At 53.3% G+C, this 66,453-nt stretch overlaps 10 protein-coding genes and 1 non-coding gene across 11 annotated transcripts; 6 read left to right on the top strand and 5 right to left on the bottom strand.

The window, feature by feature from the left end:
• Positions 1-643: 643 nt before the first annotated feature.
• Positions 644-10,679, bottom strand: LOC34619318 (probable ATP-dependent helicase PF08_0048). The gene is made up of 15 exons (XM_026337610.1): positions 9,680-10,679; positions 9,162-9,421; positions 8,441-8,814; positions 7,754-8,230; positions 5,816-7,432; positions 4,596-5,677; positions 4,243-4,415; positions 3,532-3,683; positions 2,818-3,310; positions 2,509-2,646; positions 2,165-2,334; positions 1,669-1,921; positions 1,285-1,491; positions 979-1,119; positions 644-814 (listed from the first exon to the last, which is right to left on the bottom strand). The coding sequence occupies exons 1-15, from the start codon at positions 10,677-10,679 to the stop codon at positions 644-646; spliced, it is 6,708 nt and encodes a 2,235-aa protein (XP_026193395.1).
• A 6,724-nt stretch (positions 10,680-17,403) lies between these two features.
• Positions 17,404-21,370, bottom strand: LOC113147352 (Holliday junction resolvase MOC1, chloroplastic-like; the record flags this gene model as incomplete). Its single annotated transcript, XM_026337619.1, has 4 exons — positions 17,404-17,671; positions 17,933-18,017; positions 20,546-20,899; positions 21,265-21,370. Coding segments are annotated over 4 exons (813 nt in total), but the record flags the coding sequence as incomplete, so codon positions are not given.
• A 4,369-nt stretch (positions 21,371-25,739) lies between these two features.
• LOC34624468 lies at positions 25,740-31,822 on the top strand. The gene is made up of 13 exons (XM_026337618.1): positions 25,740-25,838; positions 26,151-26,225; positions 26,460-27,945; positions 28,234-28,369; positions 28,685-28,839; positions 29,076-29,213; positions 29,434-29,515; positions 30,004-30,080; positions 30,467-30,554; positions 30,756-30,918; positions 31,079-31,153; positions 31,399-31,493; positions 31,642-31,822. Exons 1-13 carry the CDS (start codon positions 25,740-25,742, stop codon positions 31,820-31,822), a joined length of 2,850 nt encoding a protein of 949 aa, XP_026193403.1.
• A 245-nt stretch (positions 31,823-32,067) lies between these two features.
• Trnat-cgu lies at positions 32,068-32,140 on the bottom strand. Its single transcript has one exon. It is a non-coding gene; the product is annotated as a tRNA-Thr (tRNA).
• Positions 32,141-33,497: 1,357 nt separating this feature from the next.
• On the top strand, positions 33,498-35,038 carry LOC34624469 (centrosome-associated protein CEP250). The gene is given in 5 exon segments (XM_026337617.1): positions 33,498-33,574; positions 33,654-33,861; positions 33,912-34,577; positions 34,732-34,842; positions 34,922-35,038. Coding segments are annotated over 5 exon segments (1,179 nt in total).
• Positions 35,039-37,517: 2,479 nt separating this feature from the next.
• On the bottom strand, positions 37,518-39,683 carry LOC34624470. The gene is made up of 2 exons (XM_026337616.1): positions 38,382-39,683; positions 37,518-37,988 (listed from the first exon to the last, which is right to left on the bottom strand). The coding sequence occupies exons 1-2, from the start codon at positions 39,681-39,683 to the stop codon at positions 37,518-37,520; spliced, it is 1,773 nt and encodes a 590-aa protein (XP_026193401.1).
• A 510-nt stretch (positions 39,684-40,193) lies between these two features.
• LOC34623285 lies at positions 40,194-45,284 on the top strand. Its single transcript, XM_026337614.1, has 8 exons — positions 40,194-40,208; positions 40,446-40,585; positions 41,022-41,161; positions 41,645-42,162; positions 42,199-42,989; positions 43,659-43,768; positions 43,937-44,026; positions 44,245-45,284. Exons 1-8 carry the CDS (start codon positions 40,194-40,196, stop codon positions 45,282-45,284), a joined length of 2,844 nt encoding a protein of 947 aa, XP_026193399.1.
• Positions 45,285-47,627: 2,343 nt separating this feature from the next.
• LOC34623286 (vesicle-associated protein 2-1) lies at positions 47,628-48,883 on the top strand. Its single transcript, XM_022736415.1, has 2 exons — positions 47,628-47,793; positions 48,303-48,883. Exons 1-2 carry the CDS (start codon positions 47,628-47,630, stop codon positions 48,881-48,883), a joined length of 747 nt encoding a protein of 248 aa, XP_022588204.1.
• A 1,592-nt stretch (positions 48,884-50,475) lies between these two features.
• On the bottom strand, positions 50,476-52,372 carry LOC34623287. The gene is made up of 5 exons (XM_026337613.1): positions 52,308-52,372; positions 51,993-52,050; positions 51,484-51,655; positions 50,718-50,992; positions 50,476-50,574 (listed from the first exon to the last, which is right to left on the bottom strand). The coding sequence occupies exons 2-5, from the start codon at positions 52,029-52,031 to the stop codon at positions 50,476-50,478; spliced, it is 585 nt and encodes a 194-aa protein (XP_026193398.1). The 5' UTR covers positions 52,032-52,050; positions 52,308-52,372.
• Positions 52,373-58,084: 5,712 nt separating this feature from the next.
• On the top strand, positions 58,085-59,040 carry LOC113147351. Its single transcript, XM_026337612.1, has 3 exons — positions 58,085-58,393; positions 58,577-58,633; positions 58,864-59,040. The coding sequence occupies exons 1-3, from the start codon at positions 58,085-58,087 to the stop codon at positions 59,038-59,040; spliced, it is 543 nt and encodes a 180-aa protein (XP_026193397.1).
• Positions 59,041-60,634: 1,594 nt separating this feature from the next.
• On the top strand, positions 60,635-64,088 carry LOC113147350 (unconventional myosin-VI-like; the record flags this gene model as incomplete). The annotated part of the gene is made up of 6 exons (XM_026337611.1): positions 60,635-60,724; positions 61,305-61,615; positions 61,853-62,165; positions 62,555-62,705; positions 62,996-63,114; positions 63,702-64,088. Coding segments are annotated over exons 1-6 (1,371 nt in total), but the record flags the coding sequence as incomplete, so codon positions are not given.
• Positions 64,089-66,453: the final 2,365 nt, after the last annotated feature.

The raw sequence follows: 66,453 nt of genomic DNA, 5'->3' as shown, positions 1-66,453 counted from the left end.
CAAACAGCGAATGGGGCTGGTGAAGCTTGAATGTAATCATATGTATGGACTAGCGTAGTCGCTGCCGTAAAAAAAGACGCACACTTGCATCCTTCAATTATATCTGCGTGGTGTTACTACAGAGTATTAGGTCTGATAAATAGATCGCAATCCACGCATATCGACAAGATGCACGAAGACCTGCCTGCCACTAACTAGCGGTACTGGTGCCACTGGTGAGGCGGCGAAAGTGTAATTATGGCAGGCAGCCACCACGAAGTACGGAGAAAGACCACGAAACAAATTTCAAATTTTCAAGTTTGCTGAGGCATCCCGGGATCACCGGTAGCACTACAAAAACAAGATGGTGAAGGTAAGCCCACATTTTGACCAACTTGGAATCCGCGAGCAACGACCAAATGCTTCGCACTCGAGTTCGCCTCCGAGTGGTGACGGATTTAGACAACACATGAGGCCGATATACTGTGGAACCACGCTAGGATATCCACATGCGATGGCTCCGATTGCCGGCCCCAAAGCAGGCTACTCCTAGTGCCCATATGCCGCGGCAGTCATTCAAAGGGCTTGGCACTCACAATGCTGCTTGTATCCGTGATCCCTCTTCCAAGGTTTCCCTTTCCACAAAGCATGGACCTCATAGCTTTCACTTGGATTCAGCGGACTCGCCACCATCTTGCTCCTCTAACTCGCTTTCCCACGCTGCAGACATCTCACTTCCAGAGTTATCTTCGCTACCATCTGCAGCTGAGGCACTCTCCGTTGCTGCCCCTGGTTCTCCTTCCCCAACTTCTGCCCCTTCGCCTTCGAGCTGTGCCTGCAAGCATCGTAACAAAGCATTAACGCGAAACGGATTTTACTTATGAATGCGTTTAAAGTGCCAGTTCACCGCAAGCGTTGCTGCTTTTTTCTCCAACTCGTGTCACGCTGAAGAAACCAAATCGTTGGATGTGTTGCGATATGCAGATATTGCATGGTTACCTTGAAACGTTCTATTTGCGCAATGAGCGCGTCGCTTTTGTTGTCGCTCAAGAACTTGACGCAGTACGTAGCCAGGGCTGGTAGTTCATTTAGAGCAGAAGAAACGTCGTCCACAGCATCTGGGTTCTCATCGCGGAAGTCCTGAATAATGATAATCCAACCATGAGTATCGATCATCTATTGGCACTAGAACCCAAGCTCCAATGTAAGTAGACGGAATAACATGCAGTTTAGGCGAGTACTTTTGTACTTGCAAGCTAGTGGCCGAAGGGGTCTAAGGGAATCGTACGAATGCTATGAACGCACATCACTCATTTCCTGCTGCACTGTTTTCTGCTCCTTAGCTGTTTGCCTAAGGGCAGCTCTGTCCTCGACGTCTTCCAGTTCGTCCATGGCCGATTCAAATGCCGAGTTCCTGTCCCGGGTAGGTGCTAGTGGCGCATTCCCTGTGTCTGCAGTAGACTCGTGAAGTACGCGATCAACGTACAGATCCTCCGTTTGCTCCTGTTTGATCTGATCAAACATTTAACATGTAAATGGAAAGAGGCAACACGATACACGCGATGGCCAAATGACTTTTCCCAGCACTTCGCGGACCACTAACATTTCTGAAATCGTTGTTACGCGCAATCTCTAAGCCTGCCCCCATACTCCTCCATGTTATAAGTGAATACAAGCCGTAGAACTCACTGTCAGAAGTTCCTTCAGTGTATTTGCGTTAGAAAACCACTCCGCTCCATGAAGATCTGAGCCTTTCTGGTCATCAACTTCCAGCCTGCCCAATTTCTTTGCAGCGTTAGTTATTGTGAATGATCCCTGGTCAACAACGATTTCGTCGAGGAGTCGTTTCTGAAGTTGCTTGCGCCAGATATTTTCTTCGATCGTGTGTGCGCACACCAATCGGTAAATATGGACATCTCGTGTTTGACCGATTCGGTGGCACCTGAAGATCGCATGGTGAAGAGTGATGTTTAATTGAAAGAGTGCCACCGCTACTGGGCGCAGAATTGCCTCTTTGTGGGTGTTCTGCAAACCCTGATGTTTGGGTGTCCACCCTATACTACCGCGAGGAGTGATGCCCACTGAAAAGGTTGGATTTTGGGGTGATTGGCTAAACCTGCGTATCCCCTTGTCACGCTATTTGAAAGAATCCTAACTGTTGAACTGTAGCCCCACCGCATCCTACCGGTCCATCGCTTGTCTGTCCATGGCAGGGTTCCAGTCTGTGTCGTAAAATATAACGGTATCTGCACCAGTGAGGTTGATTCCAACACCCCCAGCACGAGTAGAGGCGATAAAGAGGAAGATGCGAGGATTTGTGTTGAACTGATTGACAATGCGCTGGCGGTTTTCCACCTGCAAAGGCAATCAAAAAGCAGAAGTCTACCTGCGTGCGGATGATTCACAAGGGAAATCGAAGGTGCACATATTCCCCTCTGTATCACCAGGCCAGTGGTGCCGCGCTCTTCCCCCAGCACCCTGCCTCGCTTTGCCCGTACGGTGCAGTGTTGTTGCGCCACTACTTCGCACCTTAGTGGAGCCATCTAGCCGCAGATAAACGAAGCCCTGGTAGTTGATCCATGACTCGAGAACATCCAGCATCCGACTGAACTGTGTAAATATGATGCAGCGATGGCCTCCAGCACGAAGCTTGTGAAGCAGCTCTGCCTGTGGTGCGAACCGCAAACACAGCGAGCCACGCATGCGGCACCTTGTCACCTCCTCTCCCCAACTGTCTGCTACTCCACAAGGGTTGCTAAGGGGGCCTCCTGACAACGTTCTGAGGCAGCCCGGTTTGCTGTCGGGTAGTCTGATGACTCTCCTCGTGGCCTTGCTTACCATGGCAATGAGCTTCCCACAATCGTCCTGTATAAGCTGCTTCGGAGGGAAGAGGCACTCCATGCGTGCAAGCGTCTCTCGAACAGCGGAGTTCGTTTCCGCATGCTGGGAGACGACGATGCATTGGGGCCTTGAAGCGCCAGACAAGAGGTCATTGTAATAGTCGTTTTCAGGGCATAGTGCAGGACGAGTTCCCGCAACGCAGTAGCAAGCTGGCACATGCATTATATGACGTCCCAGTACTATTCCTCTGTCGTCATCTGCAGCCCCCTTCTGCAGCTGTGTTGCGTAAGCCACACGAAAGTCCGACGCGGCTGATCCAGAGGCCTCTCCCGCACCCTGGGGGGAACCCCAACGCAACCCGTAAGTAGGTGGGTGTTCCCGACGAAGTACAGGCTCTCTGAGCCGATACCCCTCTAGCAACGTCAGCGCTGCCCCCTCGAGGGCGCTGAGTGAGGAGAAACGCGCAGTGGGGCCTCCCTGGCCTCGCAAACTGCGCACCCATGCGACGCACGTAATAAACTTTCGACTCGACGCCTCGCGTGGGCCCCAATACACAAGAAGTATTAAGAGGGCAAAGAGGGGTCTCCTTTAAAAAAGGCGGCACTACGATGGCAGGCCTGCATATTCCTATTCTACGAAAGCAGACTACGGTGTGGACTGCCCCTTCTCTTCCACACAGCGCAGCAGCAGACGGGCAAAAGGCAAACTTACTATACGCGCGGTGGTTGGGTGTGAATGCGAGGCCAGCACACGCACGTAAAAAGGCTGAGCAGCGGCCTCAGATGCTCGCAGACCTGAGACGGCGTTGGGAAGAGGCTTGAGCTATACGATGTCTGGCGAAAGAAGTCGTCGCTTGAGCGTATCTGGAAAAAAGAAACGCAAGACAAACAAATCCGGACTCAGGGCGCTATTCGAAAGGCCCTATTCTCCAAGATTCCAAGGACTGTTGCAGAACCGCTCAGCCCAAAGGAAATCCAAGTGCAGCAAGGGCAGCACAACAATACATGCCAAGCGGTGCTGCTGCCACGCATTTTGCACACAGACGCGCTTCCAGCAGCATCACGCGAACCCATGACCCCTTTCAGGGACTGAAACGATGCAAACACGAAGGTGCAAAGCGCTGTGTAGCCATGCACCAGAACCTGCTGACTGACGCACACTCTGCAAAAACCCTGACATACCCCCACAAGCCGCCATCACGCAAGCGTACTGCATGTGCACGAAGTATACATATATATATCTATCTATGTACATACGCGCCCCCATGAGAATCCAGTATCGCACTCCGCCACCACGCAAGCGAGCACTTCTGCAGGGAGGCCAGTCTACGCTGCTGCCTCTGCCCTCAGAGCTTGACAGGACGGCCTGCCCCTGCCGCGTGCAGAAGCCGAAAGTGCCCGAATGGGATAAACGGAGACTCGCCTGGTCGTATACATAAAAGGGGGGATACGTTGCACCCTGGCGAACCAGTCTGCGAAGATAGCGGCGGCCGTCAGATCCTAGATGGGGCGAAGGAGCGAGCCGATGGAGGAAGTGCAGGTAACACAGAAAGCGGAATCGCCTGGACTGCCCGTCTTCGCGGGCAGCAGCTGCTTCTGAGGCAGCCAACACAACGCAGCAGCACATGCCACACGCTTCGGCGAATCCTAGGCTAGCACAGCCAGCTTCTCCCACGCGCGAGCGCCCAGCGCTGCGCGTCCGAACTCCCGATCGCTGCACTGTGGGGATCCGAGGCTTCACCTGCGTGCCTGCCTCCCCTTCCGTTTTCGACTCACCCCTGAGCTGCCTTTGACACCACGGCCGCTGGCGAGCCGCGCGCGCGGCTGCACTCGCAGTGTCATTTTCCGGAAGCCTCCTGGGAACGACGGGAAGACCCGTGAGCCGCTCATGCGACCGCTGCAGCAAGTACTGCCAGCGGCTCCTCACGGCTCGCGAAGAAGACGCAGGAACACCCCCCCACCCATGGGCGCTTCCCAAGCCGTCGAACGCAGCCTCGGCTGCCGTCACTCGCCAGCCGTCGCTTCCCGCTGGGGCGCCTTCGGAGGCGTTTTGCGGTGGCAAATCTTCATCCCCGTTGAGCTCGAGAGACACCTGATAGTGCAAAAACTTGAGAGGCAGCGGCAACACGTCGTCCAGCGGCTGCTGAGCCTCTTCCATCTCCCGCTGCTTGGCTCTCATCACACCGCCTACGTCAGGAATGCTCGCCGCGCCAAAGGCGACCCCCAGAAACCAGCTGCCGTCGATGAGGCTCTTGGAGCTCCGCACCGCCTGAGCCTGCTGGTCGCCTAGGCCTTGCTCAGGAACCCTCCACGCGACACTGCCGGCTGTTTCTCCCGATGCGGCAGTGCTCAGAAGTGCCACCGGCTGCTGCACTTCATGCTCCCCTCCTTCGAGACAAGGCTGCGCAGTCGGGCTGCCGGCAGCGTCCCTGCACTCCGCCTCCTGCGCAGTGTGCAGCCGTGCAGCTCCCCCCTCGAGCTGCGCAAGGTGTTGCTGCGACAGCCAGGAGGAGGGGCCTGCCGTCTGCAGCGGCGGGCTGGGATTCGAGGCTGCAGTCGACGGCAGCGCCGGAGAGAACGTGGGGGGAGGAATGTCTCTGACGGAGAAGGTGAAAGGGTCAACAAGCACCGGAAGATCGAAGGCGGCAAGATAGGCTTCAAGCGAGGCGTCTCGGAGGCGGCCCTCTGTGCAAACGGCTCTCGGCTCCCTGGCACCAGCACTGCACTTGGGAAACGGAGGAGGAGGAGAGCTTAGAAGGCATTGGATCGGGGATGCGAGCTCGTCTGCCGCCAGTTCCGCCCACTTGCTGCCGTGTGCCTCTCTCAGCAACAGCGACGTCAGGGGGCCTGTTAGCCGCCTACACGCAAAAACACAAGCATTAGCCAGCCGCAAACGAGACGCCCTCGGAAGAGAAGCGACGCGTTCTACTCTTTCTACTCACGTTTCTGGACCGCTGTCTCGTAAGGCAGCACGTTCGTTGCTGCGCGCAGCTCACTTAATTGCAGCTTCTGGGGTAAGGCACCAGGGTTCCTGCAGCCAGAGGCAAACGGATGCTGGGATGGTTGCCTCCAAGATGCCAAGCCCGTCGGCTCCTACCGGCGTCCTAGTAGGCCGAGCTTCGAATAGATCGGGGTGGTTGCAAACCTTGCGGAGCTGCATGAGGGCATTCATCATCCCCCTATACTGCTGCTGATCCAGAGTTCCCTGCACCGCGCGGGAGCCTAAGAATTCATCATAGAGGCAGCGCTGCCTGCGCGTCAATTCACACTTGATGACGTGCTCGTACTTGCTCGGCATCTGCTTCTCGACATCCTTCTTGAGCCTCCGCAGTATGTACGGCCGAAGGACTTGGTGCAACTTTGCCACCAGTCTCTGGTGCCTCTGCACGCGCGACTGCTCTATGGCGGCTGTCAGCGGGCTGTCGAACCACTCCTTGAAGTTCTCGTGGGAGGAAAAAAGCGTAGGCATCAAGAAATGCATCAGCGACCACAGCTCAAGCAGATGGTTCTGCAGGGGAGTCCCCGTAAGAAGGAGCCGGTGCTGCGAATTGAACGTCAGCAGCGTCTGCCACCTCTTGGAACTGAAATTCTTTATGTTCTGCGCCTCATCGAGAACCATGGAATACCACTCCCTTCGCTTCAAGATGGCGGCGTCCTTCACAGCAGTGGCGTAGCTGACAATGCAGACGTTAAACGCATGCTTCCGCGTCCACCCCTGCCGCTTCTTCTGCCGCTCGGCCGCAGATCCGTAGTACAACACAACTCGAAATCCTGGAAGAAACTTCTTGAACTCAGTCTCCCAATTCTCAAGGACGCTCGTCGGAACAACAACCAGGTGGGGACCCCACACACCCATTTCTAGCGCCAGTTTCGCCAGCAGCGCGATGGTCTGGATCGTCTTCCCCAAACCCATCTCGTCTGCAAGAATGCAGTTCGCCCCTGCTCTGTGCAGCCGGTAAAGCCACTCTACCCCTTCCGCTTGATACTCCCTAAGGCGCGCCCGAAGCAGCCTCGTCAACGGAAGCGGCTTGAAACCCAGCTGCTGCTGCTGCTGCTCCTCCTCCTGCAGCTGCTGCTGCTGCTGCTGCTCACGCTTCACGGCGAGCACAAAGCGACTCTTCTGAGTCTTCGATTTCGCCGTCTCTGGGGCTGATTCGCGCGATTCCAAGGGGGTGGCAACAGCAGCAGCTGCTGCCGCCACCCCCCCCTCCAACTTGACCTTTGACTCCTTTTGCTGCTGCTTGTGCTGCTTGTGCTGATGCTGCTGCTGCTTCTGCTGCTGCTGCTTGTGCTGCTGCTGTTGGGGGGCATCCTCCTTCCCACGCTGTGTCTCCTCGGGCATCTCTGGCGAGAGCGTCGTCGACATCTCGCGTTTCAGCCGGGGGTAGCGAAGTCTCTTGGGTAGACTCTGTTCAGCAACCCCCTCCCCTGGCCTTTCCCGCTTTTGCTGCTGGCTCGCATCTTGGAACTGCTTGCTCTCGCTATCGGCTGCCAAATTGCCCTTGTTGGCTCCCTCGGCTCGTTGCAAGTCTTCTGGATCCGACTCGCTACTCCTCGAGGCGTCCTCTGCTCGACGGCTTAAGAACTCCTGTACCGAGGAATAGCCGTAACTCCTGCACCACACCCAAGCCCATTACGCGCAGCCGAGAGCACACATGAGGGAGTGGTTGCGCAACAACCAGCAGCGCGTACGATGACTGAGAAGACGACAGCGCACAAACATCCCAAGCAACAACCGTGAAAAACTCCGGATAGAATGGTCGCCACGCCTGCCACACGCTTCTTACGCCCCTTCTCGCACCGCACATGGGGAATTACACACGGTGGCGGGGTGTGCCCTGTGACGACAAACCCTCGAGCCATACTACAGTGCAAACAAAAAGCAGCGGCGTGAAAAAACGAGAATCCACAAAAGTGCTTCGGGAGACGCGGACTTCAAAACTTCGCTGAGGGGGGCTTCCGCCTCGTTCAGAAGATCGTCTACCGCCCCCGTTTCCGACTGATCATCCTCGCACGAATCCATCTCTTCGTCTAACTTTGCATCCTCTTCGTCTCTCTCCGCAATTAAGGCCTCAAGGCGCTCTTGATCCTCAGTGGCTTCTTCTTCATCCTCCTCGTGCTGCTCTTGTCGCTGCTGCTCTTGTTGCTGCTGCTCCGCGAATTGCTGCAACACGCGCCGGCTAGCAGCCCGACGCGGCCTAGAGAGGTTTTCGACTGGCATACGAGATCTCTTGGCTTCGGAGCATCCCTCATGGCTGCCTGTGGATCTGTCTCTGCCCTCTGGCACGTCTGCAGTCTCTTCTTCTTCGTCTTCTTCTTCTCCCGATGACTGCGAGGCGCTACCCGCCTCCTTGCTGGTGTCTTCCACGCCCCTCTCTCGGAACTCCTTGACACTTGAATAGCCATAGCGCCTGAGAAAAACACAGGTTTACCCGGCGAGAATCATGGAAGGACGGAAAAAGACCCCAGTGTTGGAACCGCAAGGGCAGAAGAAGAGGAAAGGCACATCCCACCAGGCATATTCCAGTCGAAAGGAGGCGGCGCAACGAGGAGAATGCGCACAGAAAGACAGAAAGAGAAGCTCGCGACGGGTAAGCCGCAAAAATGGCGGATCAACGTACTGCAACAACTCTTCCAGCGGTTCCTCCGCCTCCTTCGCGAGGTCACCTGCCTCGTCTCTGCGCCCTCCTTGGCCTTCTTCATCTCCCTCTGACGACGTTTCTGCTTCCATTTCTGCATCAAGTGCCAAGTCTTCCGCTTCCTGGCGTTCTACCTGCTCCCCCGCAGCATCGAAATCGTCATCTTCTGCCACCACTGCGGCTTCAGCTCGTGCAGCCGCATGCGTGCCCTTTTTCTCAGAGCCAGCTCTTGGAAACTGCTTGCCAGTGCGAGGTGACTGCCGCGGCTCGCGCTGCCGCTGAGCTGCCGCTTCCATCCGAGTTGCTTCGCCGCTATCGGAATCCTCAGAAGGCACACCAAGGCCTCCCCTCACATCCTGGGAACCAGCAGACGCGCACCGCAACGAGCGCCAACGCAAAGAAAGCATGCAACCGCATGCATTCGTACAGCCCTTGTATAAGAAGACATCTGCAGAGCCAACCCCAGCCCCTGGGGCTGCACGGTGCTGCGTGCAGGTGTATGTACAGCTAGGCCAAAGGCCGCCGAAGTGTGCATGCGCAGACAAGGCAGAATAAGGGAGTTTCTGTGCATGTGGCGCTTGCTTTCCTATTCTCAAGTGTAAGTATACACTACTGTCAATATGAATAAGAAGATACGGAGGTAGCCGCGGGTGGGAGAAAGCTCAGCAAAAGGGGCTTAGAGGACAGGTGCAAGCGTCAATACCCTTCGTATGCCTCCGGCGATAGCCCTAGAGACTTTTAAGGCCCTCTTAACAAAGCGATCGAAATTCTTCTCCTTCTGCTGCTGCAGCTGAGACTGCAGCGTTCTCTTCTGCTCCTCCCACACAACGTGCTCCACCTTAACCCAAAAAGCAGACACAGCGCCGCTCAGAACCTTTGCCTGCTGCCTCCGCAGCCGCTCAACCTCTTCGTGCCGCTGGTCGCGTCGCTTTGCTTGGCCTTCCAAGTGGCGTTTGCACATGCCTGCAGGTGCAGCAGGCAACGCAAGCACTGCAGACGGAAAGTCAGTTAGTGTCAGCTCGCCCTTTGCCTTTCCCAGCGGCGTCCACCAGTGAGGTTCCTGCCTTCCCATCTGCCGAAGCAGCGGGAAGCGCTTGGACTTGAACGCACACGACAAGCCATCGCTACCTCGGCAAGGCGCACTAATGAAACACCTCAACACCTCCCGCAAAGCACCCACCCGCCCCCACACGCGCATGCCTGCATGCGCCGCAAGATTACCAGCAATGTTTCGAAAGCCTTTCTTCTTTTCCTTGTGCTCATCGCTAACAAGGTCTTGAAATGTCGCCATCTCTGCCATTATGGTATCGCCGTGAAGCGGCAGCTGCTGGTGCTGCTGCAGCACAGCAGCAACGTCTGCTCCCGCTGCTGCAGCAGCGACGGCCGCCTCCAGTGTAGGAATACCGCAGAGGCACTTCGGGGGATCCTTTTGCTGCTGAAGAGGGGCCCCCTTGCCCATGAGTAAGTGCACGCGGTTCAATTCATGCTGCAGCTGCTGCAGTTCGGCCGTTAAGGCCGCCTCCTCCTGGCCTACCTCCGTCACGTATCGCCCCCCCAGACGGCGCAGAAAAAGCCGCATGTCAGTCTTTCTGGGATGGAGCTCAGCAGCTAGCGCTGCCGCAGCGTCTGAGCGAGCAGGAGGCGCTTGCGGCTCCTTGTCAGCAGCAGGAGCCAGCTGGCGAGCTCTAAGAGGAGGCGGTACCCTCTCACAAGCCTCGACACGCGTCTCATGCCAATAGCGCCTACTCTGCTGCTGCTGTTGCTGCTGATGGTGTTGCACTGGCTGCGGCAGCCTCACCACTTCTTGGGAAGCCGAGACAGTCTCTTGATACTCCACACGGTGCTCCAGGGGAGAAGGAGGGTGCCCCACCTGCTGTGAAACTGCGGCAGGACGGCTTTGTCGCAGCTGCTGCTGCTGAAGGAGCTGCTGCTGCTGAAGGAGCTGCTGCTGCTGGAGCAGCTGCTGCTGCTGGAGCAGCTGCTGCACATGGTGCTGCTGCTGCAAAAGCGTGAGGGAGCGGTCACTTTGCAGCAGCGGCCCGGGGTGCGGAGTCGCAGAGGAGTATCCATACGGGTGCTGCATGTGCTGCTGCAGCATTTGCTGCTGCTGCTGCATGTGCTGCTGCAGCATTTGCTGCGGCTGCATTGGCTGCTGCTGCCAGAGCGGCTGTCCATTTGCACTCGTGTTCGAGTACTGTTCGTTCTGCTGCGGCTGCTGCATCGCTCCCCCCTGCCGGCAGCCGCTCGCCTCCTTCAGATTGCGGCATGCGGCGGACTGAGGCGGAAGGCCGCTGTGGCGTAGGCCTTGTGCCCTACCCTACCTGCACTATTACCGCGCCTGAATCGGTGCTGAGGGGGCCCCTCCAAACGCTCGTTGGAGGCCCCTAGAGGAGGAAGCAGAGCACAATGGTAGTGAATGCAGCGACACCCCGGAGTACCTCGGGAAAGGGTCCGTGAGGTGCCACCAGACACGCCGCTGCCGAGTTATATCTGCTGCAGCTTCAATCAGAATGGAGTGACAAAGTTCTGAATGAGAGGCTTTCCACACAGGCCCCAGAGGGGGGAAAACGGGTCACTATGGGAAACGGCTGCTGCGCATATATATACATGCGGCGGTGACGGCTACCAGCGGGTTTAATAAGAAACGTCAGATTAAGTAGGGAGGCACGAAATAAGGAAAGAGTAATTCGTTATATTGATGCGACAGCAGTCCTTTGAGCGCTCCCGTGGGGCAGCGGCTCCCTCACGTCTAGGCCCCGAAGTGAAGCCCTAAGACGTGTGCCTTTCGCTGGTAGCAGCCGCTTACAACGCACCTAACCAAAGGTTCAAAAGAACTAAAAGAGTGCGGAGAAAATGATGCCGAAGCTACTCAGCAGTATCTTAGAAGCCGGCACACTCCAGCAATGGATGGAAGTCACCCCAGCGACCCGGTGGGAGCCCCCGTTTCCACGAAGTAAAAGGTTGCCTCGTTACCAAACAGACACACAGTCTCGTGCGTGGGAGGCGCGGCAGATCTGAAACACCTTCCCGTAATAGTGCTACAGACGGAATGCTAGCATAGCGTGCCGAATCCGCAGGAAATGGTTAGGGGCTTCCGACTTGGGTAGTGCGATACACGAGATTTGATACACTTGTCCCTCAGCAGTACACATCAAGACTACGCCGCTACGCAGCGCCAAGCTGATTGAAGCTCTGTACCACAAAAAGGTCTCCTTGAGATGTGGCTTCGCTTCGGCTGCACCCTGTATTCTCCGACGCATGCTGAGGGCAGCAGGCGGTGCTGGGAAACTCATTCCCTACTCCACGACTACACAAAGCTGTAGAAGCTCTCATTCGTACTTAGTGCTAAAATCAGTGTACGGTGAAGGCTTGGACTCATGGAGCTGTGGCAAGTTTCCACGAACAACAACTGTGCCTAATGGCTGCCCTCTAGGGGGTGTAAGCTCGGGAATGTTCTTCTGAAGAGCTCATGGGGTGCCAGCTGCTCACGCATTGCTGTTTGCTACACATGCCGGGGAATATTTTTAGACAAACGGAGGTAGTAAAAATCTATTCCGGTTGGCCTGATGTAGGGGGAAAAGAGCAAACATACAAGCAGCACCGGATGGCCCATGCACCTGTGTCTACTCTTTAGAATATATGCGCTTGACTCCTGCGAAAGAGATGGCGCTTTGCTTCTTCCTCTCTTGCATGCTCAAGGAGGCTGGGATACGACTATCCCTGGACAACTTAGATGTTCGTCGTGGCGCTGCAAACCAAAGGACACCATCATAAAGAGCTGTAAGCACATGAAAGACACATGTAGCCTTTGTCAATAGAGCACAATCACGACTCGACAAGCATAGACTTGGACATCAGGTGTGGACATCCTCCAAGGCGATGCGTTTATCCTCGGAGGACCGCAAAGTGCTTCGTAATCTCCAGAAAAGCTGGCCCTTTTACGTTGTATACCATAACACGTGAGAGACAGTGTTGAGGCTACATTGCTCTGGACGATTAGCTAGGACCTTTGCTGATAATTGCTCCCAGAGGGAGTGGAATTGTATGCAGCCAGCCAACTCAACAACTAATGCTACAGTACAATACGTTTCTGGAACTGAATCTTCGATATGACATTCAACATCATTCAATTGTACAGTAAGTAGGAGCGCATTCTTGGTATGATTACCATGGTCACTTAGCAAGGTTGCCCTGGCAAACCCCAACAAAACGCCCTAGGTAGGTAAAGAGTCTACAGCAGGAGCGAATACGATGGAATTTAGAGCCAGCCACTGCACCGATAAAGCACCAGAGGCAGCGAAGCTTTAGCAAAATGTTTGCCAGATACTAGGCAGTGAGTATCTGCAGTTGACAGGGCACGCATTGGTTGGCCAAGTTCTTCTCTACGATAAAACCAAACCGCATCTCTCACGCTCTTTCCTACTTTAATAGCTATCTGACCCACCAAACAAAGAAGAACCTGACCCGAATCGCGTGCAGGCTAATCAGGACACATAAGGATGAAAACGAGTCACTGCCTGAACTAGCGGCTGGACTTTCACGGGTCAAAGCTAACCTATTCAGTCAACGAGTTGCTTTAGTGCGGTCAAGGAACCGGCAGACAAGACACAAAAGCACCGAGGAACTAATCAAAAGTAGTTACACGCTACAATTCTACTAGCATCAACCACGTGGGATTGACATGTGCAGTCAAGGTCACTTTTTTGGTTCCGAATCGCATGACTCTTGACCTAGTGAATCGATGTTTACACAAACACGGCAGACATTTATATAAGAAAGTAAGCGCTACAGAATATTCCAATATACCATTGAGCGCCCAAATGTCTTCTGTGAGCCAATTTGACACCAAGCAGGCTGGTGCCTATTGCGTAGGTTCCGAACATACATGACTAAGTTGAAGTCGGGGCTTTCCACGTCTAAGAGTAGCGGACAAATAAGCTATCAAGAGGAATTAGCAACTGGCATGCTAATTGCATGAATTCAATAGGACAGCGGATACCCTTTATGCTTTGTGGAAATTGGCGAGCCCCATGCAGTTCCCTAGATGCAGTAATCCTGTTATGCAGCGGCTTTTCGCTGTGGAACCAACTTAACTTTGGAGAAAAAATCTGTGAAACTCTATTTGGTAGCTGGCAATAAAGCTAATAAACACTCTAAAACCCCAAAAGATACGCGCTGGCCCTCGTGTGATGGTCATCGTAGTTCAGCGAAGACACAATCGATGTGGAGCCATTGCCTTCAAACGCCTCCCCCACATCTTGGTTCGCCACTCATAGCATCATGAGTTCTACTTTGTGCACATGACTAGTTTCATGGCGGGTTTAGCTGGTCAAGATTCCTCAAAATACGACCGGCAATTCTTCCATTTGAATCCCTATGACCCACATTTCTGGACAGTTAGCGTTCGTACTTTCAGGAGCAATTCCCATCATGTAAGCTGACCCGAAATGGCTATTCCTATGTGTATGCATTTCTTTAGGTCACAACACAAATGCTCTAAAGGGGGCCCACAGCAAATGGGTAACTGAGGAGCATTTCCTGGGCAAATTGATGGACGACGCTCTGCTGACATGCGTTTTATTGAAGTATAAAGGCTGTAGTCTAGAAAGTGTTTTTCTCACAACGATTGGCTACATTTTGTCCTTGCATATATCCCATTAGCCAAATCTGCTTTGACATGCTCACTTGGATATTTGAGAAACGCCCTCGCCCCCAGAAGCTGAATGGCGGGGTAATCATCAAGTAGTTCCAGTACCAAGCCTCTTCTCGATTAATCCACGACCCATTTGTTGGTTCAAAAGTGTGTATTTGTTTTGAGCCGAATCAGTTAGAATCCCTGGTCAACCACAGTGCAGTGGCTCCATACACATGGCCAAATAAAGCCTTACCATCTTTGTGTTCTAGACGAAACAAAGCATTTAGAGTTGTGAAGTGTTGGCATTAGTTAAAGTAAGCAAGGCAGGTACCAGCACATTTTTCTCTTCGAAGTTGACTACGGTTCTTGGACTCGCTTGGTGGCTTTCAAGATATCGAATGCTGGCAGCTTCGTGCTGGACTGTGAACTGTCTTGCCCGAGTCCTTGTATACGGACGTTTCTTAGTAGCTTCGGTTGGTATTCTACTGCTCTGCTGTGATACAGCGTGGCCATTTGAAGGCATAAAGCCGTGTACAGAAGCGTACCAAGCATCTAGTGGAAACCAGCTATCCCCCAAGAGCGACAGCCACTGCGAAAGGAGTGAATTTCTCACAAGCAAAGGTAAGCAGTAGGAGAATGTGATGAGATACGCCGTAATCTTGCATCGCGTTAGATATTGGAGACGGGTGCGTGCCTGGTGCCTTGTCTTCACAAAACATTGAAAGCCAGTTGTATCTGGTGGTGGTCGAACTTCTTAATTATTTCGGTGGGATGGTATTAAAGTTCTGCACCTACCGATATATATCCAAGCGAGAATATTACGACTGTGCGTTGGACCTCGAAACACCGCTAAAGTTGGCCTAAAACCGGTAACTACTAACTTTTGCGTGCTGTGGTACGGTAGAAGAGCAGACAAATCATTGCCAGTTCGTTAATATGAAAGGCTATACGAACAAGCAAGCCCATACGCGCTGACCGTTTATTTGAAATGCGCGTGCCTGAATCGAGCGGTACATGCAAGGTAATTCAGTTCAAGTTTGGTGTGAAACAGGCAATACCACACTGCAGAAAAGAATATATTTTCAAGCGGTTATGTAAGTGAACTATATTCATTAGAGGTCACCATCTAGGTGTATAGTGGCTGCGATTGAGCAGAACTGAATGCCGACTATATTTTTTATTCCGGTTTCAAACTCTACGCTAGTCAAACTGTTATATACAGGAGATCCCCCTAGCTTAGTTTTGAACACCGTGGGTCAGTCTTTCGTGTGCAACGAGTTCTTACATATGCCCTTTTAGATACAACCTTGGAACCCCAGGAAACATGCAAATAGTTGGTGGCTTTAAGGAACCGGGGGATCAAAGAGGGGCCTTTAAGGGTGGGCTGGATCCACAACAGACACCACAGCTGGAGGCTAAGTAACCGCTCTGGTATTTCCAGCCATTTTCCCCACAGACCAAGGCCTCTCGCAAAAGCACTTAATTAATGCTTCCTGGGTAGTGTTCGTGGTGCTCCAGGCCTCTTACAGACGATGAGGTAGCAGGGGTGTTAACGACGGTGGATCTGTGCGTGTGACGACCCTGACTACGATGCTTGCTGTGCAGAAGCCCCCGAACAGCCCTTGCAAAGCATAAAAAAAATCAATTATTTTCCTGGTTTTTAGGTCAATGCAATTGCGCTACAGAACCAACTTAGGGACTTATTTATTTCTACTTCCATCCTCACCAGACAGGCTTCAGTACTCGTGCAAGTCAAACTCCAACACCGACCTGAAGAGCCTTCAGAACTAAACAATCGAACGACTCGAGTACGGTCTAACTCTATGCAAGTTAGTACTTAAAGACTAGTTGGCCATCGATGCACACTTGGTGCACTAGTTCGTGCAAACCAAGCTAGGGCTTGACGATAGTTGATAGGAACTATCTAAATAGTCACCACTTGACAAGAGTCCAGGCTCCAAAGCATCGCAAAGTTCCTCACAGAATTCGAGCATCCCATAAGGGACCTCTATTCCTGCCCGTGAAACACTCCAGGAGCACTAAAGTCAGTTTCTTGGCGAATGCAAGTCCCAAAAGACAACTCCCTTCACAAGGTGATCTGGCTGGTGGTCCGCTCTTTAACCCAACGTCTGCTCACAATGGTTATGGCGCTTTATGTAAGGTCCACGTAGCGAGACACATAATTCCAGACTCACTACAAACCTATTACAAGTTATTAAGCGTAATTCTTAAATGGATCCCTTCTTTCTTTGCCTTCGTCCCTCAGCGTTTGGACTTCAAGGAAGGTGAGGAACTCTGAATGTGAGCTGAAGCACACTCTCAGCACTCGATCACTTACACCTTAGCTGCATATCGCATCAAGCACACGTTAGCATTGATTTGCATTGCATTGATGTAACGTTACTTTGCAATAAGTATGACATACAAACACCCTAACAAACTAGTCAATTGTTGACATGTTCTTAATAAAATATATCATGTGTAATAGGAGGTAGGTGAGTGTAGTCTAGCCCACCAATGTAAGTCCCCAAGTGTGGTTCTGTTCCCTGAAGCTCTTTTCAGTGCGCCGTAGCCTGCGTGGGGGGCTCACCATCTCCCCAATGCACCCTTTTGCTTGCGAGGCAGCCTGTTTCCGCTGGCCCCGTTCGCTATGTACAAATGCATTGGGTCTTTCCGTGCGCTTGCACTTCCGTGATATCAGACCCAATTTCCTCCATGTAGGCAGCTGCGTTGTTGGGAGGCTTGCTGGGGTTGCTTTTCACCGCAGGTTCCCTCTGGCTTTCTTTCCTTGTTTACTTTTGAATGTAAGCTTAACTTGATTGAAAAGGCCTTGACGTGCACCAGTTCTGAATGCGAAGTTTGTTCTTTCTTTTAGCCGATGACGCAGGAGTTGTGCTCATTCGCTTCTGACACTTCAAGTATCTCATCATTTGTGGCTGCCCCACCTGTCGTCAACTAAATCGCTGAGTTGCTGTCCATCCTGCCAACACCTGACATGACACCTTGAGGGGACCAAAGGTACACCACTGATAGAAGCAGTGGGTGGTCTACGTTGTGGCCTCTGGAAACCGAGTTTTCATTTTGATCCTTATGCCGATCAATCGCTACATCTATCTGCTCGAATTTTATAGCTCTCCTAAAGCTTGCTTTTGAGCTGATCTTTTCATTACTGAGAAGTCACAAAGTGTACAGCTTGATATGTAGTAAGTAATCTCTGCAGGTCACCGACTTTTGCGGGATGAAAAGAGCCACAATGGAAGTGCTTTCCCCTTTAAGAAACGTGCTGCGAGAAACACTGGTTTCTCTTCATCTAGGGGCTACAACGCGAGGTGTATCCGGTATTCCCAGCCGGCTGCTGACGCATTCGCATACGCGCCCTTCTCCACGGGCCCCATCTTCTCTGATCATGCCTTTTTACCAGCTGTGGAGCGGCTACGCTTACATTATCCAGCGCACCGACATCTGCCGCCTCGAAAGGCCTTGCGTCACCATCAACTGCAATCACCGGAGGCTGTTTTGTATAGACTGTTGCAGGAGAAGCTCCTAATTCAATCGTCGAACGATTCGAACGAAACCAACTTATCTCTACACGGACATACAAATACCAGTGCATCCACAACCAGTGGATGAGCGGGAGGATAGCCCATGGAACCACGCAGTGCAACGAAATGTAGCACTCCCCCTTAGGTCTCCGTCAGAAAGCACTTGAATTTAGACTCAACATGAACCTACAGGAAAGGCATCGAGTACTGTTTGAATTATATTCTACAATAATCGAGCCCTTGCGCCTCATGGTTTTGCCAAGAAAGAAGTGGGTCAGCTAGAGTGCGCGGTGTTGCGATCTCTTAATACTTCGAGCATTTACGGCTAGTTGCACCGCACCTAGTGCACTCGCAGACAGGGTGTATTGAAGCAAGAAGTAAGCTATAGTATGCAATAATAAGATATGGCAAAAGATAAGCGGAAGAGTCAACATAAAATGTCAGTTCACTGAGAAAACTGGTGTAGTAGAGGGCGCCCAACTGCAGCCCACCCCGTTGCACGTGTTCCAACCAACGCCGTTCCAAGCATGTCGCGCAAAGGAAGCACCCAAACGCATGTACATCGTGTCTTGGCCTTTCCGGCGCAGAGAGCTTTGGTTTTTTCGAGCTCCTGTCTGTTTGCTTATTTTCTTTGCTATCCATTGGTGCCTGCAGTGCTTGACCATCGTCCCTGTATGCACACTGCCCAGCGCCGCATCCCCTTGCCTGTATCAGCCCGGGGCGACTTCGCCTCTTTTGTACACTGTCTGATGAGCGGCTATTCTCATGATTGCATAATCAGTGGCACACTCGGGGACGACACATATATAGTTGCAGTGTACCGCCGGAGCCAGCCCAGCACCCCTCCGCGCTGGCGTGCCCCTGGCGCAGCAAGGCAGACTTGAATACGGGATCGTTCGAGCAAAAGCACTGCAGAGTTCACGCAGACAGTGCCCCTGCTGCAGAGATTCTTGCGGTCTCCGCTTCTTCGGCGCAGTCTCACCAAACGCAACACAAGCAGCAGCGCCCGAGGGGGGCAGTGGCGAAGCCCACGCAGAGCACCCCCCTCTCGAGGCAGGTCGTCCGTCTGGGTACAGCCCAAAGCTTTCCGAAAGATTTCACGACCACTGCTGCTAACCACATTATTGAAAACTGCTCTTCAAAGATATTTCCCGTCGGTGGGGCTTTTCGTGTGCTGCAGGGGGCTGCAGCAGCGAGAGCAGCAGCGGGGCACCTCAGGCAGCAGCCGCTGCTGCTGCCTGCTGCAGCGCCCTACCTGCGCATCTGCGGAGCCACCCAAGATTGCGCGCTGCGTTTTCCGTGAATACCCGTTGTTGCAATTGCCTCCTCCTTTGTATAAGAAGAAACAAGCGTTGTCTCAGATAGTTTGGCTACAATGGCTAGGGGGGGAGCGGCCTCGTCGAGTGGTCCTACCACCACATCAGCAGCTGCTGCAGCGGCGGTGGCTTCCGCCGCTGCAGCTCCACCAGCTTTCCTGCCTCCCTCACGCGGCTCAGGGGCCACCCAAGGGGCCCCCAGCGCAAAGACGAGGGCCCCCGCAGACTCCACCGGCCGGTGGGGCAGCAAGACTCGTGAGGAGCGGCAACAGCAGCAGAGGCCATCCGCAAAGGGGGGAGCTCGCGGCATGGCGCAGTGGAAGGTTAAAAGCGCCCTCCCTTCGCCTCAGCAGCAGCAGCCACCGCCCACGGCAGCAGCAGGAAGCGCAAAAGCACCCCCCGCTGCGTCCTTGTCAGATCCTCGCGTGGCTTCGCACTTGTCACTCGTGAGGGATATGCACTTGACTTTCCCCTCAGATGACGTGCGCTCGGCGTCTCCCAGAACCGCCAGCATGGTGGAATCCGTGCATCCCGTGCTCGAATGTTACAACTACAGCAAGCAGGATGTGCTGCAGCTGGTGCGCCGCCTGCAGCACAGAGAGGACCTCATACACAGCGAGGTTGCACGCGTGATTGAGGAGAGCACTGGCCATGAACAGGGCTCCTGGAAGATGGTCGGAGGCAGCAAAAAGCCGCAGCAACAGCAGCAGCAGCAGCAGTCAGGAGGCCAGAGGCAACAGAGAAGCCAGAGACAGCCGCGAGAGGGCAGGGGACCCGAGAGTCGCAAGCCGCAGCAACAGGGGGTCGGACGCCGCAGCAACTCTGCAAGGAAGCCTGCCAGTACGCCGTTGCTTCTGCTAGACTGCAGCGGCTGAAGAGCCGCACCAGTGCAGACGAGGCTGCCGCAGCCGTAGCCACATGCATACGTCTACGCATGTCTGTGTGTGCAGCAGCTGCTGTCTGCACTGGTCTCTCCTCGGCGCCTTTGCTGTGTGTCATGTGTGTGCAGCTGCGAGGGAGCAGGATGAGCGAAAGCAGGTAAAAGCACCAGCGGAGCAGCGCCAGTCTGACCAAGATCATCTGCAAGAAGTCTCTGATGACCACCCCCCGTCGAGTGGTGTTGCGAAGCCCGAGGAGCAGCAGGAGCAGCAGCACAAGCAGCAGCAGCAGGAGCAGGAGCAGCAGCACAAGCAGCAGCAGGAGCAGCAGCGCCAACGTGTGCCGTCTGCTCCTGGAGAACCTGTTACGCCCCCCCCCCTAGCGGCAGCCACAGAAGCTGCGCAGCAGCCAAGAACGTGGGCAGCTCGCTTGGTGAGGCCTGCAGCAGCAGCAGCAGCAGCAGCAGCAGCAGCAGCAGCACTGTCTCCGTCGCAGCAACAGCAGCAGCAGCAAGCTGCGGCACAGGCAGCAGTGGACCCTGCGAAGCGCTTAGCAGCAACGGCAGCAGCGTCAAGTGTGGAGCCGACGGCTTCCGACGCAGAGCACAGAGGTCGCCGCACGCCATGTCTGCCTTCTCCAAGAGCACGATCGCCTGATGCAGGCTGTCAAGAGCAGCAGCAACAGCAGCAGCAGCAGCACCAGCAGCAACAGGCGCTGGCAGTGCCCCCCCCTCGTGCGGGGGGGGCAGCCGCTGCAGGCGCAGCCGCTCGCGCGTCTTCCGCTTCCTCACGACGTGAGGTTAGTCCTATTGCAGCGCAGGGGAGGTCAAGAAGCTCTTCTCCGGCACCAGCGACTGGATCGGCAGCAAGTGTTTCTGCCTCCTCTTCTAAAGCGTCGTCTCCTACGGTGACTGCCTCTGCAATGCCTCCAGTTGCAGGCTCCGTCCTCCTTGGAAAGAGGGAAGACGAGGCAGCAGCAGCAGCAGTAGCAGCAACAGCAGTGGCAGCAACGGCAGTGGCAGCAGCGGCTCCTGTTTTGGCCGTCTCCCCCCCCGAGCCAGTCGTTATGCCTGCCAGATTCGGCGGATCTCACGCTTACGGAGCTGCTAAAGCCCTCGTTTTCGGCTCCGTCTCCTCGCCATTTGAGCCTTTCCACGCGGCGCCTCAGCAGTCGGCTGTTTCGGAGCAGCAGCAGCTGCAGCAGCAGCAGCTGCAGCAGCAGCAGCTGCAGCAGCAGCAACTCCCCGAAGAGCATGCGCAGCCGCAGGCGCACCTGCAGCAAGAGCAGCAAGAGATGGAACGCATATTCGAAATCGACGGTGCCCAGCGAAAGGCTGCGCAGCAGCAGCAGCAGCACCACCTGCAGCAGCTGCAGCAGCAGCAGCAGCAGCACGCGGCGGAGGCAGGGCAGCAGCAGAAGGCGTCCTCCTCCCGCGTGGACGTTGAGCGGCAGCAGCAGCATTTGCAGCAGCAGCAACACCAGCACCATCTGCAGCAGCAGCAACACCTGCAACAGCAGCAGCTGCACCAGCAGGAGCAGCGGCTGCACCACGATCGCCAACAGCAGCGGCGTGGACAGCAGCAGCAGCAACACCACTACGCACAGCAGCAGCAACACCACCACTACGCCCAGCAGCCGCAGCAGCAACAGCAGCAGCACTACGCGCAGCAGCAGCAACCTGGCCGCGGAAGCTGGGGGGAAGCCAATGGCTTCAACCGCAGTGTCGGACCCCTCATGCAGCAGCAGCAACAGGGCAAACAGCATCCCCCGCCGCCCCCGACGGGGGGGGGGGCCCCCGGGGGGCCCCTCGAGGGCACTGGGCATCAGCCGCGGCAGCAGCGCGACGACAAGCAGCAACAGCAACAGCAACAGCAGCAACAGCAGCAGCAGCAGCAGCACTACGGCAGCAGCAAGGGCGCCCCAGGACAGCAGCAGCAGCAGCAGCAGCAAGCAGCAGCAGCGTACAACAACTCGCATGCGTTCACCCCCCCCCCGGGGCTTGCTCCCAACCTCACGGGGCAGCCTGCAGCAGCAGCAGCTGCAGCAGCCTACAGCTACCCCAACTACCACGGTCTAACGACATATCCTCAGTACAACAGTGTGTATTATGGTCATGGCAACCTAGTAAGCCTGCCCGTCCCTTGAAAGCGCCGCAGCCTGTCTAGCTGAGTCGCCGCCCGCTGTCTCCGCAGGCGCCTTCGCGCTGCTTTCCCAGTCTCCTGCGGCGTCTCAGAGTGTTGCTGCCTGCGCTCGCTGCAGCTGCCGCATTACGGCATCATGGGGGGCCCCTACGGCGCGAAAGGGGGCCCCGGGGGGGTGCCCCAGGGGTACATGCACAACTACCAGCCCTACGCCCACCAAGATTCGTTCGATGACGGAGCCGCAGCCACGGCAGCCGGCGCGGGGGGCCCCACAGAGATGTACGGCGCCGCTGCTGCGGCGGCTGCGCCAGCTGCCGCTGCTCCCGCTGCAGCAGCCAGTCCGCAGACACCCGCGGGAGTCGTACCCGCAGCAGCAGCAGCAACGGGAGCAGCAGGCGCCGCGGGAGGCGCCGTCAGCGGGCCCCAGCAGCACGCGGCAGCAGCAGCTCCTGCAGCAGCAGCTGCAGCAGCAGCAGGCCAGGGTGTATCGACATTCTACAACCCCAATCTCCATGTGGCGGGGGCTGCAGGAGGCACTCCCTACCCTGCAGCCTCAACTTCAGGCAGCACTGCTGCCCCTCCAGGCTTCTCGACGAGCACCTACCAGCACCCACAGCTGAAGGTGAGTTGACACAAATGCACATGCACACAGATGCACAAATGCACATGCACACAGATGCACATGCTCTTGCACATGCACACATGCACACATGCATGCATATGCACACAGATGCACAAATGCACATGCACATGCTCTTGCACATGCACATGCACACATGCACACATGCATGCATATGCACACAGATGCACATGCACATGCACATGCATGCACATGCACACACATGCACAAATGCACATGCACACAGATGCACACACACACACACACATGCACATGCACACCTGTGTGCTCTCGGCTGCGTGCCTAGAGTGCTCGGGATGGATTGCATTGCCATCATGGGGCTTTCGTGAATCGGTGCGAGCTGCTGGACTCGACTGCTGTGTCTTCTCTGCCTCCTCAGGTGGGAACTCCCCCTGCGAATGCCGGTGCAGCGAGTTCGCAGTATTACTACAGTAGCAGCAGCAGCGGGGTGGGGGCCCCGGCGAGCAGCAACAGCACGGCGGGGGGCCCCTTGGGTACCAGGGGGGAGCAGCAGCAGCAACAGCAGCAGCAACAGCCGCAGCAGGGTCAGCTGGGCAGCACTTCGGTGATGCAGAGCCAGTATGGCAAGAATGCCAGTTTCAAGCAGCAGCAACAGTTGTAAGCTGCGTTTAGCGCAATAGCGCACACTTCTTATCGGCGTGTAGCGCTGTCTTTCTTCGCATTTCCTCGCCTCCGTTTCTCGCCTCTTGCCCCCTTCCCGCATGCCCGACGTTTTCTGCGTGGGCCCCCTGCCTTCCTCGCAGACGTTTGTCTGGCGGTATACTTCCTAGCTGCAGCTTGCTGTTTTTGGTAACACCCTTGAGCCCTATCGTGTTGCATGCGTCGTCTACCAGCCCTGATGAGTCCCCGCTTTCTCGCCTTTCGACGGCTCGGGTGCCTTTTTGCATGTTGCGTTCAGTGGCAGCACTTACCACCGAGGCGGGAGCAGCAGCGGCGCAGATCAACAGCATCAGCATCAGCAGCAGCAGCAGCACCAGCAGCAGGCGGCAGTTGCAGCAGCTGCAGGGGGATACTACAACTACAACGCGTATAGCCAGTACCCACAGCCCCCCGGGCTTGCCAGCAACTTTTACCAAACGTCGTACCAGCAACAGAACCAAAATTACAGCAATCAAGGGAGACAAGGGTATGGCAGCTATTCGAATCCGTCGATGTGGAGCTGAATGGAGAGGCGGACGGGTGGCTGGAAGGAGCCCACACAGTCACGTCAGTACGAAGCTTCTTCCCCTTGTGCCGCGTTCTTCTCCCTGCAGAATACTGCGAAAGTACTTGGGCTTTAGGGGATAGCGGCCGTGCTGCTTTTTGAATCAGCGCGCAAGGCTTCCAGAGGGCCCCCCCTGAACAATTCCCTTTAGCCTTTTATTCTCGAGTAGCACACGGACGGTCTTCGCGCTGTCCACCCTTATGAAGTCAGCCTAGTCGCGGCTTTTCTTTATCTGTTTTCTCACATTTGCAGTTCTTCTCAGTTTCTATAGAGTGCTTGGCTCGTGCGCCCTACTGAATCCGTAGGAATAATCTAAGCTTGTACCTTCCTCTCTCTGGGTACTGTTAGCATATTTAACCTCCATGGACAGAAGCCTTCGTAAGAGGTCTCGTTCACGGAAAGGGATGTGCAAGATGCCGCACAACCAGTGTTCTCCAGCCCATCTTAGCTTCCTTGTACTTCCCCGGGAGGCTGGTATCAAGAACCATTAAGATATGGGGTTCAGGATTCCAGTCTCGCGCCAGATTTCAGGGCCATATGGCCACTTAACATTCGGCTTCGTGACGTACGCGGCTTTTAGTTTTGCCGGGAAAATTGTTGAATATGCACCAGCTCAGACACAAAGGCCTCTTTGTTGTGTGAGGTCGCATTTCTGGGTTGACTTGATGGAGGGCTAGGAAGCAGGGAGAGTGTGGTATTGCCTGTCGGACCTGTAGTCACTGAAGGTGTGAGTGCAATGAAGGCTGAGTAGTGCGGGTGTCTTGTTTTCAGTGCGAGTGTAAAACACAAGGGATATTTCGTGCGGGGGGCTGTCGTGCGATAGACACCACTTGCCACGGAGTTGTTATGGCAGTGCGATAGTGTCTTGCTGTCGGTTTGGCGCTTTCAAGATTTTGGTCCAGTATATTACAATAACAGAATGAAGCAGGAAAGTATTATCTGGCTTCCTCTCGACTTCCAGGTGCACTTCTTTGACAAGGAGCGCTAGATTGAACCTAAGAGCACCGAACCCAGGGAGTCTCCTGAACGTTAACGGCAATCCTGAATCTGATCCCACTTTAGTGGAATGAAGCAAAGGCAAATAAGCTTTGTAACACTAAGCTCTCTTAGGACTGGACGCACAGATGGAGGGCTTCATTCGTGAGCACGAAGCTGCTGGTCCGCCTTCAGGGGGAGTAGCTGCTTGCTATACAGACAATACACGATGAGGGGTCTTACAAAGGTATTTATACTGTTTCCTTGACCCATTTCATGTGTGTAGCCCGCATTGAAGGGGAATAGAATGCAAGCCCGTCCGCCAATGGTCGGTACTGGAGACCAGCGGTCGCTGGTTACAGATCTGCTGAGAGTCTCCGGTGTGCTTTGCTTTCGGTAATTTTCTGCAAGGAACGCTGAATCATCCATCTCTCGAACCCTTAATCCTCATAAGTAAGCATCCCTGTTGGTATTCAAGTTCTTGGCAAACAGTGCCGTCAGGAGCCTGGTCTTCGATTTCCCCATTCCTCCGAGGTCACCTGGGCTTTCAGAAAAAGAGCGACATTCACCTTGCCAAAATTACAAGAAAGCCTTCTACTTTACATTTTTGCTTCGTAAGCTCACCCTGAGTCGCCCCCATGAGGCCGCACACGCGTGTCTATTGCACCGGGGAGTGCGCTTGCATCGGGGAGTGCGCGGCGGGGAGTTACGGGTATAGCCCTGGAAAGCAGAGATACGAGGCAAACAGACTTAGCATGTGGACTTCGGAACATCGCGTGCTTGCCGCTGCAATACACCCGGCAGTAAGCGGGTGTGTGGCTTGAGCCTGAGCCCTTCTTATCTCGCCGATGTCGTTACTGCATATGCTTCGAGGCATGCAGAGACTACGAGGCCTTCGACTAGTCCACCTTCCCACTTTGCAGCGATAATGAACTGCTGCCGACCTGATGGGACTAACGTGGACCCCACAAGAATCGTTTTTCCGACAGAATGCGATCCCAAGGAGATCACCTTGCGAGATGGCTTGGTAAGACTTCCCCTGTAGCAGAAAAGGGCTTAGTGTTTCTGCTAAAGGTAGCAGGCTACCAGCCTCGGGTTTTCAGTTGGGTGTGCCGTAAATAATTTTGCCAGCTCACCAGCAGCCTCAGTTTCTTCATGATACATTTCGCTGCCAAGAAGTTCGGAGTTTTCTCGCTTTTCTTCACCTGGTACAGACCCTGAAGGTCACTGTTCATGCGCACTTTAGCAATGCTTGCAGTGTATACTTGCCCGTTAAGCAGCTACATGATTTCCTCACACAGAGGCGGACAGCAAAATGCGGTGCGCGCACCGTTTGCAGGTCTATTCGAGCCGCTATGATGTGACCCTCACTCAGCCGGGATACTATGCACTCTCAATTTCCAACAAGACCGAAGTGAGGATATCCTTAAAAAGGCCCTTGAAAAGACGCCTTTTGGTCATATGCTGTAGTAGACGACGTTTCTAAACCCGCATTGCCTACGGTTGTAGTGCCCCAATCATCAGTAGGTGATACTTGGTCTGTTGCTGTCCAGCGCGCATATTCACATAATCTTTGAAGCTCTCCACTATTTGATGCTTCTTTTGATATCTATCTTGTTGCTGTTTCCTTTGGGATGGCTATATACAGCCTCTATGGGATGCTTTCTTCCTGGGAATCACCAGAATGCATTTGGAGTGCGAGTACCACTTGGAACCGCCTACTGAATCGCCGGCAGAGGCTTTCACGTGGACTGCCTCTGGAGGAACTGCTCTTTATCCTTCCCTGTCTGGCATAATGCAGCTGGTTAGTAACAAGGCTGGGGCAGGCACCAAAAGCCTCGTGAACGAAACCTCCTTTGGCACTGTCAGTGGCAAATTTCAAGGCTCCCGCAAACCCACAGGATCATCATTATCTACTTGCTGGAAGCTAGAAGAGACTCCCAACTCGCTCCCCCCTGAGGTCCTAAGCGACATACGTTCAGCTTCCAGCGAGGGGAAGTCATTAACAAAGAGCACTTCAAAGAGGTTATCCTCCTCCCGTTTGGGCTCGAAGGAAACACTTTCAGGCAAGCAAAAAGTAAGGGAATTGGAGCTTCTACCAGCTGTTCAGGAGTTGGGGTCTGACACCACATCCGAGGGAAAGGGAATACTGGGGGAGTGGGAGCCCGAACGAGTGGAGAACCAAGGTGCCCCTTCGGAGACAAAGGTGCATGTGCGCAACCAAAATTCAGAGCAGCTCACAAGGGCTGAGCAGGCGGTCGAAGGCATTTCCGTTGAGGGCCTATTTACCGGAAGCTCTGAAAATAGTTCCAAAACCGTGCTTACTTTGGCAGCCCTACCATGCACAGGTGGTCACAATAAAGACGGCCTTAATCGCACTAAAAGCCTTGAGGAGACTTGTCAGGTAGGGGCCGCGGGGGAGCCCAGTATTCAGAATCAGATGAGCAAGTTACGGTCCGAGGGACGGCCTTATAAGCCCTCTGCTGAGGCATCAGAGAAACTCTCGCACGGAGGTGGAACAGAAGGCCTCTCCCCACTCTCAGTGGCAGAGAAAGGCCGGCAGTCAGGGCAGACTATGGCGTCAACCGACGACCCCGGCGGGGAGCAGCTGAAAGACAAAAGTGTCTCTCAAAGTAGGGAAGAGCCTGACACAGCGGGCTATCACGAAGAGCGCTCGGATGGCACCAAGCCGAGTATGCCAGGGGCAGATACTAGCACTGTGGCAAATCAGAAGAGAGACAGCGTTACGGACCAGGAGCCGAGGGATGAGGCGTTGAGTACTGGCCGAGCAGCGTGCACAGAGGTACAGTGCCTTACCGACGGAAAGATCAGTATCCAGGCTCTTACTCTGCTGTCACTGCAGTCCCGTATCTTGCAGATGGCCACGGGCAGCGAATGGGGGGAGCTTTTTGGAGGTCCATCTCACTTGCCCTGGGGCACCCATGAGGAGGAACTGGGAGAGCTGCGAGAGGATGTGCTATTTTACGAGGCGGAAGGGCACTACACAGACTCTGGAGAGGAGTACTGTCTACCCCTTGGCGAGCAGCAGCAGCTTGTAAAGTTCCTCCCCAGTAACGTTGTTTCCGTGAGGGCAAGAAAACGTAAATTTTCCTTCATGTTCGCCCCCTTCCCCGGTGAGAAAGCAGGTTTCAGAGAGCCCTTCGGCCATTCTCACCATGCGGCTGTCATAATACTGCGATCACACTGAGCTACGTGGCGTTCAGCACAGCTGTGCCGAGTGTTACTGGGGGGTTCAGCACATTGGTTTGGCTCTGGACTCTAGGACACTAGTAGTCGATACAATCCATGGGGCAGCAGGGCTCGTTTCAGGCTGCGAGGAGGCTTGTGGGGAAGGGGTTACCTATCTAGGGTTTGTTGGGATATGGCTTCTTCTGAAAGCTGGCTACTTTTGTGGACCTCAGGGAGCCACCTGTTGATTGATGTCCGCGCTAGCATGTCCCTGGGGATGTCTCTTCTTGGAAGCATAGAACTTGTCTATTGCGGAATCCCTCCACCTCTCTATCAAGCCCCACCCACACTGTACATCGCTACAGGCAGGTTCGTGCACATCGGAATAGCTGATGTTAGCATTCGCACGGCTTTTCCGTACGCGAGAGTTCTGCTGCTTTTTCTTTTCTTGCCTGTCCGCCTTGCTTGTTCCCTCATTCTGCGCATCTTGCACACACTCTATACGGGAGAAAAGGATCGAAGCCTACCTGGCCTAGGTGCTGTGTGCGTTCATGTGGATGTATGCATGTGCGGGCTAATTTATTGGGCATCACCAGATTCTTCCTTCGTTCATGATGAATACACAATCGCTGGTTCCCCCAAATGTGAAGTGCGTTACACAAAGAATGTTGCGGTTTCCCTCAGGAAGTGCATCTTGTCTCTTGATGGCGCTGGTCTCTACGGAGCTGTGGGGCAGCTGGTGATGTTGCGCCAGCTCGAAAAGGAAGTACGCTTTTTGTTAGGCGACACGCGTCTCAATGTGGCAGCCTGCTTCGACCTTATAGTCGGGACCGGTACGGGTAAGTATAATTTACATGCCACCAACCACTGTCCACAAGCTCTGACAACGTAAATGATGAACTCAAAAATGCATTGTTCGCCCCGCTGTCAAGCCTATGAAGTAAATTCCTAAGATATGCTCATAGACGGTGCAGTTCTGGACTGTATCTGTACGCTCTAAGGCTCTACATTTCGGCTACTCGGTTAGTTAGCTGTGTGCGAATGGGATGGGCATATGCTGCTCGCTTTTTTGCAGGAGGGCTTCTGGCACTGGCTTTGCTCAGGGGAATCACGCTGAGTCGCTTGCTCAAGGAATGGGCTGGCATTTGCGGGAAAAGCCCCAAGCAACTCTCTTCAGATTGGAGAGAGTCTTTCTTTATTCAAATAATCTCTGGTAGGCTTCAGACGACTACCGGTGCTTTTTCTCTGCGCGTTTCTTCCTCCGTCTTGTTCCCTTCATTTAGGTGTTTTCTCCGCTTTGTGCATCCCACTGCTTTCCTTTCCCCCCACCATCTGCCTTGGGTAAGTTTTGCCTCTTTTGGAGCTGGCAAAGGGTCTCTATTGCTATGAAAGTCGCTACACGCGGCTGTCTGGTGTATCTTTGTTTTATCCAGGTATACACCCCACGACCTTGCGCAGCGAACTTGTAGATAAGTTTGGTTGGCAATTTCTTAATACCCTCAAAGCGCCTTTAGGGTGAGTGGAGACCAATCAAGGGCATGGTGACTTTTCACCAAGAGGGCAAATGGACGGAAGTCGTTTATATTGATCTCTCTTTTGTAAAATCCATCATCGGTGTTTGCCTGCTACTCGTTGCCCTCCCAGACTGCGAAGGGCTAGGGGCTGTTGTCACATTAAAGTGTCTGCAACTGTGTCCCGGTATCAGGTTTACTGTAGATGCATGCATATCTGTACTTGCAGAATAACACGAATTTTCGTTTCCCCATCATGGATGCAAAAAGCCACTTAATCGACACATACCTGCACATGCGTACACAGAGCGTCAGTGTTGTTCTTTGTATGTTCTGCACATGACGAACGCGATGCGAAAGACGCCGTTTCGAACATATTTGCTTGCTTACACGCCTATTCGTGCATGTATGCATGCGTTGAAGGACACATATCCATATTAGTAACGTGTCCAGCGTTAGCTTGTAAAAGGGTTTGTCCTCTCGGTGCCACAGGATTATCACCTGCAGCGATGCCGCTCAGTCTCCTCCTCAGCCTTTTGCATTGCGTACTTTTGAACACGCATACCCACGTAAGCCAAAGGCCACTTTGTTCGTGCTTAGTGGCAACTCTAAACAAATATGGCTCGACTCATGCTAAGTATATAATCCACATATAGACTTGAATGGAAATTGCTTGGCCATTGTAGCAACCTTAGCGAGGTAGCAGTGTATGCACGTAGCCGTACAGTTCTGCTGATTTAAAGTGTATTTTCACTACAGAAGCATGCTTGTATTTGCGAGGCGCTGTATAGGGGTACATCATGGGCATAGTCAGGAGAGCAGTGTGCCAGCTGTTGCTACGTCATTTTGAAGTAATCCTTAGCAGTCTCAGAGGTGTGCTGCATCCGTTTGATGTATCACATGTGGGGCAATATGAGAGCCCTTGTACACGTCTTTTTCTGTATTACTGTTGCAGCGAACCATGTCCGTTCACATCGCGGCACCAGCCGATGTCCTCTGTGGGTGGCTGCCTGGGCGACAATTGCTTCCCCGGGCACACTGAGGTAGGCAAGCTTTTCTAAAGGGGGCAACGTACGCATGTATTCAGTATCCTTTATTGTACTTGTCTGTGCTGTCATACGTCGCTGTTAGCAGATCAGATAGTGCAAAACCCTATACTCCACTCTCTTCTAGCTAAGAGACTTCATAGGGGAGCAAAGCCGAATAAACACCGTATACCGAGACGGGTGATACGCTTGTTGCAGGGCTATTCGGCCTGAAGACTTTAAGAGTATGGGGTTCTCAGTTGAGCCCTCTATCAAACTCACGGGGGCTACGACTGCAGGCGCCCTTGCAGCCAACCCAACGCTTGTTGGGCTCGATGAATGCTCACGCCTTGTACACAAACCGTTGCGAAGCTTCATACAGGTAAGTCAGCCTTCCTGTCCACTGGAGTCGTGCCTGGTGATCATACAGGCCACAAGGAGCTGATTGGGGCTGCTGCATATGATCTATTATATACATATACACCAAAGAAGGCACTACATGAGAGGACAAATTGTCATTTGATGCGGACAATGTGTCACAGTCGGACTTACAGCTTGTTGCCTCATTTGGTGCTCGCGAGTGCTTTGGATTCCCGTCGACTCGCCAGGAGGCTATGGTATTTTCAGTAAAGAGGATTTCACAGTTGTACCCCTCAAGGTTGTGGTATTAGCCTAATGAAGAATGCCCAGCAAGCTTTTCAGCCCCAGTACTAGTTTATTGGTATTGACTTTAGCGCGTTAGAGTATTTCAGCCTAATTCCAACGAAACCCGGGCAAAGAGAAAAGTGATGGGAGGGGCTAATTTTGATATGAACATGTTGATTTGTTTTTGACTGTGGCATACTGATGCGTTTTTTTGTAGGAACCTTTTGCAACTGAGAGCCTTACAGCTGCTACGACATGTACTCACAGAGAGACTTTGCACTGGCTTGCTGATCGACTTGATGTTTATTTTAGGTGAGTCGAGCCTTGGAAAATTGTGGTATTCATATGGAGATCTGCAAGCAGTACGACAACACATGATGGACCATGTCCGGGTTTTTTCCTGCATACAGTGAAATATAGATAGGGTTTACATCCTGTTGTTGTGATTCTTCCTCACTAGGTTCAATATACCATTAGTACGGGGGGTCGTGCTATCGCCACTAGACCCTCAAGGACTCATGGATCTGATGGCTATTGCTACCGAGTACATTACAGACGAGAAGTTCTTTGAAGTGAAGAAGGCAGCAAAGATTCTCGCATGCCACTTGAGGGCCAGGTTGAATGATCAATGCATCAAATAGTAGTTAATTAATATGGCTGCACGCTCCTTTCCCCCAGATTCAGCTACCTGCTGTGAGTGGACAACACAAGTTAGTAGGTGCCTGGCGTTGGTAGGAAGTCAGGGCAAGTCCAGCAGCGGTTTCAAAGACTAGAGCAAATAGAAAAAATCCAGCAGGAACATTTACAACGGCTTAAAGGGAGCAAACAACAGCACTTCACTCCTAGTAGCCTTCTGGACGTCTTAATGCGGGAGGCTGAAGAAGAGAGCCCCCTGTGGGAATCGAACCCACGACCTTTTGATTACGAATCAAACGCACTACCAACTGTGCTAAGGAGGCCTACCACTCTGCACTATAGAGGACGAAGAGTAAAATCTATTCTGTGTACGTGCCGAAATTAAGTCCTCAGTGTCTTCGGCAAAGTAACAGGGCAAGCTGGTTTCTGCAACTTGATTCCCTTTTCGTAGTGTTTCAACCACCGGGAACTGGAAACAAATCAGGATGTGCGCGTACAGCAAGTTCATGGAGGGAAGCGTACATATAGGGTGACGCTGATAAGTAACGAGCAGTTTCGTACGTGCTTTATACGCGTCGTCATTCAGCTGAAGTGCTTACAGAACCCTCCGCCCCCACAATGTCACACATAATCCTAGGCCCCCTAATTCCGAAGTGTCTAAATCTGCAAATAATTAATTTAGCAACATCACTTCACATCCCTGGTGCAATTCGCTGCAATTTTGACCACAGCGTGTTGCTACCAATCGACACCTCCCCATTCACGATTCTTCTTGCATACTAGGTCCTGAAACTATCAAGCGAATTGGAATTTGACCTTTTCTGATATGATGCTTCAGTTTAGAGCGATTCGGATGCCTTAATTCCTAAATAAGATACATTTTAGCAACACACTCCCATCGTGCAAAAAGAAGACTCAACGGCCGACAGAAGATTAGACTTCGGGCATTAATCGCTTGTCAGTGTAATTGGCTCGTGACAAAGCCATACAAGGCGCACTTACAGCCTAAACTTTGTCGAGGAGAGGGGTGTGCAGATGTGCAGACCCAGTCCGTATTGATCGATGGCTCTTTCAAAAAGACTGAAACCGTGTAGTGGACAAAAAATAATCCCTTGTCATGATGAGACCTTTTATTCACAGAAACTATCGCCGACTGGTAGCTGGTTAAAAGAGCTTAGGTGCATCACTAAGGATAGCACAGGAAAGATGATTGAGCACGATGTGGGCAGCATTCCAAACTGGAAACGCAATGTCTTCAGAATTATAATAATAGTTATTGAAGTCTTGCGATACGTAGCACAGCAAACATGCCCGAAAATGCTGCCTCTTGCGATTGCGGTGTATAGACGGAACTATTTTTGACTCATGTAGCCATGATGGCAACAACCCTCACTTGCACCATCATAGATCCCTGCTTCTTCGAATGGCCCCATAATGCATTTTAATTTGCAGCAGACGCAATGTTGGCGCCAGCATTGCCCCATCAGGGGACTTGACTCCGTGAACCAAAAGCGTTCCGCTTGTTTGAATTGGAAACATGGGAGACGGAAGCACATCAGCCGTCATCCACTTCGGACACTGCTTCTGATTTGGTCAATAGCCTGCGTCTCAACAAACTCGCAAGCTCTGTCATATTCAAGCGACAGATTGGAACGTGAAATAGGGGCTCCCCAGAACGAGATGATCGTCGTTCATAAACGTTGTCCTTCACCAAAATGTTGCAACGTTTTGGAACATGTGTCACGAACCAGGGTGAGGTCAAATACAAACTTTGGAGTCTGCCAGCTTCAATACTTCTGCCATTTGCCCATTAGGGAGCAACAACGAAAGAACTAGGTAAAAAATAAGCACATTAGAATCGGAACATGAAAAACATCGCAACTCAGGCAAGGCGCTCCGCAGCACTATCCAGCGGGGCGGAAGTGTCCATGAGGCAGCAATGAAGGCGACAAGTACTGAGGCGCTGGGAGGGTTGGCAGACCGTGCTGCGGCAGAAAATATGTTAGAAGAAAAGGAGAATACAGATATATCTGTGGCTCAGAAGGTACCGAGTATTCACTTTGACCGCATGTAACCTCCTATAGCTTCCATCAGGCAGAAGCAGTGGCTGAGAAGGAGCTTTCGCAAATTCGAGCGGCAGACAAGAGAGCAGAGGAGAGAGAAGAGGAGTTTGCCCAACAGAGGATCAGCGAGGAGGAAGATTTGGTGAAGCATGAGGAGCAGCTCGCCAAATCCTTAGTGGCCGAGGAGAAAAAGCTAAGTGACACACTTGAGGAAGAACTATCTGTTTTAGAAGCAGAAGTTGGAGCGACTAAGGCCGATGAGAAGGATGCAGAGGCTCATCTGGATGCGGTGATTTCAGAAGCCAACGGTTCATTGACCTCTGCAGAAGCAGCAGAGCGCGTCGAAAAAGCTGATGAGCAGGCCGAGAAGGAAAAGGCCAATATTAAGAAGCACCAAGCCGAACGGGTTGCAGGAATAGTGCGCCACCTTGCGAATGAAGGAACAGAAAAGCTAGACGGGATTGTAGAGTCAGCAGAGGAAAATGAAGAACCAGTGGTTACGGACTCTATTGGAGAAGTTGAAGCCAAAGTCCTTACCAGCTTACGAGAAACAGAAGAGGAGGAACTGCAGCCTGCAGCAAAGGAGCTAGCCACAAACCAAGAAGACGACAGTGTGGGAGGTATAAAGAAAGTAGGGCAAGAGTTATTAAGGCGCATTAGCCCAAGCACAAGTGAAGCACACACGCCAAATCCAGAGGTATGAGTCCTCTGTTGCATCTACTATTTAGTTACTCCAGTAAAATGAGCTGATGTAGGGTCACGCAGAAGTAATTGAAGATAGCACTTCCTTTTTTTCACGGAATGCCCCAACACTTTCGACTCCTAGACGCTTACGAAAGATGCAGCAGCAGACACAACAGACAGACCCTAAAGATGCGTTTGAAGATCTCCAACCGACACAGCTTGCCGTGTATTCAGCGGAGCCAAATAAAGCGGAGCCTCGAGATGCTGAACCCGAAGTCGTACGCAAATATTACTCCTAAGATGTTAAGTAATTGTGTGCTAAATAAGTCACCGTTTCACTGTTGTCTTTTCGATCAGGAGGGGAATGATGATGTACCGGATCTGTGGTTTGGAAGTGAAGGGCAAGACCAGACGGATGAAGGACAGAAAGAAAACAAGGAAAACTTGGCATGGTGGCAACATATGCTGGGGTAACACATGTAAGCATAGATGCACCGGTATTATTGGCCGACTCCAAAAGATTAACGAGTCTAAACGCATAGGAACGGCGCTGTGCATGCACAACATAACGTAAAAGCATGCAAAATGGATCAACACTTCGGCGGAGAAAAAGTGAAGCCTAGAAAACCTTCCTGGACACCTTGCTTCTTCCCCTCATCAGCCTGACTGTCTGGGCCTACATTGTTGTATAAGACAGATGACGACTTGAGCACTTCTATCCGGCTTAAAAGTTGCCTATCATTATTCGTCAACGACGGAAAAATGAAACAGGGGGATCTGGGCTCAAGTCCGAAAGTTTACGCCGACCCTCGTGGGAAGAAACTCTGTCTGTAGGACTATCTGCTGCTTTAGGGCTGGTAACTGCAAAGTGTGTTCACAAAACAAACAGAAATATCCATATTCATATCTGTGAGTGCCTGCACAAATGGCATGTTCAAAAAGCTGGTTAGTTAATCATACTGATTTATGAATTCATGAGGTCTGCTTGCTGTTTTGAGTTTAGAAGGGCAGCACTGTGCATATATTTTTGCTTCTGCACTGGCATTCAGATATCAAATGCAGGTGTATACTTGCAATTATTATTCACTTGCTCTTAGTGGACATCATTTTAGTCATTTCACTCCTCTACCAGAAAACGCCACGAGCTACTACAGCTTTCCTCGCACTTCATAAAGACAAGACGAATTGGAGGCTCTAAAGTTTCTGCAAGACGCCACCCTTCATTTTCCATAGATAACAGCTACATCTACATCAGTGGGTTTTTGAGGGGCGTTGTGAGGGTCATACACTAGTAGGCTGTGATGGAGGTGCTCATGAGAATCGTCATATTAGTGGCTCCGATAGTTTGATTGCCATGCTCCCTTTTATTAGTGATACGACACATAGAGGCGAGGCGTGCATATCAATAAAGGTTACTAATGATTCAGGGATCAGATGAGGAAACAGAGCAAGGTCGTTTGACTGCAAGGGGACACCAGAAATGTAGCAAAACGGCAACCAATAGGGACAGTTATAACCAATCTGCGCGTTTATTATCCTTTCATACTCAGGTATTGCTGTGTTTGTGCGATATGCGGCTAAGTGGCCAGGAGAAGCCAATAAGGGACAAGCATGAAGCTGAGTTTTTGCGCATCAACAGTATGCTGGTGGCTTGCGACGACCCGCGAGATAGATGATAAAACAACCCATGCTGCAGAATATGAAGGGCTAGAATGTTACACAGCACTAAAAAGGCGCTGATCTAACTGTATATTTTAGCTATTTCAGCTTGAAAATTCAACTCGATATTGTAGCCGTCACAGCTGCATTCAAATTCTTCTCTGTCATTGCCTATACGCAGCAATACTACACCAATGAGGCAAATGAAGCTTATGCAGCTATTCAGATTGCATGCCTCCGGCCGTGAGAAGGCTGGATGCAAAAGCAACCTGACATCCCATGTAAAACTTGCTTCTTGTGTTCCACAGCCCTGTGGTCGGTGATTCCATATTGTAATTATTCGCACTCAGGCCTCTGAATTAACAAAGGCAGAGGCCCTTGCAGGAAAAGGCAGTAGCGCCAGGGTTGAAGATGCAGTTTTAAAAAGCACAGCGAAAAGGGGCGGACTGTCGAAGTGCCTATCGATTTTTCTAATTGTCAACTGGAGGGTTGCGCCGAATATTGGTACGCACACCCTATATCTACCTAGTTCGCACAGAAAAGCCAAGCTCGGATTTCAATATTATTTTGTAACCCGATCTGAGACCCGCTCTCTGGGTCACGTGTCACACGCTTAGCCTCCTTTAGTCAGAAGCATACAGCTCGCTGTGGAGGCAATCTTCTACGTAGAGCTGGGGGACTGGCCTTCTACCGAGCCAAGCTGCATTCAGGCATTTTCAACTACAGTACTTATGCTTCAAAATAAAATAAGACTTCTCAAAGTGGCTTGGCTGTTCATATAACGTTTTGGTCGTAGAGGAGCATTAGTTCGCCATGATACGAATCAATACTGTCTCGGTGTGCACTGTGTATATCGATATGTACAACTAGCAGTGAATGCCTGGTGTGCTTGAAGGGTGCAGCAACGCGCACCCTAGCTGGTACTCTCCTATTCTGCCAGAGCCGTAAGGGTGATAGCATGAAGAGGGGAGCAATCTGAACGCGAAACTCTCCAGAAGGATTTCTTTTTAAATTTAGGGCTAAAAATTTCTCCCTGCGGACACCTTCAGGAAGCTAATATAGGGCTATTGTTGTGCAAGCGCTACGCTTGTCCAGATTGTGGGCTTTTTGCTCTGCCACAGTCTCTTGTATTAGAATCCACATCTTTGGATATGCTAGCCCCAATCATATTACGTTTTAACGTTCGCGGTGTACATCCAGTATAGCCGATGATGAATTTAAGATTTGAGACCCATTTACTACGTCGGCGTGTACTTCCATAGAAGGTTCCAACAATTGGAGCTTCCCGCAATGTTCAGCGCTGCAGCTCCACCAGATGGACTCTGCCGTCAGCATCTCTATGGGGGATCCACGGTCCCGGAATTTGTGTTTTGTTGTGGGTGTAGAGACACTTTTGCTCAACTTCTGGATTTTTCAGAAATTCGCATAGAGAGGGCGCAACCTCAGTCCCGTCCGCACTCTTTGCCTTCATGCTCTGCGCTACTGCCCGGTATGCATAATCTCCAATGAGGGGGAGCCTGTCAGATAAAAAGTGCTTGAAAGCCGAGCCTTCTGCTTCGGTTAGCTGCACGTCACCAAGATCTGCCCATTCCCCCTCCGCCAATGCAACACCGTTGGTGAGCCTAGACACGTCCTTCGTGGGCCCCCCCTTAACTCCCAAAGGAGAGTTCAAGGGAGCAGCCAACTCGCGCAGCAGGGAAAGAAAGGTGGCACACAGACACCACAACGGACGCGGATCGCCTGTCTTCTGTTTATGGAGAATAGCCTAAAGACGAACACAAGAAGCAAACAACGCTACCGTTCAAGCCACACAGCTACGTAACCTCTGAGGTCTTCTCTAGGCCTCTCTACGGCCGCCAAAGCCTTAGTCTCTCGGTTTTTTTCTGCCTATCCGTTGGTATTTATTCATGTCCTTCCGAATACACTAAAGGAGACTGACCCGTCCGCCGTGTGCAGCTCCCCCCTTCTCCCCTCTCCTCCCCTTTCCTCCTTCGCAAACGCATCTTACCTTGGCAATCTGCATTGGATGCAGCTCTATTTCCACTTCGTACGTCCACCTGCCCTGCAGGTCCCTCCTCCCTGCCGTGTGCTGACTCCAAGAGGCTTTCGCCTGCTGCTGAACCCGCGTCAAATCGATTCGCAAACCACTCCTGTGGACGAGGCTCTGCCGATGCCGCTGGCGTCGCAACTGCGGCTCTGCAGAGCCCACAGAGCCGCCATATCCGGCACTGGCCCCGCGACCTTGGGGGGCCCCCCCCGCCTGCATTAGTGATTTTTGCAGCTCCTTCACTTCGATTTTGTGCTCGAAATTGATGGCCAAACGGTAGTCAACTCGAGGCCTCTCTGCCACATCTTCCGCTCCGGCTGCGGAGGAGCTCCACAACTCGGTGGAACGAAATGCGTCGTCTTTGTCCGCCCCTGTGTACACATTCCACTGCAACAGGCCCCTCTTGTAGATTCCCGGATTGACCAGCAGTTGATTCAGATTCTGAATGTGCATGGAGGCGCCTGGCAGCCCGCTCATCCCTAGCAGGGGCCCCCCGCGGCCCCCCGGCAGCGAGGGGCCCCTGAGAGAACTGAACCGTGCAGCTGCTTGGAGCGCTGGAATGTGAAAGTAGTTCTCTTCCGTTTCCTTCTCTGAGAGCACTGTCCAGTCCTCGCCCTCCAGCGAGTAGACGCCTCCTCCCCGCATAACGCGGGAGCTCTGAATGGAGCCTTTTTCTTGCTGGCGGCTTCGCACGGCTGGGGAGGCGTTCAGGGAGTCCTCTTCCTCCTCAGTGTCAGTGTGCTCGTCGGGAGACTCCAAAGATCCTCCAGAAGAAGGCTCTATCCCCATCAAGGCTAAGTGCACCTGCAGACGACGGCCTGCAGCCCTCGAGTTCAGTGCGACGTTCTTCAACAAAAGCTCCTTCAGATCGGCGAACTGGGCAGGTGATACACCCGCTACAAAGCGTGCTTGCGGGCCCTCCTCCCCCTCGGGGGGCCCCCCCGAGGGGCCACCGACTTGCATGCAGAAGGAAGGCTGCAGCACCGCGTGGCTCGCGACGGGGAGCTGCAGCCTGGATCCGCTATCGCGCTCCCTTATGACTCCTAAGCGCCCCTCCACCTCAAGAGAGAAGGCGGGAAGCCCTGGAGAGTTCCTCAAGGAGCCTTCGTGAGGGCCCCCCGAAGGAGACTCCGCAAGCTGGAAGAGGCAGGGATGCTCTTCGTGGAGCAGCAGCAGCTGCTGCACAAGTTGCTGCGTCAGTTCATTTATCAGTGGGCAGAAGGAGCCGTCTAGGGCCTCTGCCAGCACCAACAGCGAGGTGGGGAGAGGTCCACGCGGTATACTATCCGAGGTATTGTGCTGCCGCCGTTCCTGCGTCTGGAGGCTGGAGGCGGCAGCAGCAGGCTCAGGAGAAGCAGCAGCAGGGGCAGCATGCGCAGCTGCGGCGGGAGGCAGTGCGGGCAGGGATGTCATCGTGACACTGAGCGCACAGAGTCACGCGGCAGAAAGAGAGAGAGAGTGCGCATCGGGTGAACCCGTGAAGGTGAAATGAAATCAAATGGAAAAAGCTGCTGGCTTTCAGCATCCAGAGGCATGTCTATGTGCCCCCCGGCGAGAGGGCTGCTGACGAGGCTCCCATGGAAGGACGGCTCTTCAGGGTCCAAAATAGAGCGGCGCGAATGTAAAAATCACTGGAATTCGTAAAACCGCAGTAACTAGAAACACCAAGGGTTTCTCCGGTGTACTGACGGGGCCTCGTGCAGCGAATTGACCCCTGGTGCCCTGGGGGCCCTTGGTGGGGGGCCCCTCCCCCTGCAGCAGGGCAGGGCCCCCCTCTGGCCACCAGGAAGAAGCTGCCTCTAAAATTGCCTCAGGTTTGTGTGTTCATGACCAATTTTATGAGTCACTTTCGCCTCACTGCCCCGGCGGCATCCAGTATTTCAGCCTTGCGCCGCTTGCTCTAGTTGAGATCGTCCTAGAATAATGGCGGATCTGCTCGCCAAACCCACTTAAGGGGCCCCTTGGGCCCCTTGCAGCTGTGGAGAGAGAGCAGCGGGCGCAGCAGCGATGCGTCGTCGTCACGACTTCAGGCTGCTGCTGCTGCTGACAGCACTAGCGCTGCCGAATCGCCAGCCGGATGCCTCTGCCCATGGATTCACACTCGCTCCCCACGGAGCCGCCTTCTGGGGGTATCGCGGAAAAGGACGGCAGTGCCCGTCTTCCTGCTCCTTGGAGGCTCCCCTGGAAACCTTCTTAACGACTGCTCCTTCGGCGCTGTTGGTCAAGTCTGCGCAAAAGGTTCCTTCGGAGACTCCTGAGTTGTGCTTGGCTCTAGAGACATCCTGTGATGACACTGCCGCGGCTGTCGTTTCCAGGTCTGTTTGGAGCTGCTGATTGAAGCTGCTGATTGGAGCTGCTGTTTGAAGCTGCTGTTTGGAGCTGCTGTTTGGAGCTGCTGTTTGAAGCTGCTGTTTGAAGCTGCTGTTTGGAGCTGCTGTTTGGAGCTGCTGATTGAAGCTGCTGTTTGGAGCTGCTGTTTGAAGCTGCTGTTTGAAGCTGCTGTTTGAAGCTGCTGTTTGGAGCTGCTGTTTGGAGCTGCTGTTTGGAGCTGCTGTTTGGAGCTGCTGTTTGAAGCTGCTGTTTGGAGCTGCTGTTTGGAGCTGCTGATTGAAGCTGCTGTTTGGAGCTGCTCTTTGCCTTGCTCAGTGTTGTTGTTGCCCTCTGCGGAGGCCGCTTCGAGATTCCGCGAAGGATTGTGTGTCTGAAAAGGCTAAGCGCTCCGTCCCGCCTGCGGTGCTGTGGCGTGTGCAGCACAGGCGAAGTGAAGAGCAACTGCGTGTGGGGTCAGGGAGCTCTCAACGCCCTCTACGGGGGTGTCTGCCCAGCAGCAGCCGCCAGTCTCCACCGCTCTCGGATACCTCTCGTTCTTCAGGAGGCTCTCGCGAAGGCAGGTGTGTCTCCTCTTCTTCGTCCCTTGGCGAATCGCGCTTGCTTCGGCTGCTCACAGAGCCCCCTCCCTTTCCTTCCCTCTTGCATTGGTCTTCGAGGAAGGACTGCCGCAGTAGAAAATTCCCTCAGCCCGTTCCAAAGCGCAGTTCACGAGCTAAAAAATAACCCCCTCGCTCCCCCGCACGTTTCTTGTCGAGAGCCTGTAGAGGAGGTCTCGCCGCGTGCGAGAGGCACACCCACACACAACACGAGCTTGGGAGTGTTTTCGAACACGCGCGTGGCGAGAGGAGGAGAAGAGGGAAGCAGGCTGTCGGGAAGGACGCCTGCGCGGGGAGCCAGTTCGAGCGAGGGAGGCAGGGGGCCGATTGGTGCTGCTGGGTGATTTTGGGCGCATGTACAAGCAGAGCGCAGTCTAAGACCACTACCAGAGCAAGCCTCAGATGCCTTTGTTATGTCTACTGCGTTGTTTTTTCGAGGTGTCTCAGATGCGGATACTTTGTCGCTGAGCTGCTTCGCGTTCACTGAGGGGCCAGGTCTTGCCCTTTGCCTCAGAGCTGCGGCAGAGGCAGCCGTGTGCTTCTCCCAGTCTCTCCGAGAGCTGCTGCTCCTCTCGAGGGCGGAGAAGCGTTCCCTCGACGATCTGCTTGCCGCTGCGTACACGGAGATCCTGGGGGAGTTGCAGGGAGGGCCTGCAGCCGAGCATCCCTCCCTGATGCACCCCCCTGAAGCGGCTTTCTCAGGGAGTCGTGATAGACTAATCCGGATAGACGCGTCTTGGCACTTGCGGTGCGCAGTGCGTCGCCTTCTGCGGGGGGCCCCTAAGGCGTGCCTCCGTGGATGCCGCTTGGAGCAGCAGCAGCAACAGCGCGCTGCTGTCGAGGTCGCTGTGAAGGCGAGGCTCGCTGCGGCAGCAGCACGCCGGATGCCTTGCCTCATCGGCGTGCACCACCTGCACGGGCATGCGCTGAGTGCGAGTCTCCCGGGAGCCTCCGTCTTCCCCCTTGTACCGCCCTCAGGAGCTCCTCCGTTCGACGGGGAGACCTCCGCTTCTTCGAGAGGGGGCTCCTCCGGCACGCTCGAAGAAAGCCCCCCTCCGCCTTGTGGGGGGGAGTCTCCGACGGAAAGGCTGGAGGAGGCGGCTGCCGTTGCCGCAGCAACAGAAACGCCGCAAGCGGCCGAAGCAGACTCGGGAGCCGGCCGATCCAGCAAGGCTTCCTCATCAGACGTGTCTCCTTTGGATCCCATGTTGTGTCTACTGCTCTCCGGGGGGCACTCCCAGTTTTCGTTGCTCGTGAAGGCGGAGGCTCTCTCAGGAGAAGGCTTCCGAGCCGCCCAGTTCGGTGGAGAGCGGCGGCGTTCGCTTGGGGGGGGTCGGCGTTCTCCCTCCAAAGCTCCCAGCGGCGAAACTCTCTCACTCAGCCCTCCTGGCACACGAGGCTCTGCAGCGCGCACGCCGCGCGAAGCCTCGGCGCAGTCACAGTGCCACTTCTCCCTTCAGCCGCAGCTCGAAGTCTTCCCGCCGAAGGAGGGGCCCCCGGGGGGCCCCCAGGCACCGGAGGCCCCTGTGCCCGTGGGGGCCCCCCTGCCCCTCCGGTTGGTAACGCTTGGACGCTCGCTAGACGACGCGTTGGGGGAGGCCCTTGATAAGACTGCACGCCTCCTCCAGAACCTCTCCACAGCACCCCAACATGCCCCTCGGGAGCAACACCACCCCCACCCCCACCAGGCTGGAGGGGCTTACTTGGAGGAGCTTGCAGCAGCAGCTGACGAGGAAGGCTGGCAGGCTCGCAAAATCCCGTCCTCTCACGCTGCACGGACACTCGACATGAGGTGAGCGCGAATCGACTTCATCACCTTCAAGAAAGCCTGCAGCACAAGCTAGGTGTGGTCGGCTTCTAGGAGAAGAAGCACCTGCATTCATTGGATTAGGAGGATTTCCTGACCACACCCTTCGTTAGGGGCTGTAACTCACTTAGCGCGGTGATCCTCTGGTCGGCTCTCCTGGGTACAGCGTTGAAACTTCCTGCATGGCTGCTTCTTCTGGACCTAGTTCCGCTACCTTTGCTCAAGCCACGCTCCTCTCTCTCATGCGCAGTGGTGTGCAATCGCTACGGTCTAGACTCTGCGCATAAACCGCCTTTACAAGAAAGGAGGATTCTACGTAGTCAGAGTGTAGCCTAAGGGCTACACACACTCCCACACACACACACAGACATAATCACACATAATCACACACACAGAAATAATCACACACACACGCATATGATCACACACTCACACACATATAATCACACACTCACACATATAATCACACACACACATATAATCGCACACATATAATCGCACACACACACAAAATCACAAACCCAAACACACACATAATCACACACTCACACACACAAAATCACACGTACAATCCCACGAGCGGCCTCGTGGTTAAGGACTCTACAATGGTGCAGCTGCGCTTGTGTTTCTTTCTGCTGTAACTCTTTCGTGTAGCTTTTCTGGCTTGAAGGCGCATCTCGCGAGGCAGCTGGAGTCCGTCAGGCCCCTTCAAGGCGCCCTCAGTCTATCAGCGCAGCGCAGACTTGCTGCATATATTCAACGCTGTGAGATCCCCTTTTCTTCTCCTGCCGCCACTGCCAGTGCTGTTCTCTGCATTTTAATTAGCGTGGAATTCCGAGGAGCCGATCAACTCGTGGCTTGCAGGCTTGTCGCCACCAAGGCTGTCTCTACCCCTTCGTCTGCTGTGTATGTGTGTGCTCCCGTAATTAAAGGTCTCTTTGAGCCTGTCGGCGTCCGCCTCTCCCAGGCTCTTTGGCTTGCCGAGTTCATTCCAGAAATCAGAACTGTTGCTCTCGCTGGCGGTCAGCTCCTGCTGCGGCTGCTCCTTTTCGCTTGGCTTGCCCCTGACACTGTCGCTTCTGGTGCTCGCTCCTGCCTTCAGTGTTGCCGTTGCAATGAAGTACCCGCCTCCTGCGCTGCGGCATGGGTGTAATGCGGTGTTGCGTGGACCTTCGTACGGGTTGCCGAGTCCTTTCTCCTTGGCGTGCATGCATGCATTCGTCTCTCTGGTATCTCTCAGGAGTCGCTCGAAACAAGGCGCTGCAGCGGCTGGTGCTGGAGCGGCTGCATCAGCGCGGCGACCTCCGCTTGCAGCAACGCGAATTCGCAGCCTTAAAAAAGCGCCTCATTCGACTCGTCGAAAGGCGGCCTATCAGCCTTGTCAAGGCACCAGGGCTGGAAAATGGATCACCCCTCCCCACGGGCGGCGCAGACACGTTTATCAGCTCAGAAAAGCAGCACCTTAAGGACCAGGAGCAGGAAGACTCTGTCAAGGCGCTGATCAGAGAACGCGTGCGGCGATTCCCCTTCGAGTCCTTCCTGGGCTTCCGTGTGCGTCTCTCTTCTTTTGTCTCGCTCTGTTGTAATCTGCCACCAGAGAGTCACGCCTTTGACGCAAAGGTGCCCCTTCTGGTTCCTCGCGAACTCCTCTCCAGGAGAGCTTCTGATTCAGCCTGGCTACGGGCAAAGGCAGCGAGGGCAGCAGCTGAAGAGGGACGCCTCGAGGAGGCAGGCTTTCCCTCTACATGCCAGCAGTGCACCTTAGTGATGCCAAGAGGTACTCAAGAGGTCAGCAGCGTGCCCAGTGGTCGCGATTTCGTTTCCAGAAATTCCCACCCCCTGCAATGTGTCTCAGTTATGTGGTGCTATTGTGGGGCCTGCGGCAACAGCGGCAGGCAGAGCGCTGTTAGAGGTGTGGAACGATTGGTTGTTCCCGCTGCTTCTCTGTGTAGCGACAACGCAGCCATGATTGGCTGGACTGCACTTCAGTACCGCGAAATCCACAGGGAGGCACCCTTGGGGGAACCCCCCCACCAGGGGCAGCAGCGTGCTGAGCCTACTGGGGCCTGTGTTGGGGTGGGGGAATCTCGCGCTGGGGTGACAGAAGAGGCGCATGAAGCTTCTGATACGCGGAATAGAGAGGGGCCTCCGGGATGCTTCGAGGTGCCCTTTGTTAAGCCAAAGTGGGACGGGGGCGGGCCCCTACCGCACCCCTTAGCAGCAATGGATCTGTTGCTATTGCATGCGTTGCTGCAGCAAGGTGTGAGCAGCCATTCTTAGTCTTTAGACATCCTTCTCCTCTCAGAGAGAGCACGCTCCCTGTAGCCGAGGAGGGGCACCATCGCTCGCTCTCGCTCGCTTGATTGATTGCGCTGTAGTCTAAGGCACAACCAACCCCGGAGAACGCAGGACCGGTTGTACGGAGCCCAGGAATGTTGTCGCAGAAGCAGCGATGCAACACTTCCCCTGACAAGCCATTTAGCCTGTGTTGCTGCTGCAAAGGGGATGTAACGCGCTAAACGACACTTAAGACCTTAAACTACCCAAGCTATATTTAGAAATGCATTTGTGAAGAAATGCTTCACTGGCTCACTTGTCTTAGGTGGACGCGAGACGCAATGTCGGGTATGTGTGTTTTCTAAGTGCGCTGTACAAATCGCTGTTCATGATAGGCGTGCATAGAGGGCGTAGCCACGGCCACCCCAACTGCCCCTCTCGCCGCACATCGGAACCCTCAGTGACGCAGCCCAGGAGGACGTAACTGTTTCAAGATAGACGCAGTAATTTTCTATCAAGTTCCCGTTCAGTCTAGGGTTAGGCGTCTCACTACGGAGATCGTAGTTGGAGCCTGACAGCTGCAGTCAACAAACGCCGATTGAGAGTGCGTCAGACATCCCCCAAACCAGGGCCCGAGGGGCCCTTTGGCAGCAGTGTCTGTGTTTGACAGATGCGCGCACTTTGTAGCAACTGTGCACTTGTCGATTTCTGGTCGACTGCCACTGTTTGCGGTATCTCGTGACGTGAGTGAAAGCAATGGGCTGCCTCTTCGGTGAGTGCGTTTTCGTGTCAGAGCTGTATCATAAGCGTATCCCCGAGGGTCTCCCGAAATCTGTACTCCGAGGTGGTGCTTCAGAGCCTTCTTGGTGCCTCGAAGGCGCCAGAAGAAGTGAAGGCCACACGCTTCCCAGCTACGGCAGCCCTCGGGTTGCACTCCGCAGTTTGCCCACAACGCCACTCTTCCGTGGAGTGCAGCCCGCGCGCAGAGAGAGCCGAAACGCCGCACGTAGTTCACTGCTCACTCGACTGTATTCTGCCTCCTTTAATAACTCAGGAAGCCCACTGGGTGGGAGTGGCGGGGTGGTCGGGGGAGAAGGGAGCGTTAAGCGGTTAAAAGTGCGCCAAGAGGGATTGCCTCATGGTTTCCTTAGGTGTAAGTTCTCAAAGCTTTTTTCGTCATCAAAGCCCCCGCAATACAGGCACTGGCTTTGTATTCCACCATGCAGTTGCGATTGTGTGTGGATCGCCAACCCCCAGGAGTGCGTGGTGATATGGGGCGCTCCGGTGATGTCTCTGTTCTGCGAGGCAGCAGAAACACTACACGTTTAAGACAAGCAGGTCTACTGTGTCCCCTAAAATCCTAGTTCTCTGTAGTTGGCGAGCTGCATTTGTTTCTTATATGTATTTTGTCCCCCCAAAATTAGAAAGCAAAGGTTGAGGGGCCCCTCCCTCCGTGGGTGCTGCCGTTTGCTGATAACTCCGTGGTACCAGACGCCTAGGAAGCAGTACGGCGCAAAAGCACGGGAATGACGACAGAAACGAACTAGCAGTCTGAATAGAGATGCACATTAGCTTAAAGTAGCAATATTTCTTAGGTAGCTTTCTCCAAAATCACTGGATGATGGAAAGGAGATGACAGAGCACATGGCGAGGACGCTTATGCTGTGTCGCGCAACTTCAGCGCTGCAGGCGTGGTTGCTAGGGCAACACTGGGGAAGCGAAAGAGGAGTCGGTCGGAGTCCTCTCCCCTCTGGCTCTCATAGTTGTCTATTGCCTCAACAAAATAATGCTTGATTGCACAGAAACAAGAAACGAGAAAAGTTAATTGCAACGGCATACACACGAGTCGGAGTGCTGAAGAGCTTGCGGTGGCAGCAGCTGCTGCTGGTAGTACTACTGCGGCTGCTGCTGCAACCGCACGTTGGCAGCATCTAGGGGGCCTTGCCCCTTCAAAAGGCTTTTTTCTTTCTGAATTTGCGCTTGCACTTCTGTCTGAGTAGTCCTGTCTTCTGATTGTGCTGCCGCGTGTATCGCCTCCCCCGCCGCTGTTGCTGCTGCCGCTGTGCTATACAGCAGGAGCTGCCGCTGCTGGTGGTGTCGGCTGTGTGCTGCAGAGCTACCTGGCAGCACCGTTGCCTCTCCGTCTTAAATTCTGTGCAATCAAGTTGCACGTCCATTCTTTGCTGCTCCTCCTTTTCTGCAGCAGCAGCAGCAGCAGTTGGGCTTCCCTCCTTCCGGAGTCTCTGCAGCAGGAGGGCCCCTTGCTCTGCCCCTGTGTCTGGTATCAGTTCGTTGCTTGTTTTGCACCATTCCTCTCTCCTTGCGACTGCCTGCACCCTCTAGAAGATGCCACTGCTGCAAGTCTCCCCCGAGCGCGTGCTGGAGATTCCTGTAACGCTGTTCAGCAACTCGACAGTCGAGCTGACTCTCCAGAACGTTTCCACGCAGCCGTTCGTCGCCTATAAAATCAAGACAACCGCTCCCAAGAGCTATTTGGTCCGGCCTTCTACAGGTGCGCTGGCTGGTGTCTCACCAGGCCCAGGAGAGAAGCTGGCACTCGTAGGAAGGGGAGTGGGAGGGGGGGAAAGGGGAGAGGGGTAACTGTGGAGCTGAGCTAGCGAGAAGGGAGGGGGGTACGCCGAGGCGTTGAGGGCGTTGGCTGCCCGCTGCGTGCTCGAAAATCTTGGAGTAATAGCGGCAATGCAGCTAGCTAGCTAGGGAGGGGCAGAGCATGCAGCGACTCCTTCAGGGACGCTAACAGCTCTTGTGTGCCCTCGTATCCGGTGCTCTCGCCGAGGCGAAAAGGGTGTTAAATTCCGAAATGGAGCGCGGCGGCTGCTCGATCTTTTTGAAAGGGCGATGCGAAGTGTTTAGACACCGGAAAAGTTGAGCGGGCGGGGAATATATTCTATGGGGAAGGACGATGTGGAGGGGGACGGATGCTTGTGTGTTGGGTAGTTTATGATGCCTATGTGTGCGCTGTTTCGAACTGCCGGTAAAACGGTGGCGGTTCTGCTGCAGGTGTGGTGCCTCAAGGCGAGGTTCGCTCTGTGCAGATAGTCCTACAGGCCTTGTCTGAGGAGCCACCCACGAATTCCACGGATCGTTTCTTGGTGCAAGCGACGCCAGTTGACAGCAACTGCACCCTCCCACGACACTACTGGCTCTCTCTGGAGAAGGCGAAAGTGGAAGAAACGAGGCTCAGCGTGTCTTTCAAGAGAGTAAATGGTCAGCTATCCACAGGCCACACGGGCTCTCTCCCGGGGGAAGGTTCTGCCTCGGGAGGAGGACGAGGCGCCGAGGGTGCTGGTAGCACAGCAGCGCCTACATCGGCGACTGCAGGGGGAAGCGGCAGCAACGCCACTAGTGCTGCAGATTTGAAGCAGCAGTACGATCAGTTGGTAGAGTATACCCTTGCGATGGAAAAGCACAAGGAGGAACTGACGCGGGAGAACGAAGCCCTCAAACAGCAACTTGAATGCAGAGGGGGTCGTAGCCTGGCTGAGCTATGGCACCTGCCGATTTACCTCTTTGTGCTGTTCATGCTGTGGTACATCTTGGATCGCACTTTTGGTGGGGGAGGCGCGTCCTCGAAGCCGTAATCGCTGAAGCACAGGCGAGGGGGGACTGCTCCCTTCCGTTCGCTTCTCCTTCCGCATCACTGTGGGTCCGGATGTGTATATCTGCACCGTAGCAGCGGGAGAGGGGGGGAGGGGAGGGAAGGCTAACTGCACCTGGAAGGAGGGGGGAGGAGGTGGGCGGAGCAGCCCTTGCGGGGTTCTGGAAGAGAAGCACGTTGTTCATCGATCGCCCTTGCAGCCACATGCACACCCTTAGCCTTCTCCTAATAGTGCCTTTCTTCTTGGCACGGAAGGAGGTGCTGCCGTCCTCCCCTAGAAACTGGAAACAGAGAGAGCAGAGGGGCTGGCTGCCCCCTTGCGGCCGCTGCTGTTTCATTGCGTGCACCCGATCAAAGAGGGTCAGCTCCTCTGGCAAGGCGCAACAAAACAAACTGCAAAGCCTTTGTATCGGCTGTTCCTCTGGCCCCCGCAGCCGAGGTGGAGGTGCCTTGGAGTCGCGGAGATGCATCCATCTGGGTGTGCATTTCGATGGGCAGACACGGACATACACGCAGTCTATACCCCTTCAAGTGCGATGCGTAGTCACGAGTACTTGTGCCGCTTCCTCACATAGTACAGCTGCCAACAAGAGGGGGGAGAGGCGCCTTTCTTTCATAGGTTGCGCCGCAGGTGACTTGCAGCTCAGGGGATGCCCCCGGACTGCTATTAAAAATATATCTATATATATATATATAGTGTATATATACGTGGTCTTCATAGATTATGTATATATAGGTGCGCTCGCTAGCATATGCTGGGCACGACGCGGTCTAGAAGCTGCTACAGGTGCCGCGCCCATCCAAGGAATTACCCTTTTGCAACGCATCGAGGGGCATGTGATAGGTACACACGTTCGAATGCTTCTGTGGGAGTCCAAGGGGTGACAGTTGTCTACACGCATCTGCAAATCACGCCTCCCACTTTTAAATACTGCACCGCATGACGGCCGGCACGCCGAGTCCACGTGACAGGCAGGCAGGCACAGGCGCAAAGACGCGCTGCATGTGCACCGAGGGGAAGGCAGGAGAGTGCCGCAAAGGGGGCGATGGAATGCAGAGTTACACTGAGGTGGAAGCAGCAACGGGAAAGCCCCGACTCGGAAGTTGCAAGGCGTGCATGCGGGGAGGCGGCAGACTAGCCGACATGCCAACCCTTCCAGGCAGGCAGGAGCACTTTTAAGCGTTACAGAAAGAGCAGGCTACGGTTGCACGGACGTCTAGCCCCTCTCTACACGTATCGTCTGCTTGAGGCTCCTCCCTCTTACTCCCCCGCTGTGGAATACTTCCCTGCCCCCTCTACGCTGCTTGCGAGAACGCCTGTTAACGAGCCTCCCCAAGGGGGCGTCGGTCCTTCTCTTTCCCGCTCGAGAGGTGGATACAGTTGAGGCGCTACTAAAGAAGTCGCAAAACACAACTCGGGAGCCTCTCGCATGGGGGGCCACTAAAGGGATTCTATGAGCAGCAGCAGAGGGAAATTCCCAGCGTGCTTTCAAGGATGCAACGCCTAAAGGCGCGTCCCTCACACGAAGTGCCCGTGTCTCCACGCGCGCACCGAACCGCTCCCTAACTTTTCCCCTACTCCTCGACCGCCGATGCGGCGACAGCAGCAGTAGCTGCTCCTTTTGTTGGTGGTACAGTGTGTAGGGGGGGCCCCTCCCGTTGAGCCACGAAGGCCTTTTTCTCCCCGCCAGCTTGTAGAGCAAACACGGTGCACCTGTGCGATGAGCCCCCTTCCCGGCAGCCTCCCGCGGCTTCCTCCCCACGGCTGCTCCCGCAGCAGCGGGGGCTATCTAAGAACGCACATGGCCTATAACTACCTGCTGTGGCGAAGTGACGCGTGTCATTTCAGTGGAGCTGCCTCCATAAGGGTTCTGCAGAGGGGCTCCCACCGTTGCAACTAAAGCCCCCACATGAGGCCCCTGATCGGCGGACGGAGGCGCGGGCGACAGCGTGCCGCCAGGGTGAGAGTGCTCATAGAGTCGCACCATGTCATCGATTTGCTTAGGAGACGGCTTGAGACACGCCTGCATTACGAACCACAAGAGGGCCACCAACAGCCACGTGGATGTCATGAAGAAGTAGGCCGGATCCTCTGCACAGTCCAGCTGCGAGCAGGCACACAGGCAGCACAAAGAAACACACAGATACAGCCATCTACATATATATATATGTATATATATATGAACATATATGTATATATATGCAGATACACATATATATACACACACATACACACGCCGATACATACACATTCACACACAGATACATATACCGATGCACATACGAATACACATACATACATACATAAATACACATACGCATCCTTGCATGCAAGCACCCTAACCAGAACTGATCAAGTAAACAAAGTCTCGATGAATAGGAGGGTGGGGCGTGTGGGATGGGCACTGCATGGACGGGGTTTGATTTGGGGAAAGATGGCGCAGTGGATCCGGATGTCTGAGTGGCGACGGGGGGGGAAAGGGGGGGTATTTGGGGAAAAGTGTACAAAATATGAGGAAGCCATGCATGCATGTCAGAATCATGGGAAGCGGGGGAGGGTGGCAGTGCTTTTTATGCGGGGACGCGTTTCTCCCACCTGGAAAACAAAAATAGTGGCCATAAGAAACACCAAATAGACGAGGCAGCCAAGGGCAGATAAAAATCGATATGCTCCAACGTATGCATCGGCCGTCTCCCGTGAGAGGCCACAAAGTCGGACCCGCTGACGATGAAACATCAGGACCAAGCAGGCGCACTGAGCGACACAGGGAAGAAACACACGGGAGAGGATGACAAAGCGCAGCTATCTTCACCGAGAAATGCAAGTCTGAGGTTCGCCGTGCAACTGGACATGCCTAACATGCATAGCGTCTCCCTTGCATGCGCAATCACGACGCAGGAGGTGTGCGGATGCGGCGAAAGCGAAGCTAGCTGGCTAGCTGGCTAGCTGGCTGCGCGTTTCCGCGGATCCCCGCTAGAACAGGCGCAACGGCACTGCACTGTGCACGCAGAGAGAGACTGCAGGAAGCGGGCTCAGCAGGAGCATCGAGCACATACGACTGCTATGCAGCAATGAAAAAGAGAATCCATACCATGAAAGATGGCATTGCCGATTGGACAGCCCCCAGCATTGGGAGCAAGTAGGCTGTTCTGTGGCGCAGAGAAAACAACACACATACGCACACTGGCAGCAACATCACGATCCGCGTGAATAACGCCTCACGAGCGGTACCGCGCCGTATTCTGCACGACATATAGGCAAGCAACGGGGAGCTCGGATGCAGCGAGAGCTGCCAAGGGCGCTGGTGTCGCTGGGCGTAATCCGGGAGTCGCAACGGCTGTCGCAAGCACAGCAGCTGCGTCTCCAAGAGCGTGCATGCATGCACGCACGTGCTGCTGCTGCTTGCCTGTGATGCGAGATGGGAAATCCGAGAAAGAGGCCAGCGCACAGGATGGCGACGGTAGTCCAAAGAAGACATGTGAGGATGCGTGCACAGTCCCAACAGGTAACATCGAAGCCAAGAGAGAGGAGACACCTATTGGAAGCGACGGATTCTTCCCTCTCTCTAGCCCAGGAGGGGTTTCTGGAAGACATTGTGAGAGCAGCAGCAAGGCTACGAGAAGAAGGCGGCCGTTCCTGCCTCAGACTACGGGGCGGCAGCAGCGGGGTGGTCCCTGCTTGCTTTAAGGAGCGCTCGCAACGGAAGCGAGTGAAGCTCCTCGACGGAAGGGAGGGGAAGTGGGTGCTCAGCAGATTGTGCGGCGAGAAAGTTTGAGAGCGACTTGGGAGTGAGTTCCCCAAGGGCTGCTGCTTGACCACCGTCCAGGATGGCTAGTGATGGGAAGGCGCGCGCGATCACAAAGGAAGGCGCCGCGAAGGGGAACCGACAAAAAACAAACGGAGAGAGGAATCGAGAGCAAACAAGCGCTTTCCAGCCCGTTCAAAGCTCCGCGGCTTCATGAAGCGGGCAAAAGAGGTGTTCTCACACACAGCCGACGCAGCGGGTACGGGGAAGAAGGAGTGGCTATGCGAAGACGATGTACAGTTGCTACTCAGCTAAATCTATTTTTTATGAGGGTTTTGTAGCCACACCATCTAAAGCGCACATGCCACACCCTAAAGTCTCATTGGCGGCGCGGGCAGGCTCCGAGACGGCCATTTGCTTGTGGAGCTTGACTCGGCAATTTGGTCTGTACAACATAAGAAGCAAGATATTATATAAAATTTCTGCTCGACGTATGCCATTTTGGTGCACCCCGCGCATTGGCCCCTCTCCCTGCTAGTCGTAGCAGCGCCTGCTGCTGGTACCTCAGCCTCTACGAAGTGTAGGGCCCCCGTATGAGCGCTCAACTGCTGGCTTCCATCATGGATCATTCTGCATCCACTGTAACAATCTGAGCTTCATGGAGGCATTAACAGCCAAATTTCGTAGGTTTAAAGACCCCGTCCTGTCTTGTGGGCAGCCTGATTCCAGTGCCCTTCTTTACTGAGGAATATCCCGGAGACTGTTCAACTTTGTGCACTCTAAGGAGCATGCAAAATCCCTGTATTTTGTAAGGGAAAAGTGGACAAACTGCCAAACACACCCTCTTTGGTGGACTTCTTCGCCCGCCACTGATTAACTGCGAAGTGGCATGGCTAATTAGATGCTCGATTCCGTGCCGCTGGCGTTCTACCACCTTATACTCGGATTCGTTTCTTGGCAGCTTAATGCTGCCTTGAATGTAAATTCCATTGCATCGGATGCCTCACTTGTTGGCCCAAGCCAATCCATTGTTAACAGTGCATTATTTCAAGGCCCTCATCCAGCAGGAAAGCAGTTACACTCAAGAAACATCACTCGCAGGTGTATAACCACAAAAGCCGTCGTCTTACCCCGTGCTGCCAGACCACAGGAATTTGGCCGTATTCGTTGGTCGTCATATTTCTTCAAATTCCTCCGTAAAGACGCTGCTCTTCAAAATCGATACAACGCTTAGTAAAGACATTCAATGTCCTTCCAACAGAGCTTCCACCTTCCCTTGCCCGCGTTCCTCAGGATTCCGACATGACAGGGCCAGCTGGGGATTTCATCATTTTACCCTCTAAGTACTCTGAACTTTAACAGCTAGCTTCACGTTTCACGTAGAACACACACACAAACACACACACACACAACACTGCGTTTTCTGGTAGCTACTGTGCAGTGAGTAAGAGGTATCCGCGGACAGAATTACGTCGTCATTCGTTTATTGATTATCATCTTAATACAACTAGCGCAGTGAAAAGTGTAAAGACTAGCTTAGCCCGGTACATCTTCCCCTCCTTTTTTGAATAACTTGCCCACGTGTCCCTATGGGTATCACAAGCCCAACTAAGAGTAAGCAAGCAGAAGAGTTTTCGTCCCATCACTACTACCCAGGAAGAGAAAAGGCCAGAACAGTGCACATGCGAAACGCAAAGTGTGCATCAATTACTAGAGAGGAATAAACTAGACGAAAGACGTACACTCTAACCAATAACCACAAGGGGACCAAACCAACACCACAGCGGAGGGGCGAAAGCTTGCTACCGTCAGAGCGCTGAAATGTTCTGGCCTTGTGCTACGAGAAAACAGACGACAAGTACGATAAATAGGCAGAGAAGATCGAAAAACACTGTTTTTCAGCGATGCCGCCGAACCTTACAGAACAGTCTCTGCATGCGCTACATCCTATTTCCACGACCTAAAACAGGCATAAGAATGAATGCCAAGACATCATGCCTGAAAGTGCCTGCGCATAAGTCTTAGTTAGGAGAATTTCTTATTCTAATAATTCGCGGGAGCTTTCAACCTAAGACCGCTAGATGAAGGTACCGATTTCAGGCAGAGGACGCGCTGGGGGAAAATCGTTAAAAAGGAATACGAGAATAGAGTCCATGGCGACTAGCACATTGCGACTCCAGGTATGCCAGAAAAGACTCAACGGTTTATGCAGTACGGCACCCGCGAAGTGAAGGCAGAATGTCCAAACGACGGAGTACCTGCTTTGCCCTAAATCACAGCAGTCAATCTTCAACGTCGTGGTGCTCCTCCCGTGTACCGTTTTGGACTTTGGCAATATCAGCAGATGCATGGCTACCGAAAAAATAAGCCTTGCGGAGCATTGAGGGCAAGTGTGAATCCTTACAGGCAAGAGCGCTTACACTGCACATTAGTTTGCCGTTGAGGTGCCGCGAGGGCGCATGAACGACCCGTTTGATGATGCCATCAATACACGTGATCTGAAAGTCGTACTGCAGGAAGACCCCCAGCCAGAGAGTTACTGTAAGGCTATTGAATCTCTGAGAACTCATCAAATTGTATATCAAAGACCAATGATTTGGGGGAGTAAAACGACGTTCATATATGTAGTGCTAGAATTTTTCTGCTCCTCGCTACACATCGAATCCTTTTTCCCTCATTAAACACCGTTAGTCGATTCTGGTTGGGCGGCGAAAATAACAAGCTGAATTCGGTTGCCTCGGAGAACTCGCAGCTTGTTGGGAGGGATTTGCAGCCACAGCTACGTCATAAGCATTGGTTTTCAGAAAAGATGACGCTCATAATGCGCCGGTGATGGAAGAGTTGTAGGGCGGCCGATAAGCGTCCTTGCTGCGGCATCAGTGTCGTTTGTCCAGGGCACAGACTGCTTTTTCTGAAGCAGATCATTTAGATGAGCAACGAGTCGAGCAAATCCAAGAATTATATTTCGGCAATTAGATGGAAGCCCACAGAACTTAGCAACGTTATTGAAGATAAAGGAAATGCCTCTTAACTGCTTCAAAATTTTCGAATCCGGCTCATTTCTTGCAACAAAAACACGAAGTCTCAGAAATAATTGTTCTCATGAAACATGAACGCTTGGATAATTTCACGAGCCGCTTCCCCCGCAAGAGCTAAAGCGCACAAGCTGTATGCAGTAGAGGTTTTTGAACTCTTTGGCTTAGCACGACGCCGTTTTTTATTTAAGCGTTCATCCACTCCTTGACAGGTTCATAAAATTTTCTACTGACTAGCCGATGCACTTCGGCTAAGGCATTAGCGAGTTCAACCTGCACATAGGTCTATTTGAGTCTGCGGGTGAGAGCGTGGACCGCGCCCTTGTGCCTGTCATCGGGGTAAGTGGGCATGTGTAAAAATGCGTGTGTGAAGTCATATATTTAGCATAAACTACACACCGTCTAGTTTAACAAGCAAGTCACCGAAGCCTAGCGAACTTCTGCTTACATTGATTCTGTTGAAGGGCCTAAATTCAACGCAGAATAACCTTTCATCCTATTTCGCTCCCATTACAGCCTTATGCCTGAAGGCGCTGCTCAGTTTTCCACTTAAGGATAGAGACCAATTGGCACAGCCTCCACTCCCAAATGCTCTACACACAGATTGAGTTTTCCCTTCTTGACTGACGCTGCAAAAATTGAGCTCATTTGCTCGTGAAACTTCTAGAAACTCATCACTTGTGAACGGTCCACCGGTCACCTGTTCAAACTCTAAATCGCTGTTCAACCTTCTACCACCCGATGTGAGACGTAGTGGCACAATACAGGCCAGATACAAAGAATCTGTTGGCCGACGTTGGGGCATTTGCACAGCAAAGTATCGATATACCGATCGCTAGCGGGCCTCCACTGCTGTAGCAATACCCATTTCCTCGAAGCGTAGCAACGAGCTGGTCTTGGTATTACCGCGAAAAGCAATAACTGAGTTTTTTCTGGCCATGTCTGGTGTCGCACTACAGTGGAAACAAGCTCACGGTCCGTCTAGTGGCGTGAGATTTATCCGGCAGCCGAGGTGTATGCATCGTCTTGCTCATTGTAATCGTACTTGTTTACATGCAGCGTGGGTCACTACTGGACATGCCCTCGTGCCCGGGTACTTGCTGCAGTCCACGATATTGGTGTCTTCCATTTTCGCTTACACGTAGGATTCTATTTCTTTCTTTATGAAAAGAAGGACAAAGATGTGGGCATCCTCTTCCCAAGTGATAGGGGGAGGCAGGAAAGCCCGTTCATCAGCAAACTTGCCTTGGTTCAGAGCAGCTCCGGGTGCGGTGTCAACTTCGATTAGTGCTTTAGTGGTTACTGCGCCCCAGCAATATGAGGCGTCTCGAGGAAGAAGGCAGAGATACAGCCACCCAGGAAGCAAAGACAAGCAAGGTTTGATCAGATTCGCCCTGAAATTCTCTTGGTATCAGAACTATTAACAGGCTCATCAGGTCGTAGACAAACCTTCAGCGAGTCCTACAAAAACGCCAATCAAGGGGCTTGATATCCAAGTGTTGCAGCTTTCATCTCCAAAAGCTAGGCGCTGTTCTCAAAGCCCTCCCATACGCCTCTATTGCTCTGTTTAAGTTGAATGTTGCTTTGTAACCCCCGCCGACAGGCGCTCACTGGTCCCATAAGGCTAAGCGCTACACTTTGTCGCCGTCGTATGCGCCTACAGTGTCGGGGCAAAAGACAACTTGCGCAAGCAAGCGGAGAGCCGCGATAAGAGGTATGTTATTACTCACGGAATGTCACATTTCAAGAAGGGTTTGTGGCTTTCAGGAGTGAACGGGGACCTTCTCTCTGCCTCGCCTTGCAGTGCGCGCGGGGGGCCCCAACCCCACCCTAAAACCACTTTTGCCCACCGAGTGCCGGCTTCGGCCTTCTCTTCTCGTTCTTCCTCTCTGCTGCTTGCTCCTTTCTCAAACCGAAATGTTCAGAAACAAAGGATTTTGGAGCTTTGTGTGAAGCTCTATTACCAGAGCCCCTGCAGTTCACTCACCTCTGGGGGCCCCCCGCTGGCTTTGCTGCTTGAAGGCGCCGGAGGGGCCCCCCTTTGAATTGGTCCCCGGAGGCAGCACAAGCTTCCCAGCCACGATGCACTCGAGCTGCTCCCAAGAGCAGCAGCACGAGAGGCAGCATGAACATGAGAGGCAGCGCCAGCAGGGAGCCATGAAGAGGAAGCGGTCATCGGTATCTGCTGCAGCAGGGTTTGATACAGGTGCAACGGCGTCTCCCGAAACCCTCAGCTGTTCTTCTTTGGCTCCGCAGAAGTCTGCACGCGTCGAGAGGGGGGCGAAGGGAGCACGAAGCCCACTGCGTGGCACTCCCTGGGGTGCCCATGCCTCGTGTGGAAAAAGCCCCTTCGCGCGAGGAGGCCCCTCTCCCTCCCCTGCTGCGAGCTGGCAGCCGCTTCGAATGCAGCAGAGAAGGCTTCAGGCCGCTCAGAGTGCACAGCAGAAGGAGCAGCTGCCAAAACAGCTCCTGGGGAAGGCTGTGTGGATCAGCGCGACATCGGGAGGACCCCTTGACGGCATGCAGCTCCCAAAGTCTCCGGAAGAAGGCGAACTCGCACCGCTGCCACCGTTTGTTCGCGGCATCGTTTGTGATCCCCAGCCCCCAGGTGTACCCCCAGGAGTAGCCGCAGTCGCAGCCAACTGTGGCTTGGAGTGTTCACGTGAACGAGATGCAGCTTCTGGAGGGGGCTCGTTCGTCCATCTCTACGCGGTAAGACAGGCAGCCAGCCCAATTTCGACAGCTCGTCGAACGCGGTAGCAGGAGTCGTGGCGGAGGAAAGGGCAGAGACGCCATCCAGCAGCAAGCAGCTCCGGATATTAGTTGTCTGCGGAGTCTCTACGCGAAGGGGTGGTCATGGTCGTAGTGGTGTTTCCGGTGTATGCGTCTTTGCAGCCCCTCTCGAGCATCTGCCTCGCTGACGACGTCTTCGGAATCCCCGACAATACTCAAGTAAAACACACACCAAAGGAAAATTCCAACCTTCAAAGCGGCTAGCAAAACGTGATTTACATTTTCTACAGTCTTTTACACTTCTTGCAGTCTTGTACACTTTCTGCAGTCTTGTACACTTTCTGCAGTCATGTACACTTTCTGCAGTCTTGTACACTTTCTGCAGTCTTTTACACTTTCTGCAGTCTTTTACACTTTCTGCAGTTTGCCGCGTGTGCTGTGGGTTTCAGCTACGTCATCTGGAGCTGCCAAACGTCTTGGCGAACATCCGTGAGCGGTACAGGGCAGCAGCGGAGGATGATCACAAGGCGCATGGCATTTATGTGAGAGCAATGCCTGATGCTGCTGCTGACACAGGCAGCATCCCAAAGGGCGCACAGAGCGGCGTGGAGTCTCTCTGGAAATAAGCCTCTAGCTTCCGTGACTGCAATGTGGCACTGATCTGCCCTCTGACCTCGCAGCTGTCTCCTGCACATTTCGCCACCTCTCTGCCTCCCTGCTGCAGTCTCCAGTCAGTTCGCTTGCCAACCCGCCTGCGGAAAGACAAGGACTGCATGCGCAACCCACCCCTCTCCCCCCCTCTCCTCTCCTTTTTTGGCTCGCAGACACTCACTGGCTCGTTGCTGATTGCGGTAAATCCGAACGAACCGAAAGACATCTACGGACCCGAGTGGCATCTCCGATGCAGCAAAGGCTTTGTTCACAAGGGCTCTGCCCACACAACAAGCAGCAGCAGCAGCAGCACTTTCACTGCCAGCAGCAGACTGCAAGTCGCAGTCGCTCCCGATGACGGGGTCTTTGTGCCACACCCCTTTTCGATTGCTGATTGCGCATACAGAAGGATGCTACGGCGTATGTCTCACCCTTCTAGGCTCTCAGCAAGCTCCTCTTGCTCCCTCCTCTCCACTTTTGAGGCGGCCTTTATGTCAAATAGATCGTGTTCTTTTGCTCTCACGCTGTTTTTCTTTCTCTCTCTCTCTGTGTAGCTCGCGATCTCTGTCTTTCTCTCGCTGTATCTCACGCTCTGTGTCTCTCTCTCTCTCGGTGTATCTCTCGCTCTGTGTCTCTCCCTCTCTCTGTCTTTCTCTCTCTGTCTCTGTCTCTCGATTTCGTTCCTTCTCTATATGCGTTCATCGACGGTCCACCGTCTTCAGGTGCCTGCCTTTTCCCCTTTCTCGATGTGTCTTTTTCCCCCGCTTCGCCTTCCTCGGAGCTGTTTCGCGCTGTATTCCAAGCACGAGTTTCAAATCCGTTTCGGCAGCTGTATTCGCCACTCTCCTGAACAACCCATGCCGTGTGGAAAACATCTGCCGCTGCGTTTTTCTCTGCAGAGAGTCGCAGTCAATCAATCGTTATAAGTGGCGATAGCGGCGCTGGGAAAACCGAAGCTTCTAAGGTCAGCAGGCGCGAGATGTAGGCGCCTCCCGGTGGGGTCGCTTCTTGGTGTTGTTTTGTTGTTGCTGCCAAGTTGGCACAAAAAAATTGGATGGAGCAGACGTTCCTTTAGCGGGCACTCCATTAGCTCGACGTCAATGGCGTCTCTTTTTTTCGCTTGCTGCTGCTTCTGTTTTTTATAGCACTTCTGTGGGCTGAAAATCGCCACATACGCGCTTCTCTGGGGTGCAGCACAAGATGCATTTACACGCGTTGATTGACTGCCTGCCATCCATCCATTGACTGACTGCCTGCTATCCATCCATTGACTGCCTGCTATCCATCCATTCATTGATTGACTGCCATCCATCCATTGACTGACTGCCTGCTATCCATCCATGCGTTGATTGCCTGCCTGCCATCCATCCATTGATTGTCTGCCATCCATCCACTGATTGACTGCCTGTCTGCCGTCCATCCATTGATTGACTGCCTGCCTGCTGTCTGTCTGTTGTACCTTTTAGCATGTTCTTTCACACCTTGTTTTCACGGCAGAGGAGGGAAGGCGGGATGTTCAGCTAGAAGGGTAAGGCTTCCTCCCTAAGATCTGCGTGAGTTCCTTCGCGCATGGCTATCAAGCTGGCTGCGGCTGCCGTCTTTGATCCTAATGGTAGTTTTTCTCAGTGTGGGGTTTGGCTTGCATGCTCTTTCGCAGCGGTTTGAAGACGCGTCTGTTGCTCGCATTGCCGATACTCGAAGCCTTTGGAAATGGTCAGTCCGCAGAAGAGTCGTCTCGAGAATAAAAAGCCGAAAAAAGGAGACAACAATGACTTAGAGTCACTCTCTCTCTCCCTTCCCTCTCTCTCTTCCCCCTCTCTTCGGCTTTCTTGCCTTGAACACGTTCTTCCGGGAAATTTTCCTTGAGACCTCTTGCTCTGGCGCAGCCGTTGCCGTACAGCGCGGGAAAAATTGAGGCTTTCCAGGTAAAAGGAGGGCCTTGTTTGCTGGATTCTGATGTCTCTGCGCGTGCTTCAGCTCAAACGGCCTTGAACTGGAATAGCAGCAGAGTGGGGAGGCTTCAGAAGCTGCACTTCATGGGTAGCCGTCTCACTGGAGCCTCCCTCAAGACATACCTCTTGGCGAAGCAACGCGTAAACAGCCGTTTTCCTGCTTTTTCCCTCCTTCTTTCCCCCTCGTCTCGCCAGTGCGCCTCTCGCTGCTCATGCTGCGGCAGCTCTTTTCTTGAGGCAGCAGCCGAGGAATCTCTGCGAGTCTTTTTCTGCATGCCTTCTTTCAGGTAGTCCGCGTGCCACCCAAAGAAAGGAATTTTCACGTCTTCTACAGCCTTTGCCAGGCGGCACGCAACGCCGAGAAAGCGCACAAGGCAAAGCAGCAGCAAGAGCAAGAGCAGATGCAGGAGCAAGAGCAGATGCAGGAGCAAGAGCAAGAGCAGAAGCAGAAGCAAGAGCAGATGCAGGAGCCAGAGCAGCCTTATTCATCCTGGCTGTCGAACGTGTTGCTGGATCTAGATCTGGCAGCTGACTTTCGCTTTCTGCCCACAGGGGAATCTCTGGAAGTTTCGGCTTCTGTCGAACTGAGGAAATTGCTGTGAGGCTTTATTTCTCTCTGTCTCTCTGTCTGCGGGGATTTGTGCTTCGTTGCTGGTGCTCGATGAAGAGTTTTTTCGCGTGGTGATGGATCTGTCTACAGCTGCGTGCGCAGTGTAACTACCGCCTGAGTTCACGCAAGCGGCATCGGGAACTCTTTGTCCGTAAGAGGTGTTGCTCCGCTGCTTTTTGAATGGTTGCGTGTTTATGCGCGCTTCTTTTGCACATGCCGCTGCAGCGATTGCCTGGCGAGGCTAGGCCTTACGACAGAGGAGCAGACGCTGTTGCTGCGTCTGCTTGCGGCTTTGCTGCACTTGGGCAACATCGCGTTCGAAAGCCGTTCAGCAGCGACTGCGGCTGGAGACTCTGCCGGGAAGGCTGCTACCTCTGTCTCCCCCAGCAGCCTCTCCGCCTTATCCTCTGCTGCCCGTCTGCTGCACCTGCCTGACCCCGAAGTGCTGCTGCAACGGCTCACCACGCGTGGAATTCGAGACATCCGGAAAGATCTGACTCCCTCTGAGGCAGCTGCAATTCGCGATTCTCTCGCAAAGGTGGGAACGAGACAGATAGGGGGGAGAAGACGGGAGGTTTGAGGGGAGAGCAGACTTGAGGGAGGCAGCAGGTGCAGACACACGGGAAAAACGCAACCACGCAAGAGATGGGCAGAAATCGTGATGGGGGAGAGAGGATAGGAAGAAATCGTGATGGGGGAGAGAGGATAGGAAGAACTCGTGATGGGGGAGAGGATAGGCAGAAATCGTGATGGGGGAGAGAGGATAGGCAGAAAGCGTGATGGGGGAGAGAGGATAGGCAGAAATCGTGATGGGGGAGAGACAGGCAAAGCCTTGAAGGAAAAGGAAGCAGTTTCCCCCAACAAGCGGCATTCTCCACCGCTTTTTGTGCAACACTCATGCCGTGCGCTATGATGCTCGTAATGCAGACTCTTTACAGCCGTCTCTTTGACTTTGTCACTGCCAAAATCAACGACTCCCTCAACCCATCACCTGCAGGGGGTACAGCGGCTTCTAATGCCACAGACGACGCATCACCAGGCACTGAGACAGCTACATCTCCGCCTTCTGCGCCTTCCTGTAAGGTCTTCTTCGTACTGGCTTCGAGAAATCGTCCTCGTAAAGCTTAAATAACACACGCCTAGAAAGAAGTGCTTTCTGCCTCTTTCGGTTTACTCTGCATCTTCGCGCGTCTGTACCACCTTTCATCCCTTTCGACGCGTGAGCGCCTCTTCTGTGCTGATCTGGCTAAAGCCTTGTTGCCAAGGCCGCTTTGGTGCTTCGAACTCTATGCATACGTAGATAGAGTCAGTCCTCTCTACGAACGGAATAGAATATTCTTCCCTCTTCTGCCCCCAACACCGCCGTAGGTGCATACTGCGTCGGCAGCCGACTTGCCGTGCTGAGAAAACGCTTCTGCCTATGCGACACAGCAGACACTGAAGAAAACACTCTTGGAATTCTAGACATCTTTGGATATGAAGATCTCGTAAGATGCCGAATGACATGCTGCTCTTCGGCTTCGTCTCCCTTCCTTCCTCTCTGGTCCTTTCTTCAGTCCTCGTGTGCCTCTTGCTCTGTAGAATAATTATGCGTGTTGGCGTCTGTCTGTCTGTCTGTCTCTACACATACATACAGATATATATTTACATATATGTTTATATCTTTCTCTTGCTATCCCTCTCGATTTCTCTTCCACTCTACATATATATATCTCTCTCACTATCTCTCTATCTATTTCTATCTCTCTCTCTCACTCTCTCTCTGTCTCTCTATCTCCCTCACTCCCCCTCTCTCTCTGTAGTAGAGTCCAGTCGGTGGTTCATATCTCCCTGCAAGAAGCTTGCAGGTTTGCTGCTCTCTGAGGATTTTCGCCCTTCGCAAAGCCATACTTGCACCCCCCTGGAGCTTCTTCTTCGGAGGCAGATTCTCATGTCTCGCTTGCTGGCACTTGTCGTCGCTAGATGCCGATAGCGCTCATGCGCCTGCCTCTCCTTTCACCGCTTTTTGCCATGCTTAGTGGACTGTGGGGGGTAAGTCTTCTTGAGACGTTTTCCTTTCTTCCCTTTGCCGCAGCATCAGCTCTCCAGGCCGAATACTCTCGAGCAGCTCTGTATCAACTACGCCAGCGAGAGGCTGCACTGCTTTCTCCTCGAGAGCTGCGTCGAGACAGAAAAGCAGCTGCTGCTGGCAGATGGCGTGACGTCCTCCTCCCCACGTCTCCGAGAAGCCACCGCTGAGCCTCAGCAGCAACAACTTCTCGACAGCTGCGAAGCAGCAGCCGAGCTGCTGCATCGCAGTGCTGCCGTCTGTGCTGTGATTGCCGGTCGTGAAGAGCTTCCCAAGACTGACGACAGCGAAACTTTCAAAAGCACCAAGAGTAAATTCCAACGCAACAACAGCACCAAACGAGCACTAACAGCAGCGTGTGTATGTGTTGTGTATGGGTTGTATATGGGTTGTGTAAATGTTGTGCATGTGTTGTGTATGTGTGTGTATGTGTTGTGTATGTGTTGTATATGGGTTGTGTAAATGTTGTGCATGTGTTGTGTATGTGTGTGTATGTGTTGTGTATGTGTTGTATATGGGTTTTGTAAATGTTGTGTATGTGTTGTGTATGTGTGTGTATGTGTTGTGTATGTGTTGTATATGGGTCGTGTAAGTGTTGTGTATGTGTTGTGTATGTGTGTGTATGTGTTGTGTATGTGTTGTATATGGGTTGTGTAAATGTTGTGTATGTGTTGTATATGGGTTGCATATGGGTTGTGCATGTGTTGTGTATGTGTGTGTATGTGTTGTGTATGTGTTGTATATGGGTTGTGTAAATGTTGTGCATGTGTTGTGTATGTGTTGTGTATGTGTGTGTATGGGTTGTGTATGGGTTGTGTAAATGTTGTGTATGTGTTGTATATGGGTTGCATATGGGTTGTGCATGTGTTGTGTATGTGTTGTGTATGTGTGTGTATGGGTTGTGTATGGGTTGTATATGGGTTGTGTAAATGTTGTGTATGTGTTGTGTATGTGTATATGTGTGTGTATGTGTTGTGTATGTGTATATGTGTGTGTATGTGTTGTGTATGTGTATGTATGTGTTGTGTATGTGTATATGTGTTGTATGTACATGTATATGTTGTGTATGTGTTGTGTATGTGTTGTGTATGTGTATATGTGTGTGTGTGTGTAAATATGTGTTGTGTATGTGTTGTGTGCCTGCTTGCCTGCCTGCCTGCTTGCGGGTGTTTTCTTTGTTGCTGTCGCAATATTGTACTGAGCCTTGTTGTGTTGTACTGTATTTTGCTCTGAGCGGCGGCATGGTAGGGATCCCCCTCTGTTAAATGCCCCTTGTGATTCGCGCCTTCCTCGCCTTGCGCAGTCTGCTGCCCTTGAGTGGTCAAATTTGTTTGTTGTTGCTGCTGTTTTGGCTCTCCTCTGCCTGCTGCTTCTCGCGTTCGCTGCTTCGTCTTTAGCTGTACCTCCTTTTCTGCCGCTGCTACCTTCTTCGCATGCCTGAGCGAATCTTTCAACCGCTTTTTCTTGTGGGCTGTGAAGGCATCTTTGGCAATTTGGAGTCCTTTTGCTGGATGCCAACACTTGGCGCTAGAGAAGCGGCGTTCTGCCAACGGGTATGCAGGATGCGCATTTGCTCACTTGCATGCTTTGGTGATTTTGCATCTATCAAGGCATCATCCTGCTTGCTGCCTCACGTGCAACGCGCGAGTCTTTTTCCGAAATCGCCGATTGCTGCACTAACTCTCCTGCTGCTGATGCAGCAGTCGCGTCAAGGAAGGAGGGTGACAGGAAGGACGGGGGGAAGCTGCTGCAGCTGGTGTTGGGGTAGCCGCAGCTGCAATGTGGACGGCTGGCTGTGTGTCTGTCTATTTGCCTGTCTGCTTGTCTGTCGTTCTGTGTGTCTTTGCCTATCTGTCAGTCTTCCTGCGTGTCCATTCGTCTATTTATGAGGTTGTCTCTCCATGCTCTGCTTTCCTCTCAGTTGCTGCAGCAAACCGCGTTGAGCAGTCGTGATAGTCGAAAGGTGTTAAGGCCAGGTGCTGGTATGAAGCCACTCCGACTTCCCTTCCGCTCCCATTGTTTTAGTCTGCCTTCCGAGACGCTTTTCCCCTTCTGCTGCCTCTGCTTATCTGCGACTTTGTATCAGCAGCTGCCTGCTCGTCTTTCGCGGTATAGCAACGTGCAGAGTCTCATGCCTCCGAAACTGCAGCAGCTGTGCGCAGCTCCTGTGAGCGCTGCTTTCGCCGTATCATTTTTTACACCAGAAATTTCTGTTGCTGTCGGACGCGCTGCTGTTGCAGCAACAGTGCTGCTGTGGCATGGATCGATCTGCATGCGCAGGAGAAAGACAATTCATCGTACAGCACTTTGCTGGGCCTGTCGTTTACTCAGCAGGCGCGTTCGCTGCCGATGACGCAGATACCCTCTCTGACGGCAAGCCATTATTCCGCCTGCTACTTTCAGCCACCTATTGGTTTCATGCTACTCATGTACTCTGTGGTACTGCTACTACTGCTCTGATGTTACTGCTGTACTTTATGCTACTGATGCTACTGGTGTTTTGATGCTCCTGGTACTACTGTCTTGATGCTACTGCTGTACTTTATGCTGCTGATGCTAATGGTTTCTTGATGCTCCTGGTACTACTGTTTTGATGCTACTGCTACTACTGTCTTGATGCTACTGCTATTACTGTCTTGATTTTCCTGCTACTACTGTTTTGATGCTACTGCTACTGTTGTTTTCATGTTACTGCTGTACTTTATGCTACTGATGCTACTGGTTTGCTGCTACTGCTGTACTTTATGCTACTGCTACT

Source organism: Cyclospora cayetanensis, unplaced genomic scaffold (assembly GCF_002999335.1).
Source record: "Cyclospora cayetanensis isolate NF1_C8 unplaced genomic scaffold, CcayRef3 CcayRef3_contig_196, whole genome shotgun sequence".
Lineage (NCBI taxonomy): Eukaryota > Apicomplexa > Conoidasida > Eucoccidiorida > Eimeriidae > Cyclospora > Cyclospora cayetanensis.
The sequence above is the reverse complement of the archived record's forward strand: the minus strand, read 5'-3'. Positions and strand labels throughout refer to the sequence as shown.

Excerpts from the sequence above, each read along its gene's own strand:
- LOC34619318 (XM_026337610.1), bottom strand. The coding sequence starts at position 10,679 with ATGCAGCAGCCGCAGCAGAACGAACAGTACTCGAACACGAGTGCAAAT. Across the intron at positions 5,678-5,815 it reads ACCCCAGAAGCTGCAATTAA|GCGGCTAACAGGCCCCCTGA; the intron begins GTGAGCTGCGCG and ends TTTTGCGTGTAG. Across the intron at positions 3,684-4,242 it reads CCTTTTATGTATACGACCAG|ATACGCTCAAGCGACGACTT; the intron begins GCGAGTCTCCGT and ends TCTTTTTTCCAG.
- LOC34624468 (XM_026337618.1), top strand. The coding sequence starts at position 25,740 with ATGAACTGCTGCCGACCTGATGGGACTAACGTGGACCCCACAAGAATC. Across the intron at positions 26,226-26,459 it reads CAATTTCCAACAAGACCGAA|CCTCTATGGGATGCTTTCTT; the intron begins GTGAGGATATCC and ends GGCTATATACAG. Across the intron at positions 30,081-30,466 it reads TTTTGAACACGCATACCCAC|CGAACCATGTCCGTTCACAT; the intron begins GTAAGCCAAAGG and ends TTACTGTTGCAG.
- LOC34624470 (XM_026337616.1), bottom strand. The coding sequence starts at position 39,683 with ATGACATCCCTGCCCGCACTGCCTCCCGCCGCAGCTGCGCATGCTGCC. Across the intron at positions 37,989-38,381 it reads AGCGGCATCGGCAGAGCCTC|GCTATTCTCCATAAACAGAA; the intron begins GTCCACAGGAGT and ends GTTCGTCTTTAG.
- LOC34623285 (XM_026337614.1), top strand. Across the intron at positions 40,586-41,021 it reads GCCGCGGCTGTCGTTTCCAG|CACAGGCGAAGTGAAGAGCA; the intron begins GTCTGTTTGGAG and ends TGGCGTGTGCAG. Across the intron at positions 41,162-41,644 it reads GGAGGCTCTCGCGAAGGCAG|ATGCGGATACTTTGTCGCTG; the intron begins GTGTGTCTCCTC and ends GAGGTGTCTCAG.
- LOC34623286 (XM_022736415.1), top strand. The coding sequence starts at position 47,628 with ATGCCACTGCTGCAAGTCTCCCCCGAGCGCGTGCTGGAGATTCCTGTA. Across the intron at positions 47,794-48,302 it reads TTTGGTCCGGCCTTCTACAG|GTGTGGTGCCTCAAGGCGAG; the intron begins GTGCGCTGGCTG and ends GTTCTGCTGCAG.
- LOC34623287 (XM_026337613.1), bottom strand. The coding sequence starts at position 52,031 with ATGCTGGGGGCTGTCCAATCGGCAATGCCATCTTTCATG. Across the intron at positions 51,656-51,992 it reads CGGCAATGCCATCTTTCATG|TGCGCCTGCTTGGTCCTGAT; the intron begins GTATGGATTCTC and ends TGTGTCGCTCAG. Across the intron at positions 50,993-51,483 it reads TTTCCAGGTGGGAGAAACGC|AGGATCCGGCCTACTTCTTC; the intron begins GTCCCCGCATAA and ends TGGACTGTGCAG.
- LOC113147351 (XM_026337612.1), top strand. The coding sequence starts at position 58,085 with ATGCAGCAGAGAAGGCTTCAGGCCGCTCAGAGTGCACAGCAGAAGGAG. Across the intron at positions 58,394-58,576 it reads CGTTCGTCCATCTCTACGCG|CCCCTCTCGAGCATCTGCCT; the intron begins GTAAGACAGGCA and ends GCGTCTTTGCAG. Across the intron at positions 58,634-58,863 it reads GAATCCCCGACAATACTCAA|CTACGTCATCTGGAGCTGCC; the intron begins GTAAAACACACA and ends TGTGGGTTTCAG.